Raw genomic sequence first — 72089 nt, forward strand, 5'->3', positions numbered from 1 at the left:
CACCTACAACTCCAGAATAATGTCTATCTGTGCCGCTTGTGATGAATTTATCTGCAGCTCAACAATGGCCAAGCTAATGACTTGGGTGGAAAACTTTATGAACAAATTCAGGTATAAGTCATGGTAAGCAAATCTGATCGCACTTTAAAACTTTGGTGGGTGAAGAAAGGAGGTATAGAATTAAGAATTATATCTGAAGGAGTTGGCATGCACTTGGTAGAGGGTGGTGACCTTGTCTAAAAATCGTCAGACATAAAGTTGCTCTTGTCCTCCCTTTGAACTTAGTTAGGCTCAACATCTTAATAGTCATGGCTGTCACCCATCAAGCTTTTATCCCGTGTCAGTCCATTCTTTTTTTGTTAGAGTCGTTCCCTGGGACCTCTTTCACCTTTAATATAATTGCAGAGTAATTCATTCTTCTCCATTGGCAATTAGCTGGTCAGGATTGGTATGCCCAGTTTTCAAATCCTTTCCAGAATTCAACTCTTCAAACAGCTTGGAGAAATCAAAGAAGCCATAAAGTGGTCAATTTCATGACGCTGTTTTTCAATTATTTCCAGCATGGTAAAGATTCTATCTGTAAAGTCTTTAGGAATATTAAATTTCTAATTTTATAATGTTTTGTGGTTATCAAATAACTTTTTTTCTGAGACTGAAGTATTCTAGCATAATTGCTTCCCTGGCTTATGCTGTTCTTTTCTCCTTCCTTGCATTTTTTAAAAGGCAGAATCATTTTCTCCTCATAATTTTCATATCTTTCATTTCCCACATCTATTCAAAATGTCAATAAGCCTCTCTGTCTCAAGATTATTGGCTTCTAAAAGTTTTCTAGCTTCAGCAATTTCATTCCTTTCATTTTTTAAATTTAGTGTGTTTCAGTCACTTTATTCATTTTCTGATTGTTCACCCCAAACTATAAGATCCCCAATAGTTTGTGTTTGTAAATGTGTGTGTGTGTGTGAGAGAGAGACAGACAGAGAGAGAAAGAGACAGAGACAGAGACAGAGAGACAGAGAGAGAGAGAGAGAGAGAGAGAGAGATTCTGAACTGAAAAGAATAATTTTGCGCTGGAAAGAGCCACACAGGCCCAAATGTGAATCCTATAGCTCTATGATTTTCTGTCTGTATAATCAGACTAAGTCACTTTAGCTCTTTCCATCACAAGTTCCCCAATTTTAGAAAAGCAACAATAGTATCTGCTGTGTAAATTGGGCTCAAAGGAGATGAGGGTAAAGTGTGTATCGGCGTTTCACAACCTTGTCACACAATAAAATGTCGCTCCTTAGAAAGCACTTCCACACGAAACAGCACGTTTGTGGTCAGCTCCACGCCCGCCACCCCGCCTCCCCGAGTTGGCGGGACGTCTGGCCTGACAGAGGGGCTACTTTATGCTCAGGGTTCGTAGCTGGACCAACGGGGCTTGCAGCTCAGGGGTTCGGATGCTCTTTCCTCTTTCTAATACAGTAGCCCACCCATAACCCCAACAGGGAGATTGTTTTTTCTTTTAAAATCCTCACCTGAGGATATTTTTCTATTTTATCTTCAGACAGAGTGGGAGGAAGAGAGAGAGAGAGAGAGAGAGAGAAACATTGACGTGGGAGGGACACATCAACTGGTTGCCTCCAACCAGGGCCAGGGATGAACGGCAACTGAGGTACGTGCCTTTGAGTGGAATTGAACCCTCGATTCTTTGGTCCTCGGATCGATGCTCTAACCGCTGAGTCAAATTGGCCAGGGCGTATGGAGGTTTTTTTAAATAAGCCATCTGTTTTCTTTGAATTGACTTTTTAAAAATCCTCTAAATTGTGCTTTTATTTGATTATCTGAGAATAAAGTTCATTTTTTAAAAAAATTCTGTCTTGTATTTTTGTTAGCTTTTGAAATCTTTTCCTCTGTAGAATGTATCTCTGGGGTCTCTGGCCCCACAAAGAATGGCAAATGGTTACAACACATCACATTTGAAAAATAATGGAAACTAGTTCCTTCTGTGCTGACTGTTGATGAGTTGATAGCTGTGGTTGGGAAGGGTGAGCACCTGTACTGCCTGCGGTGAGCCAGGGTCCCGAGGTGAGGGGTGCGGCTAGCGGGGGGGGGGGGGGGTCGAAGGCTGTATACTCTGCTTGAGTTGCCTAGCGCCCCCCCCCCACTGGTGCCCTTTAAGAGCCTTCATCAAGATGAAGCCAGGTTTCTCTTATCCGCCTCTCTGAGACCTCATATAAACAAGGTTAAGTGCTTCCAATGGGCAGGTGTGTGTTTACTCAGGGGCTTGTCTGCAATTTTTCTGTCTGACCTGGAAACAAGTAAATTATGTTATCTCAGTTATCATAAAAGTATTTCACTTTGAATGGGCTTAACCTGGTCAATGTGGGACAAGCCAAGTTTTATGGGTGCTTTTCTGCCAGGGATTCACTGACTGTGGCAGAACCTATTAACCAGCTAAGGAAGACACAGGCATTTCTTGTTTTCCAAATCAGAACCAGAGTGTATTGGGCAGGCACGTGTCGGCCTGGGCGGTGGCCGTGATCGGTCGAAGCTTCAGGTGAACCGCCTGGCCTCGCGCTAGGACAGCCTTGGACACAGTCCTGGCCGATTAGGAATTCATGAAGGTGGCCCGAGGCCGCTGAGAAAGCAGAGCTCCAGGTCCGCCCTTCCCTCCCCCGCAGAGTGACCGTGATGCCTGGAGCAGTCAGCTTGTAACTGCGAGGTCACAGGTCACAGAGCCAGCGGCCACCGTCAGGGTCACGGCGAGCAATGATCTCCTGTGGTGTTCCTGGTCTGAGCCCTGGAGAAGCTGGGGCGTCTCCTACCAAGTCAGAAGCACTCCTGACACCCCCGGTTGGGTGTTACTAGTGGGGGAGGGTTTGAACCTTCTTTTGCCTTTGCTCCCTTATATAGTTCTAACTTTCTAACTCCTGCTTTGGATTACTTTTTACAACTCCGATGCATCCTTCCCCTGGTATGTATGAGGCAGCACAAGGAAGTGAAGAAAGAGGCGATTGAATTGAAAAGCTTGAATGTAATGATCTGTTTCGGGGCATGGCCATCGGGAATATTTGAGTCCTGGAGACTCAGTTTCCTCATCTATAAAGTGAGGACGCTAATGACAACCACAGCCCCAGCACTGATCCTGGTAGTTACAGCTAGTGTGCTCCGCTGTGGATCGCCAGGACTGAGCTAAAGAAATTTATTTGCATTATCTAAGTCTTCTCAGCATCACTACAATATAGATCATTTTACAATTTCTAGTATATAGATGAGACAACAGAAGTTTATACAAGTTAAGTGACATAGCTGAAGTTACATGACCTTGAACTCACCTGTTAAGTGTTCACTCAGTGTCCGAGTTAGCCAGCCTCCCAGAGGCCCCCAGTGGTCCTGGCCTCCTGACAGTCACTCCCTTGTGAAGCGACCTCCCACCATGCCCCAGGTTTAGTCCTTGTGACCAAGACCAGACAGCAGAAGGGTTGCTGGCTACAGGGACGGGGGCTTTCATTCTGGGCTCTTGCTCTCGCATCATTTGCTCTGGCGGAAGCTCTGCTGTGGTGTGAGCTCTCAGAAGTACACAGAGGAGAGTCCATGGCGCAAGTCCGCAGCCGTGGCAGCCAGGAGAGCAGATTTCCAGCCCGGGTGGCCTCAGATGCCTGCAGGCCCAGTTGCCAGGAACTTCACCCTGAGTCAGAATCACCCAGCTAAGCTGCTCTCGAATTCCTAACCCACAGAAATGGTGAAATAAATGTGGTTTTCTTTTTTTAATTAAAAAAATTTTTTTTCTTTATTGATTTTTAGCGAGAGAGGAAGGGAGAGGGAGAAATAGAAACATCGATGACAGAGAACATCAATTGGCCGCCTCCTGCATGCCTCCCACTGGGGATTGGGCCCACAACCTGGGCATGTGCCCTGACCGGGAATCGAACCGGCAACCTCTTGATGCATGGGTCGATGCTCAACCACTGAGCCACGCCGGCCGGGCTAAATGTTTGTTGTTTTAAGATGCAAACTTTTAGAGTAATTTTCTGTGGAGTAATAGGTAACCTATATCATCCTCAACTCAGGAGTCTTTCCCCACCTTCCCTACTGACAACTGCCTCCCCTCCCGGCCCTCACAGCACCCCATAGCTACCTCACAACACCTCCGCAGCTCTATCACCACCGAGGGCTCTGAGGACGGTTTCTTGTCTGATTTATTCCATGCTGTGTCCTCAGCACCCAGAGCAGTTCATGGCACCTAGTGGGAGCAGTGAGTACTTGTGGAATGAATGAATGAATAAATGACCTGCTCCATAACCTCTACTCTTAATGCTAAGCCTTGTTCTAACCCTTTCCAGTCTCAAATGAAAAGTGATACATGAAAATATCTACTGAAATGTCTGGCTTTTGTTTTTGATTCTTAATGACTCTTTCAGTTGGAGAATGCCAAATTTAAGCCATATTTCTCACAACTTACCCCTACTATATATGTCTTTTGAATCTAGAAAGCAATTAAATGAAAGAATTTTTTGGTAGGATGTCTATCAAAAGCAAATCTGAATTCTAATGCCAACTCTACCTCTAATTCATTTGTGACTTTGAAGAACACAATCTTTTCCATCTTAGTTTTACTCATCTCTTAAATTTTCTTCTTATTCAAACATGTCATTTATTCAACTTTGAGTTATCCTATAGAAAAAAGAAACTCCTTTTATAGTTTCCTAAAAAGTTATGCCTATTCATTTGTATTCTTAGTTTTGCTTATGATGATTATCATAGGGAAAATAAAGACCAGAAGGGTCATGATTGCTTGGTCTTGTCCTCAGGGTCAAGAGTTAAGGGCCTTAGACTAAATACTTGCAATGTTACAAAGCTGGTTTTCATGGCCCCACAGTGACCACCACTGTAGAATTTGTTGAAGATTCTGCCCAAGGTTTTGACCTAGAATAACTGCTAACCTAATGGAGCATTATCTGACCCAACAGACCCTTTTCTGTGGCAGGGGGTGGGGCTGATGTAACAGCCAAATTCATCCAGCTAGCGGTTTTGGAAAGAATTGTTTAAAACATACTTCTTGGCTCTCAGTACCTCTGCTCTTTGCTCTAAGAAGCTTTTGTAATATTTAGGTTATTCCCTGCTTTTGTTAATGTTCGGCTCCTCTGTTTTAAATAGTTGATGCCTTTCAAGACTCTGAAAGTGACTTTTGTCAAGATTTTGTGTTAATGGTTCTCTGGCATCTTTCAGTTTTTATCTCAGTCTTTCTCCCTGTCTCTCTCACTGTCCCTTTTCATTCTATATCTTAGGATGTTTTGATTGAAAATAAAATCCCAATTCGAGCTGCTTCAGAAAATGTATTTTCAGAAAATTCACTGGCTGACATAAATGAAGAGTCTGGAGACAGAGCTTCAGATGTGGTTGAGTCGGATTTTGATGATATCACTAACACCCAGGGACTTTTCCCTGAGACTCGTTGACTCGGCCCCTTCCACCTATCAGCTTCACCTAATATTGCTCCTTATGGTTGCAAATTGCTACTGCCACTCAATTTCTCACTTCAGCAAACCAGGAGTCCAGAGGGGGAATATGCACCTGTTTTCCTAGACTTCAAGCCAAAATCTGAGGATCTGGAGTAGTTTAAGTCACACGCCGGGAAAAGTCCACTTACTAGTCAGCCACGAATATCTGGTCTCCCCTTCTCTCCTAGTGATAGAATCCTAGCCGGGCGCATATGTGCCTGAGAAAATACAGTGTTCTCTACCTTCCTTGGCTGCTATTGTGGCCATGCGACTGAGTTCTAGCCAATGAGATATCAGGGAAATTATTCTGTGCAATCTTGATGATTTGTCCCCAAAGTAAAGAAGAGGGGCCATGGGAGCTTTCTTGGTTGTAAGCAATCTCAGGACCATGCCGACAGTGCAGAACTCCAGGAAGGGAAGAGCAGCAGGACCGAGGAAGCTCGGGTCCTGATGCGCCTGAAGAGTGGGGTCATCACCAGCTTAGTTTTATGTGACAGAGAAATGAACTTTGATCTTGTATAAGTCACTGTTAGTTTTGGGTCTCTGTCCCACTTACAGCCACATCTTTTTAAAAATACCTACCCACTCCTGGACCACCACTGACCGGGAGGCTGAGCTGTGCGGACTGGTGCAGCTGAGCTCACACGCTCCCCTGCTGGACCTTGGGGTGGAGTCAGCTTCCCAGAGCCCCGTGGATTTCCAAATGCAAATGGCAGGCTGTTGAAGAAGGACGGAGAGGGGGCTTGAGAAACTACCACCAGCTGTTCACTAAGCTTTCTTTTCCTTTCTCTATTATTCTGGTTTACCTCCCATGACTAACTATGCCTGCAACTCAGGGATTGTTGGGGGCCTTAAATAGCCCAAACAGATAGACAACAAAAACAAGGAGTTTGTCACATCTTAGAAAAGGACACCCAAATGATGATTTGATGACCGCTCTGAAGAGAGAGCTGTTCCTTTGGAAGGACCGGGGAAAGAATGACGTGCATGCCGTATTTTGATTTTAGTGTTTTTTCGGAGTAGAGGCTGTGTCTCCATCATAACCGATATGCTCGATGCATGCTTGTCACCTGAATGTGTTGATTCACAGGCAGCGCTGGGAACCAAACAGGCTCTGCAAAGTGAGTCCTAAATGTGCCATTAACCAAGAAAAATGGGGGCAAGGAATAGATTGTAAAAATATGGAAATAACTGTTACTGAAAGAGAATAAATTTCCCCAATGGCACAAAAGTCTAAGTTTCAGGACACATGAATAACAGCACATAGTTACAGTCCACACACTTATGGAGAGAAAGCAGAAATAGAGAGAGAAAATCTTACGCGTTGACATTCCCCCAGTTTTTCTGCTTCCATTTAATTTTGTGGTTTGCTTGCTCATCTGGAATTCAGGGGCGAGCTACTCCACATGCCGAGAATCTGTTTTAAATGCATATTCCAGGGCAGGAGGTTGTGGGGGACATCCTGGAAGAGGGTCACTCTTCTGCTTGTTCACATACATCCTGAGGAGACCCATTTCACAGATCGACATCAACTGTTACCAAATAGCATTGTATACCCTTACACCTCCCCTTGTGTAGAAAATAAGGTTTTAAGACTTCAAACGGCATTGCCCCTAGACTTCTTGAATAGAGTTAAAAATCTATTTTTGATAAAGTTAAAAATGTATACTAAAGACACGTGACAGCCGGTGGAGAAAGTCACCCAATATGCTGTGAGGATGGCAAAGGCGAATGCAGAACAACCCCCCGCAGAGAGTGACAAGGTTGCTCCAGAGGTGCTAGTGTTTATATTTGCATGAGAGCTCCAGCTATCTCCATTGTTTCAACTAAATATTTTATAATATGTCACCGTGGGCTCTATCACACATCAGTCACAGCACAGAACTTTTGCTCAGTGTCTCTCTTTGCATTGTCGTGTGAACAATGGGCCTCAAACACTTGTCTACACAAGGTTGATTACTGCTTCAGGCGGCCGCAGTGACTGCTGGGATATCATACCAGAAAAGGGGAACCGAGTTTAACTGCTGAATGGTTCTGCCGCATAGAAATTCCGGGCCTGGATTAAACATTTACTGGGAGCCCTTGACTTGGGATGCTGTTGGATATATTAGCCTGAGTTATTAATCTGTGGGTATGGGTACCACACGTCTTTAGTGACATGCTGGGGTCATATGGTGAAGTGATAGCTTCACTTGGATGAGCTGACACCACCTGTATGCAGCCCTCAGCTCCGGCAGTTTTCACAGACCACAGGGGCAAGGTTCCAGTCCTGGTTTGGTGACCTTCTGAGAGCAAAGTTCAGCTAAATGTTCCCAGAAAATCAAATAGAGCTGTTAGTTGATGTCACGAGTCTATGCCAAGCATATCATAGGACGACTTAAGCAGTTAACTCCTACTCTGACCTGTGTGGAGAGTCGGAGAGTTGAGGCGGGAGCTTTGGTTGTGCACCACGTGGTGTTTGAGAGGAGGTGTCTGGCCACGAGCTGGGGGACCAGGGATGGTCATTAATGGACAGCCCAATGTTCTGGGAGGGATGGGGTAAATTGAAAGGGAGCAGGATCACAAACTTTATCAGTCTAGGAAGCTCAAGATAGTTTAAAAGAGTATAGGAGCTACAACCCATGATTTATAATGGAACTGAAATTAATATTTGAGTAAGGAAAGCTCTTGACTTCGATGCAGGGAATCATCACATGCAGTAAGTCCCTGCCTGCTGAGTTGTAACTGGTTCCAAATGAGTTAGTACTGCAGGAAAGCAATTCTTTACTGGTGGGACTCTGAAGGCCAGATAGGAGGTGGGGTGGGGGGACAGCTACAGCTGACTCCCTGCCAGGGTCATCAGGGTCATGGTTCTCTAAGGCTGATCCTCAGAGTCCCTTGGAGAGGTTTAAGCATGCTGATTCCTAGCCCCCATCCCAAACCTACTGAAAGGGAGACTTGGGTGTGAGACCTTGAAATAAAGTCTTTGAAAAAAATCTCTGCAGGGGTTCTGAGGAATGACTGCACAGGCTGAAGAACATTCTTTGAGTGGCACTGCATAGTGTGAAGTGTGGGCACTTTGAGTCAGACTGTATAGGGTTAATCTCTGCTTTGTCACTTCTCAGCTGTGTGAGCCTAGGCTGGTACCTTAACTTCTCTGATGTCAGTGCGGTGCCTGTAAGATGAAGGTGATAACAGTGCCCCTTCACTGTGCGGTGAGCTCAGCATAATGCCTGGAATGCAACCAACATTCTCCATAAGGTAACGATTATTATTAGCTCTTAGGGTCATGTTAGTCTTTAACAGCCAAACCTATCCATACCTTCCCCATCCACCAAGACCCCAAACAGTGATAGTAATGACAATAACTAAGAGTTATTTAATATTTACTGTGTACCAGACAATACCAAGTTCTTTCCAATAATTTTCTCATCTTGGCATCACAACTACTTCTAAAGTAGGCAGTATTATTATTTCTATTGTTCCAAAGAGGTGTGCCTGGCCAGTGTGGCTCAGTGGAATGAGTGTCATCCCTTTGACTGAGAGGTCCTGGTTCGATTCCCAGTCAGGGCACATGCCAGGGTTTCAGGGTAGGGGGCCTACAGGAGGCGGCCGATCGCTGTTTCTCCCTCACATTGATGTTTCTATCTCTCTCTCCCTTTCTCTAAAAAAAAGAAAAAAAAAATCAATAAAAACATATGATAAATAAATAAAAAGAGGTGTATTGTAATCAGAAGAGTGCAGCCACATGCCCAGAGTCCCCTTCCTTACAGCCAGTGTGTGGCAGCGCTATGATGGGAGCCCTGGACCAACCGACCGAAAGCCCTCATACGGAAAACATGCTGCCTTCCATCACTGCTGTACCTGTCCTGAACCTCTCCTCTGGGTGAGGGATTTCTACACCCTTAAAAACCCCACGTTCCCTTAACACTTTTAACTGTTTTCTGTGTATTTCTACCAGCTGTATACACTGATAGTGAAGCATTTGTGCTATTGAATACCTTTCCAAACATCAAGCATCTCCTTCTCTACTGAGAAACACTGTCCTTGAACATACTCTGTCTACTTCACACAGTCCTGCCCTTGATAAACGGACTGCCCTGTTGTCCTCTGCACGAACACTGGGCGCCCTTGAAGGACAATGAGGGTATTCTGTGGTTCTCCCTTCACCTTCTTCAGGGCCCAGCCCAGTGCTGGTGAATTAAGGTATCACAGTTGGACACTCACAGAGTCCTTGGCTGAAGACAGACTGACCAGGTTGGGGTTCATTTAGGATTTTTCTCTCTGAAATAGTTTAACTTGGAGTTTAGACTGTATTTCCTGCTCTGGGAGACTTAAGTTTTCTTATCCTCAACTCTATATCCATGGCCTGTGTTGAAGAGACTTAAAGAGACACCCCAAAGTTGAAATCAGGATCTCAATAAGATCTACTCCCATATACATTTAGCATTTTTCTACAATAGCCAAAGGTGTCAACAACCTACATGCCCACCAAGGATAAAGGGATGAAGAAAATGTGGCATATAGATACAATGGAATATTATCCCGTTTTACAAAAGGAAATCCTGGCCCTGGCCAGTGTTGCTCAGTGGTTAGCGTGTTGGCCCATACACTGGAGGGTCACAAGTTCGATTCCTGATAATGGGCATGTTCCTGGGTTGCAGGTTTGATTCCTAGTCAGGGCATATGGGGGTGGGCAACCAATTGGTGTGTCTCTCTCACATCAATGTTCTCTCTCTCTCTCTACCCACACCCCACTCCCTTCCACTCTCTCCAAAAAAATTTATAGAAAAAGTACCCTCAGGTGAAAATTAACAACAACAAAAGGAAATCCTGCCATATGTGACAGGTGAACCTGGAGGAGTAAACTAATTCAATCACAGAGGACAGATATTTCGTGATTCCCTTTACATGAGGTATCTAAAATCATCAGATTCACAGAAACTCAGAGTAGAATGGTGGTCTCTCGAGGCTGCAGGGAGGGGAAATGGGAAGTTGCTTTTCAAGAGGTTTAAAATTTCAATTCTGCAAGATGAGTAAGTTCTAGGGATTTGCCATACAACATTGTGCCTGCAGTTAGCAATACTATATTGTGTACTTAAAGTATATTTAGAGGGTAGATCTCATGATAAGAGTTCTGACCACAATTTTTTAAAAAGAGAAATACTCTAATAGAAACTGACTTATCTAACTGGTTTGATCTGCCTCACCCAGCTCGGCCTTTGCTGAAGACGACCCTTTCCTGTTCTCGAACATCGATAGTCTTCCACCTGCGGACATTTCCTAATCTCTTGTGTGTCCATGGAGCAGTCACACAGGCCCATGTTATAGTGTTAGAGTCTCTATATTGTTCTTTTTAGCACTCATCACAATTTTTCAAAACATATTTATCTGTGTGTTTCCTTGACAAATGTCTCTCTACTCCCAGACGGTCAGCTCCACGGCCGTTGTACCCCCCACCCCCCATGTATCCCCAGCACCTAGCAGAGCGCCTGGCGCTCAGTAAGTATTTACTGAATGAGCTGATGACTGATCATTCCTACATTGTGGAGAATAAGCCCGGAGACAAACCCCACTCAGCAGGTCTCAACCATGACAAGGGGCTCAGTGACTCATGGAGCTGAAGACTCAGGTGCAGTTCAGGAATGTGGCTGGACGACTGTGGCCATGAGCTTGGACAGTGAGCATCGGTCTGCTTGTCCCACCTCTCTGCTCTGCTTCTCTGTCATTGTCCTGCTTTGGCTAATCTGGCACCTTATGGTGAATAGACTGTCACTGGCTGCAGAACAATATCCTCACAATTTAGTCATTTCAGAGTAAAAAACAACAACAAAACCTTCTTTTTCCTTAATTCTTTCACCAGAGTCCTGGACTTGAATATCATTGATTCAGCTTGAAAGCACCCCTTTTCCTGAACCAACCATTATTGCCAGGAGAGAGGATTGCTGGAGTTGTCCAGACTTGGTCAGCCCATCGGAGCTCCCGGGAGGGGCGTGTTCAGCCCCACCAGAACCGTGGGTCTGAGACAGAGGGGGCGGGCCCTCCTGCCAGATCCAGATGCTAGACCTGGAACAAAGAAGAAAGGGCGCTGGACAGACAGAACTAGTGGCTGTTCCCTGTGGTGCTGTCATACCTCTAAGACCGGTAAGTACCCATGAAGCTAAAAAGTAGAAACAGCTTTAGAAATGAGAACTAATTGACCTGAAGGGCTCAGTAGATCCCCGGGTGAGACCCGAAGGAGCAAACTCCGAACTGAAGGCAAAAATGATCCATGTAGCCTACGGTTCTCTCCTGTCGCAGTAAGAGCCCACTGCAGGTGTGAGTGGGACCCACTCTGGGGGGAGGCGGGGAGGGGGCACAGGCAGAGAGGGCTCGGCCGGCTCACAGTGCTCTGTCCGCAGGGCTGACCGCGGCGCCTCAGGGTGCCAGAGCGTCCGGCAGCCAACCGGGGGTTGTCGGATTCTGTGTCCTACCAGCTTGTTTTGACTGTTTCCCCAGGGACCCCCAGAAGGGCCACGTGATGGGAGGTGCCAAGCTCTCTATATTTAGGCTTTAACTTTCCGTAAAATTCTCCTGGATAACATATTTGTCTGTAACCTGGAACAGAAAGTACTTGACCTTCATTTGGGGGATCAGTGATCCTTCAGCTGCTACAGAAACTGGTGGGCGGGGCCGGGGAAGCCGATGCCTCTTCTACCTGCTTTCGGAGGGGCCAGGAGCTCCACCGACCAGTCTCTCCAGGAACCTGAACCCTGAAGTAGTGTTATCAGCGTAAAGAAAATGTTTGGAGGGATTTTCATGGCCACTGACGGCAATGGCAGCGACAGGAGCGGTGGCCAGACTCGTTCTGAAGAGTGCGAGCTGCTGTGCTTTCTGCTCCCAGCTCGTCAGAGCCCTGCCCCATACCCTGCCCCGCCAGCGGCACTCCCTGCCCCACTCCCTGCCCCACCCCCTGCCCCACCCCCTGCCCCACCCTCTGCCCCACCCCCTGCCCCACCCCTGCCCCACTCCCTGCCCCCCCAGCCGCACCGCTGCCCCCCCAGCCCCACACCCTGCTCCACTCTCTGCCCCACTCTCTGCCCCACCCCCAGCCGCACCCCTGCCCCACCCCCTGCTCCACTCCCTGCCCCACTCACTGCCCCCCCACTCCCTGCCCCACCCCAACCCCCCTGTCCCACCTCCAGCCGCACCCCAGCCCCACCCCAAGCCCCACCCCGTGCCCCACTCCCAGCTCCACTCCCAGCCCCACTCCCAGCCCCACTCCCAGCCAGCCGCCTGTACTGATCCACTGACATCCTTCTCATGGCGAATCCTGGCTAACGGCTGTCACCGCTGGTTCATCCTGCTTGCAGCCGGGAATCCTATCTGTTCAGCTGCATGATTTCCACTTAGTTATTGAATCTCCATCTCAATTTCTTCACCTGTAAAACAGGAGGAGGGACACTTTCTGCTCTTAGGGATATTATGAGTGCCAGTGGATGTGCAGCAGAGAACTAAAGAGCAAAATTTGCCACATAAATGATATATATGGCAGAATTATGTGGCTCAACTGTGAATGGATGAATTTGATTTAGTTCTTCAGTAATGCAATTTTATTCTACCTGCACTTGGCCCATGCTAATTGCTGACACTGGATTCATGCATTCATTCTGGAGGTATTTATTAAGTACTCACTGGGTGCAGGCACAGGTTTCTAATTAGCATTTTTATAAGGAATTTATCATTTGCTGTGTATCTGTCATCTTCTTCCAATTCTAGGGAACACACGACTCAGGGCTCCACGCCTGCAGGAGGCCGTTACTGACTGGTGTCCAGGTGTCCTCATCCTTGCCCGCAGCCACATGCTCCTCCCTAGAAAGCACTGATAAAACCAGGTAGCCAGGAAGCAGCCTGTCTTCATTACAGTGAAGGGGAAATTTTATCTGCTGTAAGTGGCCTTCTCGATGCTCTGTTCCCCCTGACCCCTGAGGGCAGCTTCTCAAGGTGTGCATGCTGGCAGGGGGAAGGCCCTGTTAGCAGGGAGTGAGACTCTGATGCCACTCTAGATTGGCAGAACCAACAAGGAGCAGATGATAATTTCAAACATGAACCCCTGCTAGCGCTGCATTTTGGGAAAAAATAAAAGAAAACCCTTATAACAATGTCATAAACATTTGGGCAAATAGAAAAATGCACAACACTATATATAATAACTACTCTAAACCAATGGAATATTTTTTCCAACCAAAAAAAATCAATACAAAGTAGAGGGAAAAGGGTGAGATTAAACGAGCCCAATGCACAGATCCTAAAATCAGATTTTCTGATACACATTCAAGTCTACCTCAGGTGATTGGCAATGCAGAATTTCAGAAGATGGTTGCAGTTAACAACACGTAATGGGTTGGAATCTTGGCAAGTGGGGTGTACCTGGAATGTGCTAAGAATCACTTATTCTTGTAGGAGCCTAAGTAGATAAGCCCTTCTTTCCTCCAAAGTAGAATCAATTTTGCTGGGAGATTTATTTGTCTGCTTTAATAGAGCTACAAAATTCTACTTTTTCCAGGTGCTAATATCTAGCTAATTCCTCTGATTTTGGGGTGAGCACTGAGGTGAAAAGCCACTTCTAATGTGGACTATTTAGAATTCTGAAGAGTACACAAAGAAGGGAGGTCTCCCTGCGGCATAGTTCCCCGCGATGATTCAACATCTCTGGAGTGCCGACTGCCCTGCACACATAGCAACAAGCACAGAAGCTCATATCCAGAGGGGCCTTTTCCTTTGTTCCACGAAGCTGATTTTTTCATGAGAGGTGGACAAGCCTCCCTCTGTTGGGATTAGCTTCAGTTTACCACTTACAAGCCTTTGCAAAATGCAATGCACTGAAATGTGGAGTCACAAAAATTAAAGGGGCCTTGGAGAGCCCTGGCCGGTCTGGCTCAGCGGTTAGACCATCAGCCCGCAGACCAATGCGTCACAGATTCGATTCTGGTCAAGGACACATACCTCGATTGCGGTTCATCCCCAGCCCTTCCTGTTCAGGGTTGTGCAGGAGGCAACCAGTCAATGTGTCTCTCTCATGTTGATGTTTCTCTCTCTCTCCCTCCCTCCCACTCTATCTGAGATAAATAGAAAAATATTCTCGGATGAGGATTTAAAAAAATAGATAGATAAATAAATAAACAAACAGGTCCTTGGAGATCACCAAGTTCAGCCTCCCTCTCTTTTCCAGAAACGACAAGCTAGAAGACCTAAGTGAGTGTTAAGATTGTGACAAATGTCACTGGAACCCAAGACTTCCAGAATTTCAAAATCCTGCCCGTCCCTGCTATCTCTCCATTCTTTTAAAACTGGGCCACTGGCCGGCGCTGCACAGCTGTGCCGTGGATGGTAGTGGCTCTTTCATCTGGAGGCGAGGTCCTCACATCCCTTTTATTATGGATTACTTTGTTTATTTAAGTTGATTGCTTTGTAAGGCGAGGGGAGTGGAGGAAGGGAGAAGCAAAGGTCATTTTCCATAAAACATCTCCTGTGAGAACTAACAGAGAAGAGAAGCCTGGAGAGTGTGAGCGACCGAGCTTCCGGAGAGAGGCTCCTGGGTTTGATGACCTTGATGTTCCCGCTAGAGTTGTTATGGCAACAGGAAAGTGAAATGATGGTTGCTAAGGGACACTGAACTGAAGCAATCTCCATCACTTCCTCGTCACCCCATTCTGGAACTCAGAAATCCACCCAAAGCAAGGATGAGTCAGCAAAACAAATTTTAAAGATTGAGCTAAAATTGAGCTCTATTTAGTAGTATTTGTTCTTGAAGACAGTTGCAAGATCTTGTGATCATTAGGGACAATTGTTTTAAGGTCATAAACGCCTTAAATGTGGAAGAATCCTCCACATGGAAGGAATGCTCGTGTCAGCTGCACACCCCCAGCCCCGGCACCGTGCATCGCTACACTTCTAACCAATGCTTCTTGAAACAGGTAATATATTCACAGTGTAAATCTTTGCCTCAAGAAAGGTCAACATAATTAGTGAGGAGAAAGCATAGGCTATACCTGAAAATGACAAATGGCTCGTTAAGTGGAATGTTTCCCTGAACCATCTTGGAAGAACCATCAGTGGCATCAATGTCCATTTCCCGAGCAGTGCCCGTCACCTTTGCTCACATCTGTTAAAATCCACAGTGTGCACAGGATGCTTTGTTGGCCAAATAGTGGTGGGGAAATGTGGATACCATCTGACTGCAGGACAATCGGATGCCCCTGTGTTTTGATGCTCAGGTCAGCGACCACATGCACACGTCACGCGAAGGAAGTCTCTCTCTATATGACACTCAATAAATATTGAGTTGAGTGGATCCCAGGAAGGGGCAGACTCCTGTATACATGCCTGTGGGTAAGCAGTTTTGAATGTCAGCCCTGTTCTGAGATATACCCCAAAATACTCCCTGTCCTTTAATCCTTCCTCCTTCACTCTGCCTCCTGCCCTTTCTTCTTCCCTTTTCTAACATTTCCTGAGCATGTCCTCTCTTCCAGGAACCTTGACAGGTGCTTGGAATACAGAAATAAGTAAGGGTAAGCCCTTAGCCTTCAGGGAACACATTCACAGTGGCATCATGGACTTGTAAACAGTTATCACCATGTGCTAAGTACAAATGGATGTGCTAAATGTGCTGAGATGCAGTGGGAATGGAGGAGCACTGAGCTGTGTGGGGGAGTCGTGTTGGCTTTCAGAGGGCTTTCTCCTACTGTGTTCTGAACCATGTGTATGCACACCCTTCCCCCTTGGGGTGTATGGGAGAACTTGTTTTTGTCACTTTAGTGACTTATGACAGGTAGGTTCTTTGGGAAGCAGATGCCAAGACAGAGGTAGAAGGGTATGAGATTTACTGGGGACACTGCCTATGGAAGACAAGAGGAAGGGAGGAAGAGCAGGCAGAGCCTTGAGACCATGAAGTCGGGCCGACACCTGTGGAAGGGAAGGGGCGGGAGGAAGGGCCCGAGTGCAGGGCAGCGCTGCGAGAGCCTTGGCCAGCCCACAGGGCACACCGGCACACACATCACCTGTGCAGCATCCCGGGTCTGTGAGTCCTGGGCCATCGTGGTGTCTGTCCTTGGCTGGGGATGCCCGGGAACCGGGGGGCCTCCAATGAAAGTGGAAGCAGAATCTGAGGATACCCACGGGTGGAAACTGACAGTTGTCTTTTCTCCTCTCTAATGAACACATAAGGTAAAATTTACCATCGTAACCATTTTTAAGTAGACAGTAATGTTTACTCTGTACATATGGTTGTACATTGGAGCTCCACAACTTTCTTGTCTTGTAAATTGGAAATTCTATATCCATTGAACAACTCTCCCTTTTGCCCCCTCTCTGCAGCTCCTGGCACCCACCATTCTGTTTTCTAAGAGTTTGCAGTGATTTGTCTTTTTGTGATGCACTAATTTCACATTAGCATGCTGTCCTCAAGGTTCATCCATGTTTTAGTGGGTGAAATAAGAATTTCATTATTTCAAGCTGAATAATATTCCATTGTATATTTATACCACTTTTTTTTTTATCCATTCATCTATTGATGGACACAGGTTGATTCCACTTGTGGCTATTGTGAATAATGTTGCAATTAACAAGGGTGTGTAAATATCTCTTTGAGATACCATAGTCCCTCTTGGAGGGAGAGCCGAGTGGTGCACCCCTGTGACTATGGTACTGTTAGAGCTCACTTCTCTCTATGGATGAATTGTTATAAGTATAAATGGAGATGTCCATTGTTGAGAAGTTTAGGAGAAGCCAGATGATTGATATGAGGTAGTCATTTTAATATTATTCTACTAGCTACTTTTGGGCTGCTCTTTGTCTGAGAAATTGTCCCTCTTCACACACATAGAAGTGACACCCTACAGTCATGATTATATTACAGAACAATCCCCCTTCATGGCTCCATCATACTGGGCGAGGATAGACATTTAAGTAATGCGAGTCATTCTATTGGTTGAGCTCATCCAATCAGATGTTGTCACCGGGGAGTCTGGAATTGGGACACAGGAATGAGAATGAGCCGTTGGTGGAACTAGGAAGCAGTGTGAGGCATTTGGCTGTCATGTTTCAGTTCCGCGTTGAAGGGGCAGCGAGAGCTGGGACTGGAGGGGTGTGCACGTGTGGGGAGCAGCAGAAGCGAGAGACCAGAAGGCAACGTGGCCATGAAGAATGAGGAAGAGCGAGACAGAGAACAGAGCTTTCCCAGTGTGAGCTAAGTTTTCCAGCTCTCGATTTCTCAGCAGTCTCGTGTTTCCATAAGATACTCCAGATTCCTGATTCTTCTAAAAAAAAAAACTTCCTCTTAATGTCTCTTGAGTGGGTTTCCATTTCTGGCTTCCAAATGACTTCGAACCTTTGCTAAAATGACACTAACATTAAATATATACATACACACACACACACATAGATATATATATATATTTTTTGATGCATAACTCAAAGTTTTTACCTTAGGTCTGAGAAAAAGATAACCTAGTTATGAAGTAACATTGCATCTGTGGACTAGAGGAAAATATATTGGTTTTGGACTTACAAATCTGAACTTTAGCTCCTATTCTGCTACATTTTGACGGTGTGACTTTGGACAGTCATTTATTCTCTGGGTTGATGTCACCACATCCTCAAAATGAGAGTTGCTTGTGGTTTAAAATACTGTGTTTCGGTAACATATGTGATACAATATGTGTTAATGACCTATGATGGTCTGTAACAATAATAGATGCACCAATGTGTGCTATTATTTTTTTATTTATTTTTGATGCATAGTTGGCGAAAAGGCAGAGGAATTAACTGGTGTTCTGTAAAAAATGATGGGACTGAAAATATATTTGGGCTTCCATGTAGTAAACACTAAACACATTTTCAGAAAATGGTTTCAAGTCCACTGTCCTTTTTTAATATACCTTTTCTTCCTATTATGAGCACATCCATAATTTCCTTTAACTGTAAATTAATAAATATTCATGAAAATGACCTTGGTGTACCTAGCACTGAGAAAATGAAAATAATTTATTAAATGACCACTGTGTAACTGATATGCTTTTCCAAATGCCTTATTTCATTTAAGTCTCACAATGATTTTGCAAAGTAGGCATTCATCATTTTATAGATGAAGACGCTAAGGCTCAGAAAAAGTAAAGGAGCTGTTCAATGTCAACCAGCAAGGACCAGCGGAAGCCAGGACGGGGTCTCTGAGCTTGCGCAGATCGGTGCGTGTGGTAGGAGTACAGATGAGGCCCTCATCCCCAGGAAGTGCATCTCTAGCCTGGGGCAGAGTGGGGGTGGGTTGGAAGATGGGAATGGTGGGTAGAAACAAAATACATCCATGCAAGGAATGCCAGGAGAAAAACACCCATGCTCTTAATCAAGTTTCGCATACAAACTGTAATCACTGCAGTAGCATACAAAAGTGTCAAAGTGGGTGGGGAGAGTCCCAAGGGACGAGTACCTCACATATGGACAGGTCTCACTATGAGCAAAATGGGAATAAGAACATCTGCTCTGCTTTCTTCGTGGTGATTTTGTGAGATCAAATCGGTTAAAATATATTAAAGCACTTTGAACTATTCAAGTGCTTTTCAAATGCGAGGGACTGGTTTTATAAATAAGAATAGGCAGGATTTATAAGAGCAGAAAGAAAAAGAAATTCCAGGAAGGGAGGAGAGCATGCGGACAGGCAGAAGTAAAATAATAGCATCTGGCATCTCTCATCTGTACCTGTCTGTGTACCTGCCGTGGGTGAGGTCAGGCGGACAAGGGGGTCTTGGAAAGCATGCCCCCCGCAGTCTCCGGCCTCAGAAAGCCCGCCTGCAGCGTGCAGCCTGCCTCTTCCGCCGCACCCAGACTGCACTCCGGGGGGGGGGGGGGGGGGGGCCCGGACCTGGGCGAGACGGAGCCTCTCTCCGGGCCGGGAGCTTTATAATTAATTTCTCTCCTTTTCTCCCCTCCTGGTTTGGGCTTTTTACTTCCTTTTCTCTGCCGGATACCCCTCTGCGGCTTCAGACGCAGATCTGGGGGAAGGGGGTACTCCGCTCCCAGCACCAGCGCGCGGCCGGCCCCAGGAAGGGCGCACCCCGGTGCTGCCGCGGGCTTTGGTGCAGGGCATCTGAGGGGCACCCCAGATTCTCTTCTCCGTTTGCAAAACGCGTGTCTCCACCTCTCTGTAGGACCTGCGTTCCCACGGTTTATCCTCCCCCTATTCCCACCCCGTGCGGCGCACACTGCGGCCTGGAATACCATTTTCTTGCGCGCAAACCGGCCCATTTATGGGTCCCTGCGGGGAAGAAGGCAAATGGGGCTGGGGGAGCACAAGAAGTGGGAGGAGCTGGTGCGCACTTGCTGTTTGGATTTTACTATTCGCGCACAAACCCCCAAGTGTCCCCAGCTGCTGTGTCTTTCCCTGCTTGCTGTCTCAGCTCAGACCCGCAACGCGGCCCGCCCCTAGGAGAGGTGGCTTGGTAAATCCCCCACTTCTGAAATCCTGGGCCAACGGTGCCAGGACTGAGGGCGCGGCAGGCAGAGAAAGTCACTGGCTGAACTGGACCAGAGGGACCCCAGGATGCCACCCCTGGTAACCGCGTTGCTAGGGGGCGGAGCCGCAGCCTCAGAGCCAAAGCACCTCCTGGAGCTCAAGGCCACAGCCATGCTTCTGCTACAGATACATCAAACTCGATCTTCACTAATGCTTCTTTTACAGGCATACCTAGTAACTAGAAAAGCCTCAGATGCAAATGCTCTCAGAAATGAAAGATTGATATTAAATAATGTTCGAGACTGACAGCTAACAGAATCTGACCCCCAAGGCCCAGGGTGTTAAATCTCTGTCAGGACGGTTTGACAGGGACACTCTTGCTCCTCCTAGGAGAGAGAGACTGCCTGACAGTTGCTAAGCCTCTTAAAGAACTGAGGCTGCTAGGAATATAAGAAACTGCGACAGTTTACTAGTCCAGCTATTTAAGGCCAATTATAGGCTAGAGTTTTTCTACCCAAGGCAGTGAGGGAAATAGCATCCCTCATACAGACCCACATGAGGGTGGACACCTCCAGTAACACTAGGTACAGGCCAGAATCTCCCATGTGGAGTTAAATAAAGCCAATTAACAGTGTCTGATCAACACTGAATGGTGGTAAAACTCCACACTTGGGAAAAATTGTATCTCCAACTCCAGCTTTGGTCTGTGTGGGCAGACCCCACAGCTGGCATAGGCAGAAACAGCTGGCATAGGCAGAAACAGCTGTGGGATGCCAGGGCGGCTAAGATGTCACAGGCCCTCACGGGTTTTGGTCTATGACAGGGGTTAGGGAGCACAGAGAATGGTCATGCCTTCCTCAGCTACCAGTATCTCCTTCTTTCACGAGGATAAATGTTTTTTCTCTCCCTCTCTAACAAGAATGAGAGATTTTTCTCTCCAAAGACAATAGAATGCAATCTAAAAGCACAGTGCCTCAAGAGACTCCGTTAGGTTGTATACACTGGCAAAAATTTTATCTCTGGGTTTTTCAAGGAAAAGGCTGTCTGTCTCTAAAATGCAAATACGTACCTGGTATCCAAAAAATCTTATCTACACCATCTTTTGGAAGATTCTGAAAGATAAATTTTATCAGAAAATCCTAAGCCACCTGAACAAATCAAGTTGACTCAGTTCACCTGTAGCTTTCTAAATCAGTAAGTTTTACTGTATAATGCCTGTCTCATGGAAGTATGTCTCTTAAAGTGTAACTGTTTTTGCCAGTAAAAAAGGCTATATTTCTAGAAGTTATGGAATGTGTTTGGAAATCTAGGAAATGCCAATTCCCTACTTTTTTGCTGTCTAATGCAGAGTTAAAGTTTGGTTGTTTCCACGCTATTAAAGGTACAAGTTTTCTCCTTACCAAATCCCTCCAAATTTGGCAATTCTTAATGAGTAAGTCATGGCAATGCATTTCTTTGCATGAATCCAATAATACCAGTCTTCGCTGTGGTGTTATTAACAAAGACTTTGACTGGAATGTCATTTCTGAGAGCGACATGCCTGCTGGATGTCACCAGAAAGCCTTAAGGAATTGAGATTGACTTTCAAACCTAATAAAAGCCCACAGCAGAAGTGGCCTGGTACCTTGCTTGGGCATATGGTTTATGGCAGTCATTTCAAGTAAGGAATGAAGGTTGCTTTCCTGAGAGATGACAAGAAAGGAACCTCAAGGACTTGAGGTGTTTACCCATACCTGTAGGTATTGCAGGCAATTCCTGATAGAAACTGTGGTTAGGCTTCTTTGCCTGGAGGGGCTGGTTAAAGCTCAATTTAAAGATTCCTTGTAAGATTCCAGGAAAGCAGATTTAAAGAGTCTTTGTGATCAATTTAACTAATTGATATTCTTGTTGTATTTATGCAAGTAATCAGGCCAAATTAAAACTGGAATTAATGTAGTCTTTTTGATGAAATTGAGGGTAATTTTAGGGAGAAAAATTGTTTCAATGGAAATCACAGTGCTCTTTTGGACTCTAGTGCAGTTAACTGTCTTCAAAGTTTTGTTTTTTACTGGTGAACCAACATCTGATGATATCACCAGAGATGTTCAAACTACAGACAAGAAGAATCTATCAGGTTGTCATTTGAGTTCATTACAGTAACAGTCTTGCATATGAAAGTCTTCTCAACTGGTTTGATTTGCTGTGTTCATTGACATTTATATTTTGTATTCTTCCTTCTGTTTTCATAGAATGGATGCCTATGACCTTATTTACCTGATTGCTTGTTTACACAGTATAGGCCTCAGTTTAGAAAACACCTGCATTGCTGTCTCCTGAAATAAGACTCAATGGTTTGACTGAATTGACTTGTCAGGACTAAATGGTTGAGTGGGTGAAGTATGGGATGGTCTGTTGGCTTCACTTGAAACTGCTTTCCCATTTCTGCTCAAATGGCTTGGACAGAAAAAGCTTATAGTTCTTCAAAAAGAAAATCTTAGAATATTTCCCTTAGCCTATTTTGAGTCAAATATGATGGACAGGAAGGCTTCAGACAGGTGTGAACACCTTCCTCCAGGGAAGCTACTCCTCCAATCTAATCTGGAACACTGTAACATCAGTCCTTCCCTTTATCACATAGGTTTTTGCCTCACACCAGACCTTTAATTGCTATAATTCTCCTCACTTTTGGATTGTGCTGTTTAACCATGTTAAATTTTTCACTTCTAGAATACAACAAGGATGTCAGCTTGTCCAATGCATCATCTGGACATTGCCTATGCTGCCTCCCAGGGATGGCAGACTGCACTTTGAAAAATCCCTCTTCCCTGTGTGAAGACTCTCTTCCCTTTTTGTCCCTTTCTTCCTATAGCAACAGGAGGAACCTCTGAGCCTTGGGATAGGCAGAACTATGCCCCTCTGACAGCAAGAAACAGTTATCGAAAATGAGACCTTCACCCATTTACCCCTTTAAGATTTTAAAGCTCATGTTTGTGTGTGTGTGTGTGTGTGTGTGTGTGTGTGTGTGTGTGTTTGGAGGGGGTGATTTTAAAGTTATAATTAGCTAGTTTATTATTTTTATTTTTAATCCTCACCTGAGGACATTTTCCCATTTATCTTCAGATAGAGTGTGAGGGGGGGAAGAGAGAGAGAGAAACATCAATGTGAGAAAGACACATCGATTGGTTGCCTCCTGCATGACCCCAATCAAGGCTAGGGACCAAACCTCAACCAAGGTATAAACCCTTGACAGGAATCGAACCCTCCACTCCTTGGTCCATGGGCCAATACTCTAACCGCTGAGCCAAACCAGCCAGGGCATTAATTATTTATTAATACTAATAATAGGAAGAGAGCAAGAGGGAGGGAAGGCATTATAAGCATGGTCATCTGGGAAGCTTCACCAAGAAGCTAAAGCTTCACACTCCCCAGGGAACCACTGGTCTATTCCCTGCAGATCAATGGGTGAAGGAATGGGACAAAAGGGAAGATGGTCACATGTGCAGTAAAGTCAGCGTGATGTAGGCAAGGTCCTTGCCTGCCAGTCCAGCCTGGGAAAACAATCACTGACTCTCAGGGTGGAGCCACTGCAAGTGTGCAAAGTCTTGGAGGGTAAAACACCCAGGCACAGAGTTCCCTCTCTCTGGTGCTCCTTGCTCCCTTGTGCTCTCTCGCTCCATGACCCACACTTGCTCTGTGTGTTCTCCCTCCATAGCCATGTGGCCTTAAGCAGCTGCACGGCCCATGGCCATGTAAATCCCACATGCAATGGACTGTAGCTGGGAACACAAGCTAAGCTAGCCAGGTGCTGGACTGAACTGGACTGGACTGGGCTTTAATATGCAGCATACATTCTGGGCAGTGGCCCTAATTTTAGCCCTGCTGAAGACAAGATTGGACTTTTTACATGGCAAGACAGACAGCAATGGGAATTTGGAGGAGAACTCCCTTAATTTTACATCATTTATAAAGCTTTCCATAAAACCCTATCCTCCTATGGGAGCCTCAGGAAATCATTTTTCCCATGGTACACCAAGAATTCCACCTCTACCAATAACACCTGTACCTGTATCCTCTCTCCCAGACCCTCTCCTTTCTCCTCTCCATCTCTATCTCCATTTCCATCTCCATCTTTATCATCTTTAAAGATAGAGATATATATTTAGATATCTAAATATATAGATATAGATGTAGCTATAGACAAAAATAAGATCTGGGAGAGAGAATGGTGAAGGGAGGGTAGAATGGATGGAGTAAGGACATTCACCTGACTTGAAAGGAATTTTCTAGGATTTAAAAAATAAAACTATAAATCACAAACTATCTGCTAATGGCAGTGTCTAATCTAGGTACCATGAAAAAGTATTTTGAAATGTAGTGAACATATGACATTTTATTTGGTTACTAGTATCCAAGCCTTGTCTTTTTCGCGACAGACTCTCCTATCATGATAGTTTTTGGGGGGATCTGAGGGAAACTGTCATAGTTTGAAGACAGATGTTGAGATAGACATTTGCCTTTAGGTAGCGCACTGGGAACTACTTTAGGAATAACATCTGCAAGGGACTGAGGAAAGGCTGGGCAGAGGGTGACCTTGAGCTGCGATGCAGTTTGCTTTAGAAATGCCAGTCAACACCACAGGAGTTATGAGTCTGGGGTGGCCCTTCAGAGATGTCCCAAACTGAGGTACAGGGACCAGCCTTTGTGTCCCTATATCAGCCAGCCATTGAATGCAGGCTGCCCCTGGAAAGGGTGTACCCTTGGGGAAGGTGGCTCCTTCTGGTGGAGGTAATTCCTTGGGATGAACTTATCTGTAAACCATCGACAGGCACCATCCCCAGGGCTAGGGGTGAGGGCCTGGGTCATACCCCACAACCTCAGTCCTGGAGCCAGTTTCCCTGTCTCCATGTTGCCTGGCTGCTGGGGTGCCCACGAGCTAGCTCAGCTCATCCTATTCTCTAAGGGTTTGCAATCTGAGCAGAGGACACAAAGAAGAAGGGTCCGTTTGCATTCATGTAGGGTGCAGCAGCAGTAAACATGACCGTCACTTGGGGTTTGTGGCAATAGTAACTGGCCAAAATATTCCTGTAACGCAGCTTCCCAGTGTCTCAGGTTTTATGAACATTTTTTAATCTTGCTTGAATTTCTGGTTGATTCTGTGAGTTTTCAGTTTGCTTTCAATAAACTCCTTTTTATCTCCAGACATTGACACTTGGTTTTGATGTCTTGAAACTGGGAATTTGGATGGATGAAGGGAGTAAATTACAAATGAGGAAAGAAGGAAAGCTAAATTCTAGAATAATGCTTTTTATATATACTAGATTAGTATGAATCTTTTTTAACATAATATGGCAGGGGTGACAATAAGCTGATTATTATTCACATCCTGACTTCTCTAACCCTAGAGAAGGATAAAAGAGAAAAAAAAGAGGTAAGATACTGTTTTAAAAAATAAATTTAAAAACAACTATACAAAATGAGCAACTTGATGGACTCTGTTTGGTAGAGAGGTGGCATCCATTACGTAAACCTCTTTTGCATTCTCAGGCATATTTGCAAAAATAAGAGTGTTTTCAGAATATGGGTCTGATTAAGTGGGTTAGCATAATCAATTGAGAAAAATAGAAAGTTGTCACTGGGTATATTAAAAGTCCTTACAGGCTCTGGCTGGTTTGGCTCGGTGGTTAGAGTGTCGGCCTGCAGACCAGAGAGGCCCGGGTTTGGTTTCTGCTAAGGGCACATACCTCGGTTGCAGTTTGTCCCCGGCCCTGGTTGGGGTTGTGTGGAAGGTAACCAGTCGATGTGTCTCTTTCACATTGATGTTTCTCTCTCTCTCTCTTCCTCCCTCCTGCTCTATCTGAAGATAAATGCAAAGATATCCTCGGGTGAGGATTAAAAATAAAACAAAACAAAAAATAAAAGTCCTTACAGGACCAAAATGGGTGAAGTCAGATTAGGAAGTATAGAAGTTTGTTAAGACTATGGTGGTGATTCTGTCAAGGCCTCTGGATAATTCAGAGTTCAAGGCTGAAGGGTGTGTATAGAAGCAAAATGGGGATGCCAGTGGTTTTTGGGTCAGATACCCACAGAAGTCATTCCAAGAAGTGAAACAGAAGGGCGAGAGATAGGAGGGTAGCTAAAATCTTGATGACACGATGTTTGGGGGTTTTGAAATCTTTGATTATAGCTTAATAAATCATGGATTAATAATGAGGCCTCCACTGGGACAGTCAAAATTCTCAACCAATCAAATTATATGTACATAGATAGAGTGTTCCCTGGGTTAGAACATTAAAACTTGCAAAGCAAGTGATACTAAGTGTGAGGCTAAATTGCCTTGCCGGCCTGTTGACTGGGTTAAAGGCAAGTCAGCTCGAGCGGGTCCCCACCATTCAAATGCTGTCCCTTTTGGAGTGTGCCTGGTGAGGGAGGAGATGATCCCCGAGGAGCAGGTCTCTGAGCACACAGCCTCTCACTTCTACTGCAGCAGCGTTGACGATCTCCAGATGACCAGGGCAAAAACTGAGATTTCTGTTTCTCAGGCTCTTGGAACAAGCTAAAGAGGATATTGTAGAAACCCCAGAAGACTGTATCAAACTTCCTTTTGGGGAGTGGTGTTACATGGCGTTGGACTTTGGAGCGTGGTAAGAGAAGGGCTCATTGAGGAGATCATATGTAGGGTGAGACCAGTAAAATCAGAAGGAGCCAGTCATAAAAACAGGTTAGGGATGAAGCTGGGGTGTGGGGGAGTAGGGAAGAATGCTCCAGCCAGAGGGAATAGCATAGCAAACACTCTGAGGGAGAAAACAGCTCGGTGTAGTGGAGAAACTAGAAGGTGGCCAGTGTGTCCACACTTAGTGAGTGGGAGAAGATGGGAGAGAGGCGAGTGGGGAGATTGGGGAAGGGCCCATTATGCTTGGCCAATTAGACTGTTAAAGTTTGGCATTTACTCAAAGTGTAATAGGAAACCAGGGAGAGGTTTTAAGGCAAGAAGTACCACAATCAGATTTCTGTTTATAAAAGCCACCATGGCTTCCACAAGGAGAATAGATTGGAGGGCAAACAAAAGTGGAATCAAGTAAACCAGAGAGGAAGCAATTACTAAAGTCCAGGGGAGCCATGGTAATGGCTTGGTCTAAGGTGGCAGAGCCAATGGAGATCGAAAAAGGCTGATGGATTAAGAGTATAAGTAGGAGGCAGGAAAAGGAGGCTCTGGTGATGGATCAGCTGGTGGAAAGGAATCATGAGAATGGTGGGAATCCAGGATAACACCCAGGTTTCTGTCTTGAGCTTCTCACTGGTGTGCAGAGCATTGTCTGGCTTGACTTCTACCGATTGGCCCAGCTTTTTTTCTGAAATTTTATTCTCTTGAGCTCCTGCTAAGTCAAGATCTCAGTTACTGCTTTTCCTCACCCTCACGCCTGCTCAGCATCCAGAGGAAAACTCCAGCTTTTCTCCTGAGCAAGTTGTGCCTCATGCCAATATAACTGGAAAACGAGCTCCTCTTTTGGTTGTCAGCCCACATGACTACCCCCCAACATGCAGTGCTGGATTCTTGAAAGATTTAGCATCTGCCCTTCCTTCTCAGCCCCACTATGAATGCATTGCCTGTTGATTGTCTCAGACACAACTTATACCCTGAATTTAAGACTCCTTCAGTGCTGTTTCAATTAATGTAGCGATGAGTGTGCACATTAGAATGGCCAAGCACAGCCAGGATTTAATTGATTTAATTTGCATATCTCATTCTAAAAGAATTATATGTTGTAAATTCACCCACTGGCAGGACCTGACTACTGCCACCTCCTTTGTGAATGCAAAGTTACCTTTCCTGAAGGTTTTCCCAACTCTGGTTGCCTTTAGTTCATTTAAGACTCTTAACGTGTGTTCCATATTTTTAGAGGAGGATTCTGAAACCGCTTAGGAACTGAATGCAAGCTTAAGGGGTGGCTATGAGTGTGCTTAGACTGCTTGGACAGAAGCAGGAGTCACAAAGGCTGATGTCGTCTTCGAGTCGTCTCCAAGGATCTTTCAGGGGCTGTTGCTCTGGGAGTTGATGGAAAGTATATGGGGAAGAGAGCTACAAGATCTTTCTGGGCAAGTTTGGCTCAATGGTTGAGCTTCGGCCTGTGGACCAGAGTCCCCGGTTCGGTTCCCGCTAGGGGCGCATACCACCACCACCAAAAAAAAGGATCTTTCTGGGCAAAAATATATTTCTCAGAAATCTAGAGACCTGCCTGGATACTGCTGGAAGTCTGAAGGTTAGAGAATGTGTAATGGAAATGGATGACAATGGGAGGAGAATGTTTGCTGCTCGTACAAAAAGCTCTCTGCCAAGTGAACACAGTTTATTCTTTTAAGCAGTCTGGAAGCAGAGTCACCTTTGTATACTGATTGGCACATAGACTCCTGTTTCTGTTGAAGCTGGTCATATTCAGTCCATATAGTCTGCATTCCACTATTTTGTTTATTTAAAAACACTTTTTAAAAAATCAGCTGTTCAAAGGAAAATGTCTGTGAGGCATTTTTCCTTACACTCCTGGATTTTTTTTTTTTTAATCCTTACCCAAGGATATTTTTTCCTTTTATCTTCAGATAGAGGAGGGTGGGGGCTGGGAGGTGGGGGACAAACTGCAACCGAGGTACGTGCCCTTGACCAGAATCAAACCCACGATTTTTCGGTCTGCGGGCCAATGCTCCGACCACGGAGCCAAACAGGCCAGGACAATGGATTTTGATTTAAAGATGTTTTATTAAATGCTTAAAATACTGCACTCTCTTTCTCCTTGGCTTACATCAGTTTTTCTGGGAACCACTTCATTTTGTCATTTGTATGTTGGATTTCATGGAAAGCTAACTCAATAATAATATGGTAATATCAACAATATTGACTAATTACTCCATGCCATAGACTATTATAATCTCTTCATATGCACTTGGCTTTGAGAATGGCAACTATTATTAACCCCATTTTAGAGATGAGAGAAGGAAGTGTGGAAAGCCTGTGAAATGTGTCTGAACTCATATAACCAGTAAGTGACAAAGCTGGGTGCTGAGCTGCTTTTATTCCACTTCTGTGAGAAAATGTTTTTCTATTGCATAGGTCCACATGGAAAAACCAACCTTCAAAGACCTAGATTCTTATGTTCTCTGACATTCATTTTATATGTTTTTTAATTTCTTGGTCCTTCAACTATGTTTTGTTGTTCTGTATCTCACCTCCATGTCAGTAAGTTATAGGGTGGTTCATTAACAAAAAATAATAACTTGTTTTCTGGGCAACTCTGATGACCAGCCTCTCCAGCCTTCCCCCGACCCGTTAGACGTTATTGCCTTCCATGGGTCATTTTGCAACTGATACTTTATTCTTGGTCGCTTAATAAATACAATCAATATGGCAGCCCTTCGGATTTCCTGGGAACTGTTCATGGATTTCTCAACCATAATGAATCTGTCTGCCGGAGGAACAGCCTGAGGGACTCTATTTCTTGCAGAAAGGAATGAAAAATGTGGTCCATCAAGCAAACCCGGAATGTCTGGGGCTTCCCGGGCGCTGTCCAATGACCTCTTGCCCTTCAAATGGCGTTGAGCGTGTGATCGTCCCTCAGCGTCATGACAGAAGCAAACGATTTCTCAAGAGACTGTCGGGAGAGCCAGGCTTCGACCAGGTCAGATTTTTTCTAAGGATTAAATGTAGGCAAAAGTTCCTCTCAAGGAGCATTTCTTGCAAACTGCCAAAGCAAGAAAACAGAAGATGATGAAGTCTCATATTTAAAGTTTAAATCCTTTGTAAAACATATTTGAGTCAATCCCCCTCCTTACTTTTATGTTTATTCACTTATATTTATACACCCCAAACACATATTTTATGCCCTGCTAACTAAAAATAAAATATCACACACGTGCACACACACACGCACACACACACGCGCGCACCCACGCACCCACGCGCGCACACACGCACCCACGCGCGCTTCCTGCGAGAACAGGTCCAGAACCTCTCAGCTCACTGGGAGGGAGGAGAAAGCAGAGCAGTCCTTGCTAATGAGGTGATTCCTAGCAGCGGCCCCGTGTGAAAACTGCCTGTCTTCCCCTGAAAAGAACTCTCCTTGACAAGAGACTTTTCAGTCACTGGCGTGTTTGAAGGAAGATAAAAGTTCTTGGCCATTTACTTCCTCAAAATGGTTCATCCCTTCATTGTACCCAGGCGAACTTTCTACCACTTAGAGTAAAATAGCAGGAACATTCTAGACAAGTTTCTAATTTTTTGTGGAGTCTCTGTATAGTCTGAGATAGACTGAGTTTGAAAAGCTATCTCTGGATTTCAGAAAGTAAAATACCCCTGGATTCTGGCAGACTTGGTAATTTGGAACAACCCTCTCACTGGTGACCACCAGGAGTCTGGACACAATATTATATATAAAAAATTCTGTTTGAAGGTTTAAGAAAGCTAACTAGGTTATGAGAAACTACTGGGGCAAATGCAGAAGACAGAAGCACCCTAGAGAGGGGACCCAGCATTCTTGGCTGCCTGAACTCTGGGTGCACTTGTTGGATCTGGAAGAAGCAGCCAAGGGCTCACCATTGCTTCTGATAGCCGGATGGGCAAGGGAGACAAAGGCTGGAGTTCAGCACCCGCTGAGGGTAGAGAGTGAGTCAAGGTTGTGCATAATGGGTTGGAAACATTCTGCAGCCCATTTTTGAATTACTGTATCTGGGCAGTTCCTAAAATTGGATAGAGGTGATTCAAGATTCCTAAAGCCTCTAGTTGCCTAACCAAAGAAATCCCACCAGGTATGTGCTAGGGTTCCCTTTTCTCCACATCCTCCCCAGCACTTGTTCGCTGATTTAATGATGACAGCCATTCTGGCAGGTGTGAGGTGGTACCTTTTGTTGAGTACTCTATATATTTTGAAAATTAACCCCTTATCAGATGTATCATTGGCAAATATGTTCTCCCAAATGGTGGATTACCTCTTCATTTTAATGCTGGTTTATTTGGCTGCACAGAAGTTTTTTAGTTTGATGTAGTTCCATTTGTTTATTTTTTCCTTTGCCCTAGGCAATGTATCTGTGAAAATTCTGCTACGTGTGATGTCTGAAATTTTGTTGCCTATGTTTTCTTCTAGGGTTTTTATGGTTTCATGACTTACATTTAAGTCTTTTATCCACTTTGAGTTTATTCTTGTGTATAGTATAAGTTGATGGTCTAGTTTATTTTTTTTTGCATGTACCTGTCCAATTTTCCCAACACCATTTACTGAAGAGGCTGTCTTTATTCCATTGTATGCTCTTGCCTCCTTTGTCAAATATTAATTAACATAACAGCTCGGGTGGATTTGGGGTTCTCTGTTCTATTCCCTTGATCTATATGCCTGTTCGTGTGCCATTACCAGGCTGTTTTGATTACATTGGCTTTGTAGTATAACTTGATATTTAGTATTGTGATCCCTCCTACTTTTATCTTCTTAAGATTGCCTTGATTCCTCAGGGTCTTCTTTGGTTCCATATACATTTTTGGAGAAATTGTTCTCGGTCTGTGAAATATGTCGTTGTTATTTATTTAATTTTTTATTAAATCCTCCCTCAAGGATATTTTTCTGTTTATCTTCAGATGGAGTAGGAGGGAGGGAGGGAAAGAGGGAGAAAGGGAGAAAAAGAGAGCGAGAAACATCAAAAGACACATCAACTGGTTGCCTTCCCCTTGACCCTGACCAGGGCTGGAGACCAAACCACAACTGAACCAGGGACCGAGGTATGTGCTCTTGACTGGAATTGAACCCATGACTCTTTAGTCTGCGGGCTGACACTCTGCTGAGCCAAACTGGCCCAGGGAATTGTTATTTTTTTTAAATGCTTTTATTTTATATTTTTAGAGAGAGTGGAAAGGAGGTAGAGAGAGAGAAACATCTATGTGAGAGAGACACATCGATTAGCACAGCCCCTAGTGGGTACATGCCCTGGACTGGGAATCTAACCCACTACCCTTCAGTGTGGGGGATGACACTCTATCCATTGAGCCACACTGACCAGGGCAACATTGGTATTTTAATAGGGATTGCATTGAAGCTATAGATTGCTTTAGGTAGTATGGACATTTTAATGCCGTTAATTCTTCTAATCCATGAACACAGTATATTCTTCCATTTGTGTATCTCTCTCTCTCTCTCTTTTTTCAATGTCCTTTAGTTTTCCAAGTACAGGTCTTTTACTTCCTTGGTTAAGTTCATTCCTAAGTATCTCAATTTTTTTGTTGCAATGATAAACAAGATTGTTTTTTGAGTTTCTATTTCTAATAGTTCATTATGGGTGTATAAATATGCCATCAATTTCTGGGTGTTAATTTTGTATCCAGCTATGTTGCTGAATTCGTTTATTAAATATAGTAGTTTTTTGGTGGAGTCTTTAGGGTTTTCTAATACAATATCATGTCATCTGTGAATAATGTCAGTTTTACTTCCTCCTTTCCAATTTGAATGCCTTTTATTTTTTCTTCTTATCTGATCACTGTGGCTAGAACCTACAGTACTATGTTGCATAAATGTGGTGAAAGAGGCATCCCTGTCTTGTCCTTCATCTTAGGGGAAATGCTTTTAGTTTTTGACCATTGAGTATGATGGTGGCTGTAGGTTTGTCATATATGACCTTTATTATGTTGAGGTATGATCCCTCTATTTACACTTTGCTGAGTTTTTATAAAAAATGTGTATTGGATTTTGTCAAATGCTTTTTCTACATCTACTGATATAATCATGTGATTTTAATCTTTTAATTTATTTTTGTGATCTATTACATTTATTGATTTGCAAATATTGTACCAGCTTTGCATCCGTGGAATAAATCCCACTTGGTCATGGTGTATAATCTTTTAATATATTTCTGGATCCTATTTGCTAATATTTTGTTGTGGATTTTAGCATCTATGTTCATCAGAAATATTGGTTTGTAATTTTCTTTCTTTGTAGTGTCTTTATCTGGTTTTAGAATTAGAATAATGCTGGCCTCATAGAAAGAGCTTGAAAGTGTTTCTTTCTTCAGATTATCTGGAATAGTTTGAGAAGAATAGGTATTAGCTCTTCTTTGAATATTTGGTAAAATTCCCCTGTGAAGCTATCTGGACCAGGACTTTTGTTTGCTGGGAGTTTTTAATTATTATTATCATTATTACTGCTTCAATTTCATCAGTTGTTATAGACCTATTCAGGTTTTCTAAGTCTTTCTGATTTAGTTTTGGAAGATTTATTTTTCTAGGATTTTCTCTATTTCATCTAGGTTGTCCAGCTTGGTGGTATATAGTTGTTCACGGTATTTTCTTACAGTCTTTTGCATTTCTGTGGTGTCAGTTGTTACTTCGCCTCTTTTATTCTGATTTTATTTATCTGGGTTTCTCTCTCTTTGTTTCTTGGTGAGTCTGGCCAAAGATTGATCAATCTTGTTTATCTTTTTGAAGAACCAACTCTTGGTTTCATTGATCTTTTGTATTTTTTAGTCTCTATGTCCTTTATTTCTACTCTCATCTTTATTATTTCCTTCCTTATACTTACTCTGGGCTTTTCTTGTCTTTCACTTTCTAGTTCTTTAAGTTGTAGGGTTAGATAGTTTATTGAAAATTTTTCTTGTTTCTTGAAGTAGGCCTGTGGTGCTATGAACTTCCTTTCAGGACTGCTATTGCTGTGTCCCATAGATTTTGTATTATTGTAAGTTAATTTTCATTAGTTTCCAGAAAGTTTTTTATTTCTTCCTTTATCTCATTGGTAACCAATTCATTGTTTAATAACATGCTATTTAGTCTCCATGTGTTTGAATGTTTTTGAGTGTTTTTATTGTTGATTTTTAGTTTTATGCCATTATGATCTGAGAAGATGCTTGATATGATTTCAGTCTTTTTAAACTTGTAGAGACATTGTGTCTTAACATGTGGTCTATCTTTGAGAATGTCCTATGTGCACTTGAGAAGAATGTATATTCTGCAGCTTTGGGGCAAAATGTTCTGTAAATGTCAATTAAATCCAGTTTATCTAGTGTGTCGTTTAGAGTTGCTGTTTCCTTGTTGATGTTTTCCCTAGAAGATCTATCCAGTGATGCCAGTGGAGTGTTAAAGTCCCCTACTATGATTGTATTGCTGTCAATCTCTCCCTTAAGGTCCTCCAGAATTTCTTTTATATATTTTAGTGCTCCTATATTTGGTGCATACATGTTGACCAGGGTTATATCCTCTTGTTGTATTGATCCTTTTAGTAGAATCAAGTGGCTTTCATTGTCTCTTGTTATGGTCTTCATTTTGAAATCTATTTTGTCATGTATGAATATTGCAACCACAGCTTTCTTTTTCATTTCAATTTGTATGGAAAATTTTTTCCGCCCCCTCACTTTCAACCTGTGTGAGTCTTTTGTTCTGAGGTGGGTCTCTTGTAGACAACATATATATGGGTCATGTTTTCTTATCCAATCAGCTACTCTATGTCTTTTGATTGAAGCATTTAAGCCATTTAAGCATTTAAGCATTTAAGGTTATTATTGATTGGTACTTATTTGTCGCCATTTTTATTCTTTATGCCTGTTTTCCTCTCTCTCTCTTCCTCCTCCTCCTTCTTTTTCTTTTCCCAACAGTCCCTTTAGCATTTCTAGCAGTACTAATTTGGCAGTAATAACTCCTTTAGCTTCTTTGTTGTTGTTGGTGGTGAAACTCTTTATTTTACCATACATTTAGAATGATAGCCTTGTTTAGAGTAGTCTTGGATTCAGGTCCTTGCTTTTCATTACTTTGTATACTTCATGCCAGTCTCTTCTCGCCTAAAGGGTTTCTACTGAGAAATAAGCTGACAGTCTAATGAGACCTTCCTTGTTAAGTAACATTCTAGCTCTTTCTTGCTATCTTTAATATTCTTTCTTTGTTTTTAACATTTGCCATTTTAATTATGATGTGTCTAGGTGTGGGTCCTTTTGGTTCATCTTGATTGGGACTCTCTGTGTTTCCTGAACTTGTGTGACTTTCCTTCACCAGGTTAGGGAATTTTTGTCATTATTTCTTTGAACAGGTTCTTTATTTCTTGCTTAGATGCTTCTCTTTCTGGTACCCCTATGATGTGGCTGTTGTTACATTTCATATTGTTGCAAAGCTTCCTTAAACTCTTTTCCTGCTTTTTATTTTTTTCTTCAAATTGCTGCTCTGATTGGGTGTTTTTTTCTACCTTGTCTTCTAAATCACTGATTTGGTTCTGAATTTATTTTAATCTACCATTGATTCCTTCTAGGATATTCTTTATTCAGCTATGTCATTCTTCATTTCTGATTAATTCTTATTCATGGCTTCTACCTGTTTCTTCATGCTAGTGTAGTTCCCACTGAGTTTCTTATAGTTCTCATTAAGTGGCTTGTAGTTCTCACTAAGTTTTTTGAGCACCCTTAAAACCATTACTTTGAATTCATTATCTGATAAATTGCTTGCCTTCATTTTATTTAGTTTCTTTTCTGGTGATCCCTCATTTTCTTTCATTTGTGGGTTGTTTCTTTGTCTTCCCATTTTAGCAGTCTGGTAGTTTGGGGCCACATGAAGCACAGTGGGTCATGTTGGCAGGTTGGTGCATCCAGGGATGTCAGATGGTCTGGACTGGGTGTGCCTGAGGCTTTGGGGTGCTGGGTCTTGGCTGCTCCCTGCTGCCTCCTCCCAAGGAGGACCCAATGGATTGTCCAAAATGGCACACTTTCCAACCCCGAGCAGGGAGAAGCATCCTGCCAGCAGCCCCCCAGTCTGAATCACCCAAACTGCTCTCCCTGAGTTCCTGTACTGGTAAGCAGATGCCCTAACACACTCACATCCACTCACATACTCTCTCTCACTCCAGTCTTGTCTGCCACCATGTTAAATCGCCCTGGCACAATGGATTTTAAGAGAATCAAAACTACAATAATCAAAATAATATCTTAAGAGATGAGTTTAACAGCATATTATTTACAGATTAAGAGTGACTTGGTGAACTAGAGCATATCAGAATAAAAAAGCATTCTCTCAAACTGCCGAGTCCATTCAGTATTGGAATGAGCTCATTGAAAGTATAAGCAACCCCACTGAGCTGAATTCCATTTATGTAAAAATTTAGAAGAAAGTTTTTTTTTATTGGGGGATCACTGTGTAAGTTGTATAAATATCTAACCACTATGCTATGCACCTGAAACTAATGAAATATTGAATTTCAACTATAATTAAAAAGTAAAATTTAAAAAATGACTAAAGTTTTTGTTCATGGAGCATTGTTTAGAAATTGTAGTGGATAACTACATTGGTCAGTGTCCAGCTGCAGATAACAGAAAATAATCTTCCCAGTTTGAATAGAAAGGGATTAAATATAGAGCCATTTAGGAACTTACAAAGTTCTTGGAAGGGCTGGAGGAACAGGCTGTAGGCTAGGGTTTCATGGAATGTCTCCAAAACTATATTGCAAAAGTGGTTTACCAAAGGAGCTGCTACCACCGCAATGATTAGAAAGCTGCTGCCACAGCTATTGGTCTAAGACCAGGTTGCCTCAGCCATTACCCTTTCCAGCAAATTAGATGCCCTGAACTATTTTTCTTGCTACCCATGAAGCTGGAGATTATGTATAATTATCTTACCAAAATGCCTCCGTGAATACACTTGCCAGAATAAACAACATAAGCTGCTAAATTTTGCATGAGTATATCTCCTGGCAGAGACTGTCTTATGCACATCTGTGCTGGAAGGGAGTCTGGGATGGGTAGTTTTTGCTTTCCAGACTCTAGCATCCAGTAGGCCATTCTACAAAGGGGTTGGAATGGAGTGGCATGAGCTGACCTGCAAAATCCACCACATCTCTTGTTCTTTGCCTGGCACCACATCATCCTACTTAGTCTGGAGACAGAACTTATTTATTTATTTATTATTCTGTGAGGGAACAGTTCACTCAATGATAGACATTGGCTCAGATCTGCCAATTAGATGAGCATGTCCGTTAGACATTGTGAATAGTTTATTGATGTGCATTTGCTCCATTTTAGTTCTGTAAGAGTTTTCTATCAGGCTCCTTGGCCAAAGCTATAAAAAGAAGTGTGTTATTACTACTGAGAATCCTAAACATTCAATATATGAATGTGGTAGTTTGCCACCATGAGCAGAGGACATATCTGAAAACGAAGTCAAACAGGTAAGATATAAGAAGTGGGGAGACCGAATTTCTTTAGTTTTGCTTGAACCTCTGGATCATACTATGCCTTCTTATTAACCTTTTGAGTTCTCAGTTATATGAGCCTAGAAATTCCCTTTTGCGTACACTAGTTTCAGTTGTGTTTCTGTCACTTATAATACAAACTTCTGACTCATAATTATGTGAATTCACATCTTTTAATGTGCCCCCTTCTGTATTTATAGGTAGAAACCATCCCTTTTTGTATAAGACCATAGCATCCTGTTTATTATAGAAATTCATATTTCATTGATAAAAGTTTTGTGGGAGGGATTCTGAGAGGCTCACTTCTGGCATAATTTGGAACTTGTTTTGGGTGGGTGTCTAGACCATTCAGCTCTTTGTGGTAGTAGAGTGGATAAGTGAAGTTTTATTATTTAAAGCAGGGGTGACCACATCAGCAATAAACATTAACTTGTATCTTGTACTTTTCTCAGGAGTCTTTTTAACAGTCACCCTTTTAGGTGTAAGAGTAGTTTATTCATTCATTTATTCATGCAACATTTTGGAATCTCAATTCTGTAAATCTGTGCAGTTTCCTTTCAAACATAGAAGTGGCATAGAACTCCACTGTTCACAAATTTTAATGGCTCCACATTGCCTAGGCAAAAAAAGTAAAATTTTGGGTCATTCTCAATTCAAACATAAACTGCCTTTGAAGTCAAGCTCCAAGCATTCTTTCCCAGAGTCTGTATGGCAGATACACTGTGATATTTGCCTCTTTCTTAACAAGCCTTTTGCCCCTCCCCCACCACCACATTTGCTTATATGAAGCTTTGGATATGGATGTACCTCCTTGCCAATTCATTTTGCAAGGTTTGGATCAGACGGCACTTATTTCATGAACTGACTTTTATATTAAGATCTTCCTTTGAGCTCCCAATGTAGTTTTTCACATTACTCTTATTCGACTTATCATATAATATAATAAAGTGATTTTATATGTTTTTTTATTACACTATGAGAAAATGTATATTCTATTCACATGCTATCTTTAATGTTCCAAAAAAGCTAACTAGGTCAATTTATCATATTCTGTTGTGGTCTCATATATTTCTTTGTAATATTTGTCACAATTGGAATTTTATAGCTGCTAGTGTGACTTTAGGATTAATTTGTGTCTTCTTTACTAGATCAAAAGTCTAAAAGGGCTAGGATCTAGACTGATTCTGTTCACCAACATATTCTTACTGCCTGATATAATCCCTGGACCACAATAGATGCCAAAATATTTACTGAATAGATGGGTACATTAAAAAATTATTTTTCTTTATTGATTTTAGAGAGAGAGGAAGGGAGAGGGATGGAAAGATAGAAACATCAATGAGAGAGAACATCAATTGGCTGCCTCCTGCATGCCCCAAACTGGGGATCGGGCCCGCAACCTGGGCATGTGCCCTGACTAGAAACTGAACCTGTGATCTCTTGGTGCATGGGTTGATGCTCAACCACTGAGCCACACTGGCTGGGCTAGATGGGTAAATTTTTATTGAATGAATGAATCAATCAATCATGGATAATAGAAAATGTTCATCTCCTTCAGGAATATTAGTAGTTTAAAAAGAGGAGGTAAGAGAAGATAAAGCTTTTTTTCTAGTGGAGAGAATTAGTAATGCCAATAATAGTGACATTTCAGGGTAAGGGGTGATTTAAAAACAATGTTTATGTATCACATCTTCTTTATCCAATCACCTATGAAGGACACTTTGGTTGTTCTCATGTCTTGGTCACTGTGAATAATACTGCAGTGAATATAGGGGTACATATATCTTTGCAGGTATATTTAAAAGTTTTCCAGCTAGATGCTCAGAAAAAAGGTTGCTGGGTCATATGGTGACTCTATTCTTAATTGTTTGACGACTTCCATAACGTTTTCCATAGTAACTGTATCAGTTTACATTCCCACCAGCAGTGAATGAGGATTCCTTTTTATCCACATCTTCTCCAACACTTGTTATTGCTTGTCTTGTTGATAATAAAGATGTGGTTCAGATTTACAGTCAAATACATCTTTTCCATAAGAAAAGATGAAATACTGCCATTTGCGACACATGGATATTGAGAATATCATGCTAAGCAAAATAAGTCAGACACATAATGTAAAGATTTATATGATTTCACTCGTATGTGGGATATAAAACTTGAAGCAACAAATGGACAAACCAGAAAAACAAACAAACATACAGACACAGACAGCAGTGTGGTGGTTCCCAAGGGAAGGAGGGGGAGAGGTAGGAAAGGGTGAAGGGACCAGTTACATGGTGACAGAAGATTGGACTCTAGGCGGTGGGCACACACAACAATATACAGAGGATGTGTCATAGAATTGTACACTTGACACCTATATAATTTTATTAACTAACGTCACCCCCATAAACGTGAATAAACTTGAAAAGTGAGCCCAGTGTTGCAGAGAGCAGACTGAGTTTCAGAGGCAGGGTCTCGGGGGCTGAGTGGAAAGGCGAAGGGGTTGAGCGGGGGAAAGCAGACCCAGACAACAGAATGGGTATTGCTAGAGCGAAAGAAGGGGGCGCGGGGAGGCGGGAGAGGGCAAAGGGGGATCAATGGTGGCGAAGAGACTGACTTTGGGTGGTGAGCGCATGACGCAGTGTTCAGATGATGTGTTACAGAATTGTACACTTGGAATCCGTATGATCTTATTAACCAGTGTCACCCCAATACATTCAATGAAAACAAGAAGGAAAGGCTAGTGAGCCAGCGCTTCAGCCTGCCCAGCTGCCGTGCAGCCGTCTTTGTGCTGGGCTGAGCGCGTGCAGCGGCGCGGCCCGAGCTCCAGGGGGCGCGCTCGTCTCTCAGGGCGCGATGCCAACCCGTCCTCCACTCCGCCCTGCTCTCCACCTGCCTGATGGAATGTGGTTTACTCTTATCGCAAATATAAATGGATGTTTACAGGAGGAAATAAACAAAAGATGAGCAAAGCAAAGAAAAGAAAAACACCAACAGACAGCTGCCGATAAACATATCAGTTTATATCTTTAGACTCACTTGGGGAGCTTTGAGGAAACACAGTAGCTCCCCCCTTATCCATGGGGAATACGTTACAACACGCCCAGGGGGTGCCTTGAAGCGCAGAGAGTACCGAACCCTAAATGTGCTATGTTTTTTCTATACGTATATAACTATAATAAAGTTTAGGCACAGCAAGAGACTAACAACATCTGACAATAAAATAGAACAATTATAACAGTACACTGCAGTAAAAATTATGTGATTGTCATCTCTCTTTCACTCTCTCAAAATATCTTATTATATTGTACGAACGTTTCCACTTCCAGGAAGAACTACGGTCCTCCTGGGCACATCCAAATTGCCAGCGTCACTGCGCTTGCGTTTTGGGACCATTATGAAGTAAAATAAGGGTGACTGGATACAAGCACTGAGACACCATGACAATCTGAATGACTATTGGGTGGGTGGCGCATGCGGCGTGAGACGCTGGACAAAGGGGTGGTTATGTCCTGGGAGGGAGGGAGTGGGCAGCGTGAAATTTCATCACACTACTCGGAACAGCACACAATTGAAATCTTATGCATTGTTTATTTCTGTAAGTTTCCATTTAATATTCTCAGAGCAGCTTGGCTGCAGAGAACTGAAAGTGCAGAAAGGAAACCTGCAGACGGGGGTCTACTGTACTAACGCCGTTCATCACCCCAGAGATGCTGACTCAAGTGGCCTGGAATGGCCTGGGCGGGGACCATTTCTTAAGGTCTAATGTGTAGGTGAAAACTGCAAGTCTAGACATGTAGTATGTAAAATGTATGTTTCACCAAAATGAACATTCTATAGTATAGTTTTATAACCCAATTTTATCACTGAACAGTTTATTACAAACATCTTTACACAGAAGGATGTGCACCTAACCTCCCTTTTTTATGGTCTCATAGTATGATTTAACTTTCTTAACTCTTCCTTGTAGTTAGATAAGCAGAATGTTTCACCTGGGCCGGGAGGCAGAGTTGGGGGTTGAGTGTGGGGCGGGAGCAGGAAGGGCATCAGATAGCTCAGAGGTACAGAGAAAATAAAACCAACTTGGCTTGGATTATGACACGTAACACAAGACTGAAAATAATATGGCTATAGAACCATGTTTTTCAGTGGGCTGGTCTCCCAATAACTGCTTATTAGCCATAGACACACCTATTGTTCAATCATCACTCAGATTACTTTTCTTTTTTTTTTTATCCTCACCTGAGGACATTTTTCCACTTTTTGTTCAGATAGAGTGGGAGGGAGAGAGAGGAAGAGAGAGAGAGGGAGAGAAACATCAACATGAAAGGGACACATCAAGTGACTGCCACCCTCACGACCAACCAGGGCCTGGGACAAACTGCAACAGTGGTACGTGCCCTTAGCGGGAACCGAACCCGGGTCTCTCTAGACCGCAGGCCTATGCTCTAACCACTGAGCCAAACTGGCCAGGGCCAGATTACTTATTTTTCATTCATTCACTCATTCTTTTATTCAAATAATACATACAGAGGATTACTTAGGGTCTGCTATGGGGATACAAAGATCAATAAGATTTTGTTCTTCAAGGAGTTTATAATCTAAGAAGAGGAGACACAGATACTATACAAATAGCTACATGGATATTTATTGAGCACTTACTCAGTTACTTTAAGTAAATTTCATCAATTAATGTTCATCACTCCTGATGAAGTCAACATTACTATTATCCCTTTCTACAGATGAGGAGACTGAAGCCCAGAGAGATTACTTTGGCCAAGTGATTGCTAGAACTAGGAATGTAGCTCAAGCCTTCTGGATCCAGAGTCTAAGCTCCTAACCTCTATACCCTGCCACATCAGTAAGCATGTCAACGGACAGTAGGTTCCATAATAGGATACGTAAAGGAGGAAATGATGAATTCTAATGTGGGGAGTAAGGAGGAGTTTCAGGACAGGCATTGGAGCGCAGACAAATTATTTCATTTTATAAGAGAAAATACCATAAGGAGGTAGAATATGTAGACACTTGCCATACATACACATAGTGCTATAACTCCTGATTGTTGGGAATGTTTTATGTCTTCTCTAAATCTATATCTGTGTATCTCATGGGAATTGCAGGAAGACCAAATGAGGTAGTAATGAGGTAGTCTGGTATCCCTGGGAGAGTAGGACAATGGAGCCACCAGGCTGAGAAGGGTGTGACACCTGCAGTGGGAGAAAGGCCAGCATTGTGACCCTTCATCTAGGGGCAGATAAAAGCATGTGCACAAAGGAAAGAGGGTAGCATCACTCAAAGACCTCCCCCTACGAAAGGGAGGCCACCTGAACCAAGAGCAGAGAAGATAAAACTCAAGAGAAAAAAGTCTAATTTATTGCCAGATCTGAAGGACCTGCTCAAGGAGTTCTCATCAATGAATTTATCTAGAGACACACTTCAGAATGCTTACTGCTAAACCCCACACAGCTGTAAGTGCCCTGGCTAGCTGGAAGAGGGTGCTGCTTAGGAGAATTCTCTGGGCTCATCAAGCAGAAATAAGCACAGCAATCAGCACAGAAATCGATCTTGCCAATAGGGGACAGAAAAATTACATGGTAAGTATTAGAAAGTAGACCACCCCTAGAGAGTATTTAAGAAATTCTTATATAGATTGATAATCTTCTTTATCACAGTGGATCCTGGCCTTGATTCTGTGAACATCTTGATGGGTTTCTTCACACAGTATAGAAGCAAGAGCTGTGTCTAGACATATGAATCCTTCTGTTAGTGCTAAAAGTAACAAAAGTTCTTGCCCCATATGGGCTAAAATACTGAGGAAAACTTAGCTTAGAAGAAGTCTAGAGGTAGAAAGACTTCAGGATTGGTTGATTCAATACTCAAAGAATTTGGTTGTATCTATCAGCATAAGAAATGCCATGTGCTATGTCTTAGTCAACTCATGCTGCTGTAACAAAACATCAGAGACTAGGCAGCTTAGAAACAACCGGAATTAATTTCTCAAAGTTCTGAAGATTTAAAGTCCAATTTTAAAGTCCAAGATGAAGGTGCCAATATGGCCACATTTTGTTGAGGGCTCTCTTTTGGGAGATGCTGACTACTACTACTTTTTAAAATCCTCACCTGAGGATATTTTTCCACTTATTTTCAGACAAAGTGGAAGGGAGACACACACATACACCCACACACCCACACACACACAGAAATATCAATATGAGAGAGACACATTGACTGGTTGCCTCCTGCACGACCCTGACCAGGGCCAGGGACTGAACCGCAACTGAAGCATGTGCCCTTGACTGGAATTGAACCTGCAGCTCTTTGGTCCACGAGCTGATGCTCTAACCAGGGCTGCCGACTTCTTATTATATCCTCTTATGGCTGAAATAGGAAGGGCTAGCTCTCTGGACTCTTCTTGCAAGGGCACTAATCTCATTCATGAGGGCTCCACCCTCATGACCTAATTACTTTGCAGAGGCCTCACCTCCAAATACCAACACATTGGGGACTAGATTTCAACATATGAACTGGGAGGGGGCATGCTATAATAACCTAGTCCCGAGATCTGTGGCTTCACACAATACATTACTGGTCATTCATGTAATTTTTCTATGGAAATGGAGGCTTCTACTACCTCCAAGGACCTCGGCTTCCCTTGGCTGTAGGTGTGCCACCTTGAACATGGCTTAGGAACCCCCCTGGCACGGTCCTGCCTGCAGGTGGAGAGAGGGATGCGGAGGGTCAAGCAGGACACCTTAGAGGCTGGGCCTGGGAGCTGTACACATCACCTCCATCCCTAACCCACTGGTCCAGACTCAGTTTTGTGTCACTGCCTAACTCCAGGGGAGTCTGTTAACTGTGGTTTTCTGGGTGCCCAAGAAGAAAATAAAATGGGTTTGGTGAACTTAATGTATTTTTTTTTTTCATGAGATTTTTCCAGTTTTTGGCTCTGCCATTCTCAAGGTCACCTTCCTTCTCCTGGTAGCAGTGCCAAGGGTCGTAGCCAACTACCATGGCTGAGGAAGGAAAAGAGACGGTCTCTGTTTTTGTCTCCAATGAATGTAGACACTTTTCCCAGAAGCCCCCAGCAAACCTCCCCTCCCCTCTCACTGGCCATTGGTGGCTGCCCCTGCCTGCACCGATCACTGGCAAGGAAAGGGGATTCCTCTTGGACACGTGAAGCCTTTCTCTGGAGCTGGGAGGGGGACATCCTCTGAAGCACACAGAGGCTGATACGGGTGGATCCCTAAAGATGTCTGGGTTCTATTCAGATGCAAAGACAGAGATGTTGCTGACTCGCTAAGCATCGGTGTCCCGTGGATTGATTCTGCGTCCTCAAGAGGAACTACGCTGGCTTCTCTGCGCGATGAGAGAGGAGGCCAGTAAGGAGGAGGGTGGGAGATGTGTCCGGAGCTCCAACGCGACTGCTTTCTCGATGTTCTGTCTGCTAATACATTCTTCCTCATTCTTTGATTTCTAGTGCAGGAGGTGGGATGGAGATGGCTGGGGAGTGGCAGAAGCCACCAGGAGGGCAGCCCCGCTCATCTAAATCTCGGATGCAGAGAGGTCTCGGCAGCCACCCGGCTAGCTGCAGGAAGGCTGAAGACCTGGGGGATTTTCATCTGAAAGCACCATCCTTCCAGAAATTTCAGTAGCACTAGGAAGACACCTTGAGTCTGGGGAAGACTGGGGCTCTGTGGAATTCTTTGGGTGGTTTAATATACCATTTAGTAACCACATGGTGATGCTCTCTCCGCTTTAACATTAGACATGGAAGTGAAGAAATGCTTGGCTGTCCAGAGGGTGAGGACCCCAGAGGAGCTGGGGCTAAGCGGAGTGTGATTTATCCCCTGGGAAGTAACGCAGATTCCTTTGTTAAGGAGTTTTCCAACATAAACATTCCCAATGGTCATCCAGTGAAATGGTGACAACTCTAAAGTTCTATCAAGTAAACGTTCCAAGGACTATGAACGGTGTGCCCGCGGGTGACCAAAGCTGGCTCCTTGGGAGGGCACTGTGATGTAGAGGTGACAAGGACGGCCTCTGGTCAGGCAGTCCTGGGTTCCTGTCCCCTTCTCCCTCCAGCTCTTTGATCTTGGGTCGCTCTAACTCAAGCTCTTTAATCCCAGTTTCCTCATTTGTAACACACATTGCCCTCCCTGTGCAGGTTACAAGAGATATTTGGAATAAGAGAAATCAACAGAGTTCTGGGTGGTGCAAAGTGCTTCATAAAGTCTGGCTGATCTTGTTGCTCTAATTTAATTTGTAGCACAGCAGCTATAGTGAAAGAAACTGAGATGCACTTTGTGGGTGACAGAGAGTGAATAGAAGTCCACACGGGACTGCAGAAGGCACTCCCAAATGGCTTTTCAGAGCAAATTGTATTGTCATCTCTCTGGTGTGGTTGAAGGCCAAAATAGAGGACACGGTACCCTTCTTGGGAAGAAAAGCCCTGCTTTTGAGATATTTGACATCTTTTGTGAGGTTTTAATGAACACACACTGTGACTTTGTCACTATGCATTTAGCTAAATGTATTTTAAATGACTCCCACGAATTTTATTCAAGTAAAATTTCTATAAGTGTCAAGATTAAAAGACTGATCTGCCCCTGATTCATTCATTATCTGTCTGTTCGTCCATCCATCCATCCATCCATCCACCCATCCATCTATTATCTATCCATCCATTTATTTACCCCTGGCACTGGGTGATGTCTGTGGTGTACAAATGATAAAGACTTTCCTGTTCTCAAGTGGCTCACAGCTGTGAGGGAGACATCCAAGTAGACAGAATATAAGGATTAAAGATCGTATTCATGGATGCTTGAAAGCAGCACAGAAGGGCAGTCACTCCGGATCGGCAGTGGGCCAAGAAGGCTCGGAATGCTCCGAAGAGAAAGCTGTTGTCCCTGCTATTCAGTGTGCGGTCCTTGAAGTAGGAGCCTTGGTGTCACCTGGGAACTTGTTAGAAATACAGAGCCCTAGACCCCACTCCAGAATTTCTGTTAAGGAGTTTTCAAAGATAAAAACCCAATGATTTTTTTTGGATGGACAGACAGATAATGAATGAATCAGGGGCAGATCCCAGTTTTAAGACCCTCAAGCAATTTGATGCAGATTGAAGTTTGTAAAGAACTTCTATGGAGTTTTTTGGGTGGGGGCAATATCACCAATGGTCTTGCCAATAATAGACATATGCTTTCTCTAGTAGGTGAGGGCGAGCCACTGAAGGGATGTAGTTCAGGGAGTGGTGTGTTCAGGTTTGTTCTTTAAATTTGAGATACTATTTAAATATTTTTGGCTAGTATTCTCCCTTCTCCTTGTTCCAAGAAGTAGCCAGACCCTCAGTATTTCCTATAAGTCATCTCCCCCAGCCCAGACTGATAGCCATAGCTGCCCAAAGAAAACATTGCTCTTGCCTTTATGAAAAGCCTAAACTTTCAGAAGAGACAGGACCAAGAGTCCAAGCTTGCAGCGTCAAGGACAGAGACTAAGGCAGTGTTTCTAAGACCTGGGAAGAGTCTAAACATGGTGAAGCTTCGTGGGCCTGAAATGAGCAGATCTGTCCAAGGCTGTGTCCCTGGGTTGGGGAGGGGTTATGCCTACCCAGGGGTCCCAGCGACAGTGGCATAAGCTCAGGGGCTTCAGGGATAGTCCAAGATTTCTCTTTCCCATCATGCATGAAGGCATGGAGCCTCCCTTGGGAGCAGTGTGCCACAGGTGCCTAGCAGATGAATGGTGTCACCCCTTCCCCCAACCCACGCCTGGGGTTGGGTACAACCCCAAGGTCCCTGGGACCTTTGCACAGCCCTGGGAGAACAGAAACACCAATAATTACTGACAATTTCCTGATCCAACGGCAAACTGGGAATCAGATTATTTGATTAAAATATATAAAGAAATATAACATTTTTTGTTCTCCTGAGATTAAGGACTAGATGCATTCCTGCAACATTTAGAAGGTTCACCTTGATGCTTCTTTTGCAAATTTCAGGAGAGGAAACAAATTATACTAATGTAAACACAGAACATTTATATTATTATTTTCAGACTGAGAAAAGAAGTCACAACAAAGGACATTTAGAAAGCTGACAAATATCACATACATCACACAAAATCCAGAATAACAACAACACACTTTCATGAGTCAACTGCCAGGTGCATCTTGGGAGGTGCCCACCCCTCAGGTAAGTGTACAGCACTGCTGTCAGTCTTGTACCAGCGTATTTGATCATCATTTAATTCTTATTATTCGTGCTTTATAAAAGTTAATTCCAGCTTCACACATAATTATTGGCAATATTATACACTTTTAGAATTGTCAAATTTGGGCAGTCTGGAAGAACCAAAAGGGTCTCCTCCACTGGGCCTCTGGCCCACACGATTCTTTTTTCTTTTCTGTATGTTTGTGGTGCAGGTACTGACACGTTCATGATGGGATGCGACCTCTGGCCCTGTATCTTCATGTTACTACATGGACATGACTATGAACACATAAATACCACCCACTAAATCCAGACTAAAAGTATCTCCAACTTCAGCCCAGTCCCAAAGATGCCCATCGCCACTCCAGTGCCTCCAAACAAAACCACAGCGTGGTGCAGGTGGACTGGGAAGAGAAGAGACACAGTGGTTTGGAGCAGGATTGGGGCGGGGCCTGAGAAGCCTGGCAGCGCCCTCGTTCACCTGCGCTCACATCCCCCATCATTCACCTGCGCTCACATCCCCCCTCGTTCACCTGCGCTCACATCCCCCCTGTTCACCTGCGCTCACATCCCCCCTCGTTCACCTGCGCTCACATCCCCCATCGCCTCCTGTTCTCTTCTCGGCCGAGAGGCTGAGAAGAGCATTTCCCATAACCACGGGATGTGCCTTTTCATTGCCCCAATCTGTAGTTCTAAAACCACAGTTGTACTAATTCCAAACTTCCAACAGTTTTAAGTCCTTTCTGCTTTCCACCGAGCAGCACTTGACCCTTTTTGGCGGCATGTCTGATGCCTCCTTGCACATTTGTGTTTGGTTACGTCCTTGAGAATGTCTCATATCTCACCCTGGGTGGTTGCCACGCCTGTCTAGTTCTTTAGCTGAGAAGGACCGATAATCATGTGCTTCCCTGGGCCTGGGTACACAGACGAATCACATATGTCCTACCAGCATTCATCGCACAACCACAGACATGTAAAATGCCATCTCTTCCAGGAAGCCCCTTCTGCATGCTTTTTAAGGGCAAATAACCTCATACTTTTTTGAATCCCTATGCCTTTTTAGCTATATTAGTACTTCTCAACTTTGACTACACATCAGAATCAACTGAGGGTCTTTTCAAAAAGATCACAAATACTCGGGACCATGCCCCAGACAGATGGAATCAGGCTCTCGACGGGTGGGACCAAGGCATCTGCAATTTCTAAAACTCCCCCAGTGGCTCTGGTGCACACTGAGGGCTAAGAACCTGCCTCTGATGGCACAGTTTCCACCGCGAAGCAGCTAACTATGCATGTGACTCTTTTCATCAGTCTCTGGATGTAAAACCTCATCAGTCTCTGCCCCCTTTTATCCCGCCTCCCACCTGAACACATGTACACTGCCTACATTAATGCTCTATTCAACACAGGTAATAATTTATAGGCAAGTATGACCACTACCCCACCCCCATTAAATAGTAATAGATACTACTGCAAAAGAAAATCATCCATAGTATATGATAAAGAGAATGAAATGATTTCAACATCCAAATTAGGTACAAATATTTAAAGAAAAAAATTGCAAGTATCCATGTCTATACAAAATTCATTGAAGAATGAGGTTTTTAAATTTAAACTTTAAAAGCATGCATTTTTAGCTCAGCCAGGGTGGCTCGGTGGACTGAGTGTCAGTCATCCCAGGCACCAAGAGGTCGCAGGTTCCCAGTCAGGCCACTTGCCTGGGTTGTGGGCTCGATCCCCAGAAGGGGGCCTGCAGGAGGCAGCTGATGATAACAGTCTCTCTCACATCAATGTTTCCATCTCTCTCTCCCTCTCCCTTCCCTTCTCTCTAAAAAAAATCAATAAAAACACATTTTAAATAAAGTAAAAATAAAAAAATAAAAGCAGGCATTTTTAAATTGCAAAAGCTTTTTATGTTTATTACCAATAGATCAATAAATATAAGCCAGACAGGGAAAAAAAAACCACTCCAAGATAAATAGGGTACTGTCATTCTCGTCCAAGGCAGACTTCTTGGTTTATGAAGCGTGTCCCTCTTTGCTTCGTGAGACAGTAAACTCGCCTCCCACCGGGCCACGTTGGAGACCTGCACAGACTCCCAGTGAACAAGAGGCACCTCCCTCAGTCCCTTCCCAGGTCACTTTCCCCTACAGAGCCACCGGGATTTCATTCCTTCTGCCTGAAACTCTGTCCCACGATAAAAATGCTAATAAGAGCTAAGACCACCTGCTAGGATACTCCAGGCATCGCACTAAGTCTTTACTTTCACTATCTTGTTATAAATCCTCACAAAAGCCTTATGAGGAAGGTACTGTAATACTTACTTTACCAACGTGGAAACTGAAGGTCAGAGTGAAGCACTGGATTTTAACTCAGGTCATCTACAGATTCTCTGGGCCCCATAGTCTACCAAGACTTCAGACACTGCTGGGCCTCAGCAAGCGTTTGTGGTCACTTCTCCATGGCACCGGGTTTTACCAGCTGCCTGGTTGAGATGGAATGTTGGTGGGTGGGGAGAATTGCCAGGTGTGAAACTTTGTGTGCCCTGAGAAACGGGGTACCAAGGATCAAGAAAGGGGAACTTGATAGTCTAATGATCGTAACAGTTCTCACCCTCTCCTGAAAAGTGGCATAAACCATACCTGCCCAGTCTCATTTTGTGACACTGTCACCCTCCTGTAGTTATTTGCTTTTAACTATATTTTAAAGAATTCTCCCAACACACCACACTCCTTATTTCATTCTGATTTTCACCTGTGCTATGCCTCCCATTGGAAACGATCCTCCTGTTCTTCCCCCTTCCTCTTCCCCTCCCCTCCCAGGGCCCCTTCCTTAGGGAGGGTGCGAGCTCCCCAGGGAAACCTGGCCCCACCTGCTAAGCTAGGGAAGACCACTCTCACGACCTCTCAGAGCCAGGGTTGGCTTGTCTGTCACGGAGCCCTGATGGAGTTCTGGGCAAACGGACCAGCAGGGGGCACAGTACTTAAAACAAAAAGGGAATGAAAGGGCAAGGGTGCTTCTCGGTACTTGAAGACATCGGGAACGACCAGAGCCTTAGGCAAGCCAGAACTTTGGGGCTTGGTGAAATCAGATGGTCAGAAAGCAAAGTGAGGCCTAAGAGGGGATGAGGAAGGGAGGGACAAGTAGGCACCCTACCATGTGCCCAGCCCTCAGACATCTGCCACTGGCCAGCACGCTCACCTCTGACTCTCGGAGATGGGTGCTGGAGTTCGAACACCAAACGGAAATGGAGAATCTCGGAAGCTCTGTCCCTGGAGGAGTGAAGAGCACACCTCCCGGGGGCTGTGCAGTCCTGTCTCTCTCGCCTTCTCTTAGAGATCAGCTTGGCCGTATCCTTTCTCGGTGACTCATAGAATGTCTAACGTTTCCTGGATAATTTTCCTTCCTATTACTTTTTGCCCTGAGTGCCGAGTAGTGGCTAATCAAGAGAGAAATACTAGGACCTAATTTTTGAGCAATAAAGAAGACTCAAAAAGCGGTGATTTGCCCTGGCCGGTTTGGCTCAGAGGTTGGAACGTCGGTCTGCGGACCAGAGAGTCCGGTTTGGTTCCGGCTAGGGGTATGTACCAAAAAACAAACAAACAAACAAACAAACAAACAAACGCGGTGATTTGTGTATTCTCTGATGTTAGGTTCTGCACTTACATTACATATTTCTCACAAGTAATGTTTTACAAACTGGAACCACTGAGCATCAGTTTTAGGAGCCACACTGCTCAGAAGTCTCTGGAGCATGCCACCATTCAAGAAAACAAAAACATCTCTGATCTTTTTGAGTTCAGTTTTAGGTTGTGATTGGGACTCCTAATTAATCTCTGCAAATGTGGAGAGGTGGAAAGGAACTCAGCAGAAAAGCAATTAAAGGGCTCTCTGTGATTGTTTTTCCCATTAACCAAGTCTACTGGAATCACTAAGCCAGCTGTGGAGAGTCTACTTAATAACTTTTTCTTCATTTCCTGATTTCTTACTCAGTTTCTCCTGCACTCCTCATTCCTGGGCAGCCTGGATTCGTTGTTTGCTATTTCCGTCCATGTGCTACATTAAAATAATCACATATGGATTTATGTTGAAGTCTGCCTGTAGAGTTGATTTCCTTGGCCAGCAGATACCAATGATGGAAACCGATGTAACAAAAGACTGGGATAAATGATGAAGGGAGATAAACAAGAAACATGCCCTCTCCTCCCCAGCATAATGTTCAATAAGGTGCTGCAATTATAAATTTTGTTTTTAATTAAAAATAAATCTTTCCTCCAAAAGGCCCCTTGTGCGACGAGGCACAAGAGGGCAGCATTACTTTAAATTACATTAAATTAAACTTTATGAAGATGTGATCAGTAGTGAAAACCTGGAGGGATTAGATTAGTCACGATGCGGGAAGTGAGCCCCTGTGCGGGCGGCAGGCAGAGTGTGAGTAATGCAGGAGGGAGACTGGAACCCATCTCCCAGGGTGCACGTTCTCGGACCACGCTTCCTTTTAGCCAGCGGACTGATCCGGGAAGAGGGAGGAAATCAGTCCTCAGCAACGGAGCCGCATCAGGGATTTTGCAGGCCATGACAGCTCTCACATTTATATTTTATGATCCTTGGATTTTAAAAGTCACGCTTATCTTTATAATTTGATATTGCTCTAGAGAGCTCTTGAGAGATGGTGCAAGGCTAAGGAAAGGCAGGGATGGGGTCTGCGGAGACGGATAGTTCCGATGAGAAGAAACGGCATTATTGCAAAGGTCTGCATGGCAGTTATAGGACCAGTGGACTTCAAGGCTTCACTTAAGCGTCTGGGCAGCTCAATGTTTGACTCAAGCTCCAAAACCAAGGAGCATCAGTACTTCAACTCCTGCAAGGTGCTAGCCAAGGGGTGTGATTGGCCTCACACCAAGCAGACTTTACTGTCTCTGCTTTGCCCCCTGTGCCTGCTTCTTCTAGCATCTTTCCCATGCCCTCTGGATCCCACGACTGGGCGCCCACAGCGTACCACCACCCACCCCTTGCTGCGTCCCCAGCCAGCCACTTTCCTGACTTGCTCTTCATTTCCACATCGGTAGAAAGTAATCAAAAATGAAACTGTAATGTTTATTCATGAAATAAAAGGAGGCAAGTCCTTAGCATAATGACTAGCATATTTGCTTTTTAATACATGGTATATAATTTTACTATCACTATGATTTTATCAACCTATGATGTAAATACTATTTAAAATGAGTTCAACTTATCTAATAATTTTAAGGAATTTTCAGTATCAAAATACCCTTAAACGATTTACTAATATTAGGTCAAATGTATAATTGTAATTTACTACTCAGGCTGGGGTAGCTCTGAAAGTGAAAAGTGAGGCTATGAACAGTTTCACTTGGACAGTGGGCCTAGAGCAGACTATCCCCCGTCAAGATGCGCTCACGCCAGCCCTGCTCGGGGCCTGCGGAAGCAGTCACGCAGAGGGCAGCGCAGGGAGACCGGCCAGCGAAGCTGTAGACACGAGCGTGGGGGGACACCTAGCGCACACACTGCGGAAGGAAGGGTCGACAGCAACCGGAACTGTTCTCTCAGTACCATTGGGACAGAAGCTCTGTCCTCATGGTTTTTGGTATGGATCTGTCCAATACCAGAGCAAGAAAACCATGCTGACCGCAAGCCCTAGTCCCAGTGTGTTAGTCCAGGGTTTACCAGGCCTCCCCCAGCTCTTGTCTCAGGCCGGTTTTCATCGCCCTGACAGCTGGGTGGGAGTTGTGCTTTGGTTTCCAACACGGGTGGGTGGGTGGAATCGTGTTCGCAGGTCCCGTTAGGGGCAGAGCTGGGCCTGCAGAGAGGGCGCCATTCAAATGTCAGCTACGTGGAGAAGGACAGCCAGAACCCAGGTGCCCCTCGAGGTGCCCCTCCCCCACGGGGTACAGCCTGCATTCTGATCACATTATATTCTGTGTTTTGTCTACTGAGGACAAGGAAATCTGCCTCATTCATCACTGTCACCAACCTAGAGGATAGTGCCTGGCACACAGTTCAATATCCTTGAAAAGAGGACAGAAAAGAATGACTTGAGCCCTTGAAGAGTTAAAAAGGAAAAGGCTAGCCAACACACAGAAAGACACACGAGATATCCAAGAAAGACATAAAAACTATAATTATAGCAACTAAATATTTGCTGAGCTCTTACTATGTGCCAGGCCTTGCGAAGCACTTTATATTTTGATTTTGTTTAATCTTTACAACAGTCTTATTCCCATTTTATAGATTGAGAAATTGAGGCTCAGATATTTTAGGTAACTAACCCAAGACTACATGGCTGCTAAGTCTATGGAGACAAATAGGAAGGTTTCCGAAAGCTGCTGTAGGAAGTGCTAAGAGGTGACACGGGCGGGGCCTCAGCGGTGGGTGGGAGCCACTCCCACGCCACAGCCAACACAGAGCCATCATAACCAGAAAGTCTGTGATCCTTTTCTGCCCCCAAATACAAACCTATCCATCAAGCATTTATCGGTTCTTTCTCTGTTCTCAGAGAATCTTTTTTCACTTTGAATTTGAACTCCAGGAGACTTTTAAATGATTTCTCTTTGGAGAGGTCACTTGAGTTACTTTTAAAAATCCAATACTGACCTACCAAGTGCCACTTGGCACACAGGTAATGCTTGTGGAGTTGGTGCAATGGGTTTTGAGTAGTTTAGAAAGATTTCCTCTAAGTAGTGAAGAGATGTCATTTACTTCTCTGGTTGATATTGCTGGTGACTTCACTGTTATTTCCCTTTCCTATTATAACTTCTTGGAAACTTCCCAAGGCCAGGTTCATTTGCCCCTTTTCTTTGTGTCACAGTCGGATATAACGAGCAGCGATCTACCTTACAACATGCTGGCTGCTATATCTCCCTTCTGCATCACCAGCAATCAGCTAATGGGACAGAGTCTAGCATTTCACAAAGGTTCCTGTCTATTGCTCTGACACCATTCTGGAATATATTCTTAGAAGATAAGAAAAAAAGAAATACAGAAATTGGGATTATTTTTCCCAATATTATTTAACAGCACAGGTATTTTAAAAGATTGAGCACATTGTATTTGGTGTCAGGCCACAACCTATCTGATCATTTGAAACAAAACCAAAATTAGTATCTTTAGCCTGCTCTGAGTGTGTGCTTGAAAGTGCCTATGTAAGGATGGCAGAGGAGTTAAAACTTTATGGATAAATCCTGTTAACGAGAGGGTGGAGTAGTATTGTTTTTCCTGCATGACATCAATTTTCTATCAGTCAGGATGATATAAGTGTTGCTGCTGTAACAGAGCCCTCAACTCTTAGAGAAGTGTAAGAAGAAAGGTTTATTTCTTGCCTAGATGCATGCCCACTGTGGTTTGCCTGGGGTTGCTCTAGTACAGCCTTTCAGAGACCCAGGTTGAGGGAGGCTTCATCTCCATGCTTCCTTGATCACTGCAACAAGTAGGCCCACTGGACTTCTAGAAGTGATACTAGCTCACATCTCACAGGCCAACACTCGTCACTCATCCACATTTAAATTCAAAGAAGAGGGGAAGAGTAAACTCATCACATGCCTTGAAGACAGAGACCCGAGAATACTTGGTGAATAGCACTAATGACATCCATACCTCTTTTCTCCATCAACTTTTTATCATGAAAATTATAGATATATAGAATTGTTGAAAAATCATACACTGAAGTGAACACTGAAATAGCTTCCACACCTAGATTTAATTTTTAGCATACTTGTGCTCCATTTCTCTCTCTCTCTGTCTCTCTCTCTCTCTCTGTCTCTATGTCTATGTCAATGTCTATGTCAATGTCAATGTCAATGTCTAAGTCTATGTCAATGTCTAAGTCTAAGTCTAAGTCTAAGTCTAAGTCCAAGTCTATGTCTATGTCTATGTCAATGTCAATGTCAATGTCTATGTCTATGTCTATGTCAATGTCAATGTCTATGTCTATGTCTATGTCTATGTCAATGTCAATGTCTAGTCTATGTCTATGTCTATGTCAATGTCAATGTCTAGTCTATGTCTATGTCTGTCAATGTCTAGTCTATGTCTATGTCTATGTCAATGTCAATGTCAATGTCTATGTCTATGTCTATGTCTATGTCTATGTCTATGTCTATGTCTATGTCTATCTATATCCTGTCCTCTCACCCTTTTAAGTCAATATGATTATTGGAGGCTGACAACCTCCATTATACTAAGTTCTCTTGTAGAAGACTTTTTTCTTCTTGGTGTGGAGCAGTATGAGGAGGTGATGACGGAACTGCTCCACTGTTTTGAGGCCAAGAAGAGAGAGGTTGGAACCCCCAAACACCCACCATGTAAAGCCCGAGTGTAAAGGCAACAAAGGAGGAATCTGAAGAGAAAGGGAGAAACCAGGTCCTTGATGGTATTGTTTGAGTCTACCCTGAAATCAGCTTTACTTCTGGACTTGACATTTAGGTGAGAAAATATATAGCTTTATAATGCATAGGATATAAACAAAAGATTGGAGGAGAAAACCCTGTGAGTGCCAGGAACTTGTTCTGTGGAGGGGTACCTGGCCTGGGCATGATGACAGATTACATACTCCTCACGTGTCATGTCTACCTGCTCATGTGCCATCACTGACTTCATAATAATAATACGGAGTTACAACTTATATAAATAAAATTGTCCTTATCTAGGCCTTTGTTTCTTGTATTTTTCAGGACACTTGAAATTGAAAGTGACCAATATTCAAATGAGTGTAAGCGAAACATGGCTGCTTAACTAGTAAGTTTGAGGGGGTTTCATGCTTCAGGCATAGCTGGCTGAATTCAGGGTTCAAATGATGTTTTTCTCATCCTCCACGCGGGCTCTCCGCTCCCCCGTCCCCCACGCGGGCTCTCCTCTCCCCCGTCCCCCGTCCCCCACGCGGGCTCTCCGCTCCCCCGTCCCCCACGCGGGCTCTCCCCTCCCCCGTCCCCCACGCGGGCTCTCCTCTCCCCCGTCCTCCACGCGGGCTCTCCCCTCCCCCGTCCCCCACGCGGGCTCTCCTCTCCCCCGTCCCCCACGCGGGCTCTCCTCTCCCCCGTCCCCCACGCGGGCTCTCCTCTCCCCCGTCCTCCACGCGGGCTCTCCTCTCCCCCGTCCCCCGTCCCCCACGCGGGCTCTCCTCTCCCCCGTCCCCCGTCCTCCACGCGGGCTCTCCTCTCCCCCGTCCCCCGTCCCCCACGCGGGCTCTCCTCCCCGTCCCCCGTCCCCCACGCGGGCTCTCCGCTCCCCCGTCCCCCACGCGGGCTCTCCTCTCCCCCGTCCCCCACGTGGGCTCTCCCCCCGTCCCCCGTCCCCCACGCGGGCTCTCCGCTCCCCCGTCCCCCGTCCCCCACGCGGGCTCTCCGCTCCCCCGTCCCCCGTCCCCCACGCGGGCTCTCCGCTCCCCCGTTCCCCCACGCGGCTCTCCCCTCCCCCGTCCCCCGTCCCCACGCGGGCTCTCCGCTCCCCGTCCCCCGTCCCCACGCGGGGCTCTCCTCTCCCCCGTCCCCCACGCGGGCTCTCCTCTCCCCCGTCCCCCACGCGGGCTCTCCTCTCCCCCGTCCCCCACGCGGGCTCTCCGCTCCCCCGTCCCCCACGCGGGCTCTCCTCTCCCCCGTCCCCCACGCGGGCTCTCCGCTCCCCCGTCCCCCGTCCCCCGCGGGCTCTCCGCTCCCCGTCCCCACGCGGGCTCTCCTCTCCCCCGTCCCCCGTCCCCCACGCGGCTCTCTCCGCTCCCCCGTCCCCCACGGGGCTCTCTTGTCCCCCCCGTCCCCACGCGGGCTCTCCCCCTCCCCCGTCCCCCACGCGGGCTCTCCCCTCCCCCGTCCCCACGCGGGCTCTCCCTCCCCCCCGTCCCCACGCGGGCTCTCCTCCCCCCGTTCCCCACGCGGGCTCTCCCCTCCCCCGTCCCCCCCGGGCTCTCCTCTCCCCCGTCCTCCACGCGGGCTCTCCGCTCCCCCGTCCCCCACGCGGGCTCTCCTCCTCCCCGTCACCCACGCGCGGCTCCCTCCCCTCCCCCGTCCCCACGCGGGCTCTCCCCTCCCCGTCCCCACGCGGCTCTCCGCTCCCCCGTCCCCCACGCGGGCTCTCCCCCTCCCCCGTCCCCCACGCGGGCTCTCCTCTCCCCCGTCCCCCACGCGGGCTCTCCGCTCCCCCGTCCCCCGTCCCCCACGCGGGCTCTCCTCTCCCCCGTCCCCCGTCCCCCACGCGGGCTCTCCGCTCCCCCGTCCCCCACGCGGGCTCTCCCCTCCCCCGTCCCCCACGCGGGCTCTCCTCTCCCCCGTCCCCCACACGGGCTCTCCGCTCCCCCGTCCCCCACGTGGGCTCTCCGCTCCCCCGTCCCCCACGCGGGCCTCTCCGCTCCCCCCGTCCCCCCGCGGGCTCTCCGCTCCCCCGTCCCCCACGCGGGCTCTCCCCTCCCCCGTCCCCCACGCGGGCTCTCCCCTCCCCCGTCCCCCACGCGGGCTCTCCCCTCCCCCGTCCCCCACACGGGCTCTCCCCTCCCCCGTCCCCCACACGGGCTCTCCGCTCCCCCGTCCCCCGTCCCCCACGCGGGCTCTCCGCTCCCCCGTCCCCCACGCGGGCTCTCCCCTCCCCCGTCCTCCACGCGGGCTCTCCCCTTTCCTGTCCTGCAGGCAAGGAAAAATGAGCTCCAGTGATTTCGGAGTCACATTGTCCTAGCTAAGCTTTTTCAGAAGGAGGAGGTACTCCCCTCTGCCAGTGTCCACGTCTAATTCAGGGAATGAGTCTGCCTGGGTAAACTGACCTTTCTGGATCAATTGCTGTTGAAGGGAAATCCAGGAATCATTTTTCTCATGTAACCAGAGAAGGGAGAAGACGGGATGATTGACCACTCATGGAACTGATGGTAATGGTAGTGGATGCCAGTTCCAGAAATAAGGATGCTGGTCAGAGGAAAGCAACTGGGTCCTCTCCATCCACCTACCTATTCATCCAGCCAGCCAGCCAAGAAACAAAATGGATAGACCTTTACTAAATGTCCATTATAGGTGCAGCAGTGTGCTAAGCCCTGCATGAGACTCACAAGTCAAGATATACAGGGTCAGAGTGCTAAGTAGAGTAAGAGATATAATTGAAGGGCTGTGGATTTTTGAGGAAAGGCTATTCCCTACAGCTAGCAGAAATTGGGAATGACCTCTTCGAGGTAATAGTAGCCTGAGTTACTGGCACTTAAAAGACTGGGGTTTGACTCTCGGCTCTGCTGGTTATTAGCTGTGTAAAATCGTCTGAATTCATTGCACCATCTCCCAAGGGGGAGTAAGATAGCATCTGCCTCATAGAGACGTAGCGTGGCCATGAGTTTTTAGCATAACGCCTGGCAAGAAACAAACGCTCAATGAATGACAGGTGTCATGGTTTTTTGTTGTAATTGTTTTTAGAGATTTATTTGAAAAGTTCCCACCTGCAAAAGAAATGTGGCATGTTTATGGCATATGTGAATGTGTGAAGGATACTGAAAGCCAGTGTGATTACAAAAACCCAGGGCTTTGTCTGCAGGAAAGAGGGAGAAGGGTCCCTGTTGTCCATGATGTGCAGTAGCTGCATGTGGGTGGCAGCTGGATTGTGTCATACCCAGTTGTGTGCCCAGGACTCTGTGCGTTCTATTGAAAAGGATAAAGAGACAACAACAACAACAACAAAAGTCATGAATTATAGGAAAAAAGGGCACTGAGTCTGTTTTGGATTAGTGGAGATGAAATGGGTAGAAACATTTGGTTGTTTGATCATAAGAAGAGCTATTAAAGAAGTTCCAGGTTTGTATGTTCTCCATAATGTTCCTTCTGTAATAATGCCAGGGAAGTCATGATATAGGAAAAAAGATGTAATTTGGACTTGGATGAACTGGCTATAACTTGACTCTACCAGGTTCTCTTACGAGAACGTGGGAGGGCTCACCTAGAGTGGCAGCCTCAGTTTCCTCATCTGGGACTCAGGGTGATGCTCTGCCTTCTTTGCAGGGTTTTGGTGGCGGAGGGAATCAGTGACACAATGAAACGTATGCTGCTGGAAGAGTTGTTAGCACATGGGACAGTGTGAGCACTGGACTCAGGGTGCGAGGGGAAAGTGTGGTCAGGTCAAGCCAGCACAAGGCACCGTGTCAGAGCATGGAGACTTTCTAAGGGGTGTCCCAAACCCTGCAGTTCACAGCCCTGTCACCAGGGGATGACTACTGTGAGGGTATTTCAGTATCATGTTTTTCATATGGGTGAAAATCTAATAAAAACAATATAAAAATGTTTTGAATCATCTAGTTCTCTTTATAAGATCTCCAGTGCCCACGTTTGTATTGGGGTCCCTGACAGTGTTGGAGCCAGGAAGATCTGCTCTGATTGACATCGGCCAGAGAGAGAAGGCAGACCTTGGACGTTAATTGTGAATTCTTGCCAAAGGAAGATCACATAATATCATGGGGTACTACACTGACAACTCAAGAAAATTTGCATGTGATGACTTAAGGTCAGCAAACATCATCCTGTCTCGTTATTATTTATATTAGAGTGAAGTTTAGTTTGGTTTGGATGTAATATTTTATAGTCATATAAAATGTATAAGTAAAAGAACTGTTTGCCTGGTTTTATATTAGTATTTTATTAATATTATAATAAAATAAATATCACTATACTAGTTATTTAGGTAAAGTTCAGGGATTGGTATGATTTTCTTTTTTCTTTTTTTTCATCCTCACCTGAGGACATTTTTGCATTTATCTTTAGAAAGAGGGGGAAGGAGAGAGGGAGGAAGAGAGAGAGAGAAACATCGATGTGAGAGAGACACATCAAGTGGTTGCCACCCACATGACCCCAACTGGGGCTGGGGACAAACCGCACCCAAGGTACGTGCCCTTAGTGGGAACCAAACCCAGAGACTCTCTGGTCCACGGGCAGATGCTCTAACCTCTGAGCCAAACCGGCCAGGGCTGATTTTATTATTTCATTGAAAATAATTACATTGTATTTGTTTGAGAAACAGTAATGTCGAATGTAAAACCTTGCACATGAAAAGATGCTCAACACCAGTAGTCACTGGGGAAATGCATATTAAAACCACAGGGTATCACTACATATCCATCAGGATTGTTAAAACGAAAATGACTAAATCATACCAAGTGTCAACAAAAATTTGCAGCAACTGGAACTCTCTCCTGGCGAGAATGGTGCAGCCACTTCGGAAAGCAATCTGGCAGTTCCTTAAAAAGTTAAATACAGATAACACGTGACCCAAATATTCCACTCCTAGGTGTGTACCCAAGAAAAATGAAAGCACATGTTCACACAAATATATTACATGACAGCTTATAGCAGTGTTATTTGTAATAGTGTCAAATAGGAAGCAATTCAAATGTTTGTGAGCAGGTGAATGGATAAACAAATTGTGGCATATCCATACAAGGGAATATTACTCAGAAATGAAAAGCAGTAAACGATTGACACACTCAACAACATGTTGAATCTGAAAATCAATATGCTGAGTAAAAGAAAGCAGCTAACTCCATTGGTGTAGGGGAGATGGAGAGACGCATTTTCTTGATTGTGGTGATGATTTCACAGATGTAGACATATTGCAAAACTCCTCAAGTCATACCCTTTAAATATGCACAGTTTATTGTATGTCAATTGTGCCTCAATAAAACTGTTACACACACACGCACACTTGCCAAACCTTGCCATCAGACTTCGTTTCGAATCCCAGCTTTGCCTCCCACTGATGCTGTTAGCTTCGGCAATCATTTAATTTTTTGAGTGTTGAATGTGAACTGGGTGCAATACCTACCTCAGAAATGGTCTGAGTCAAACGAAACATATGTGCCTTCTAGCAAAGTACTAGGTACGGAGTAAGCACCCAATAAGAAGCAGTTGTCCTTTAGTGGGATTTTATCTGACAGAAAGCAGTCGGGGCTGTGTGTAGAAACACCTATTCTCATTTCCAGGAATCACAGTATATTCTGTGCACTTACTTCAAGAAAAGCATACTGTCATTTCCTCAAAACCCTGGATGTAGCTACTAACAACAAAAGCATACACTGTCTGGGCTGTACCCTACACTCGTGAAATCAGAATCTCTGGGCATGAGAACTGGGCATCAATATCTTCACAGCTCCGAGGTGACTCAAATGATGGGCACATTTGAGAACCAGGGCTCTGTTGCTGTGCTACCCCAGGTGTGATCCTTAGACCAGCAGCAGACGTCACGTGGGAGCTTCTTAGCAATGCAGCATCTCAGGCCCAACTCCAGACCCGCTGAATCAGAAGCTGTATTTAATAAGAACCCAGGTGGTGTGTGTGCACGTTCAAGATTGAGAAGCACCAGGAGGGATAATCTTGGAGGGTCTTCCCTTCTTTCAAATACTGTGCAAATTTTTGAGTGTGGTATGATAACATAATATCCCATTTTAAATCTTATTGGGAAGAATCAAGGAGATCAAAAGATTATATCTCAAAAAAAGAGAGAGAAAAAAGAAAGAAAATTTTGCTAGAGGAGATGCGTACTTCTCAGACCAGAAGGCCCTCAATTAGCCCTTCGTAAAATGATAATTTGGATGACTGGGGACAAATTGATCTCCACAGAAACCCTGTATTTATATACTGACCAGACCATTTATTGTGGTTCATTTCTTGACATTTCTCAAATGTTGCAATAAACACAATAAATTTTTCTTTTGAAACTTGGTTTGGTGGACTGATTTTTCAGTTTAATTATAATCAATCGAACTAATTTGTCCGTATGTCAGTCTTTGTGCAAGAGCTTCTGCTACACTGTCTTATTTAATGTAACTCTTACATTAAGCCTATGAAATAGTTTCCAGAGGTAACCCATTTTTACAAATAAGGGCTTAGGGAGTTCAGTGATTTGCCCAAGGTCCTATACAGCTAGAAACTGGCAGCACATGGATTTGAACCCCTGTCTGTGCAGACCAAAGCTCGTGTGTGTGCACCAAGACTAGTAGAGCAGGGAGGGTAAGAGCTTGATTACAGAGTTCACCTGTCTGAGTCTGGGTCCTGACTCAATGCTGAACGGAAGAATAAGTGGCTTGTGGTACATAACATGACTGTGGGGCGGGGAGAGTGTCCAGAACGCTCCAGGTGACTAGCTGGGACAAGGGCAGCACGGCGGCGCTCAACCCCTAACGCACAGGGGAGGAGGAGGGCATGGAGTCGGAGCTGGGGTGGGGAAATAGTGTGGACGGGAAGGGTGGAGTTGCAGGGGAGATTGTACATCACGAAATGTGCCTGCATACATCTTTGCCCAAATGAAGTGATACGTGTAACTATCATGTCTGGCAGGTGGTCTGACATCTAATAGCGCGCAGATGGTGACGAGCACTAGACCCAGGACAATCCCATGGTTACTGCTTCTACCAAACAAGAGTCTCTTAGGGACCAGTGCCTCATCAAGGGATCTTCCTTTTCTTAAGGAAGGTACTTGAACTGGAAGCCCAGGCCCTCTTTATCTAACCTGATTTTTAATATCACATAATTTTTGCAAATATAATTTAATTACCAAGAAATTATGTGGGGAAAATAAAAAGAAAAATATATAAGCAAAAATAAGGAAAACATAACACATAACTTCAATCTTTTAATGTTTAATATTTAGGTAATTGATAATGTTACCATTATAAATAATGCTGACATGACCATCCTTGTCTGCAAACACTTGTGCGTATTCTTTACTATTTCATTAGTATATTTTGCAGGCAGAACCAACAAAGCTACTTGTCACCTGTTTTGGTTGAGATCTCTACCACTAGGGTCAGGGTGTGAACCCCAGGTAGGCACTTGGGTCTGTCACGGAGGAAAAGGCGGCCCAGGTGGTGAACTTCCCCCCGGCCGTGACTTCCATGCAGCGTCCCAGGCTGTGTCTGCTCTGGGTGTCTCAGTGGCAACAGTGCAGAATGGTATTTGGGAGACTCACCTAGTAAAAATGCCTGAGGACTGCATTTTCAATTCTGCGCAATTTTTTTCTCAGGGTTTTCCTGCATTGCTGCCTCTAGATCCAAGATCTAAAACTCCAGTAGGAACCGTGGTCTCTCTGTTGAGTATAAACGTTTCTTCACTCTTCAAGAGGACTTAAACTACTTTTTAGGTACCTTTTTTCACAGCTTGAATCCTGGAAAATTGTATCATCTTACCATCAACAAGGACAAACTAGTCCAAATTGGTCATTCCAGTAATTAGTAGAAAGAGCACAATATGGGCAGAAATCAGATCTAAACAACCAATTATACTTATTATAACAAAATACTTTCTCTAAAAGCAAGTGAAAATTAGAAAGAAAATCAGCTTAAAAAAAAGGACATAGAAGAAATGTGCAAGGATTGAGTTGGAGACCTGCTCTGCCCATCCAGACAGCAGGATCTCGGAGGAGTTCCCGAGGCTGAGATAAGCATTTGGAGGTCCTAAATTAATTGGGTCACAAGGACCTGAATCACATGTGCTGCATTCAAATTATTTATGAGAAAGGAGAGAGAGACATGCTGCTAACTTGGAAACTAAGGATTTTAAAATAGTCTCCAAGTGGCTCCCAGGGGAATCCACAGCTTGTTTTCCACACTAACTCGAGTTCTGTGGCCCAAAATAGACCTCTAGCCCCAAGACCCAGCCTTGTGTTTTTAAAGCTCTTGTCTATTCAACAACAAAGGGAAGCACTTTAACCACACAGCAAAACAGAATTCCTGTCCACAGCCTTTGTTTAGAGCGCCTGGCCAGCCAAAATGTTTCTCACGTGATCTTTGTACAGTACTTTTGTGGCAAACTTGAAACTAAAAATATGTTAGAGATAGCAAATTTTTGTCACATGGGAAGACTTGGACAGGCACTTCACAAAAGAGGATAACCAAATGGACAATCCATATTTGGAGGTATATGAAAGATGCCCAACATCATTAATTATTCATAGATGCAAATTAAAACCACTATGAAAGACCACTAAAAATCCACCAAATTGGCTAACATTGACTATGTCAGAAAGCTGTATGTATGTATGTATGTATGTATGTATGTTTTTGTACTAATGTGTTGACTATCCCAAAGGAATGGGTTCATACATGCACAGCGAGGCTGATACAAGAATGTTCATAGAAGCACTGTTGTTTTTTTTTAATACATTATATTTTTATTTATTTATTTATTTTATTTTTAAACTTTATTTTTGTTACAGATGTTTCTCCTTTTTTACCCCACTGACACCCTCCTTCCCATCCCCCCCCCCATCCCCAAGTAACACTGTTTTTAATTGCCACAACATTGGAATCAACCCAAACATTATCTGCAGTAGATAGGATAAGTAAATTGTGTTTTATTTACACAGAAATGCAAAAGAACAAGCTACTGTGCGTGCATTAACACGGATGGATCTCAGAGATGACAAACAAGCAGACAGATGAACACTGTGTGATTCCATTACAAATACTCAAAACAGGCTGCACTGATCAAAGTCTTAGAGGTTAAGATAGTGGCTGGGAGGGGGCAGGAGAGAGGTTTCTAAAATGCTGATCACATTCTATTTCTTATCTGATCACATGGGTGTAAATAATTTGTAAAACTTCATTGAGCCACACACATGCATGTTGGGCACGTTTCTGTATCTATGTTTTACTTGAATGAAATCATTTACTAAAGAAAAGGTTGCAAAGGGAGATGTCTGAAAAATAAGCAGACCATCTTATTTCATCAGGTGAAGAAAAGGAATGTGATTGATTCAAGGACAGTGGTTTTTATAATTATATCTTATTTTGCTCACGAAGTATGGGATGAAAATTTATGAGTAAACACATTTTGCTAAATTGAATCTTGCTCTTTAAGGAGATCCTGTGATGAATCACTTTGAGAAGGTCTTGGCTCTCTAATTCATCTTGTCTGTGAATGAAGACTTTTATTCATTAAGCTTGCTCCCAGAAAAGAGGCGCTGAACCGCTTCCAATATGGGTCATTTGCTGTGGTTCTGTATAAATGTATGTACGCATGTATTTATGCTAAGCTGTAGTCTCCGACAGCACCTACATCCACACTGTATTCATTGCCTAGGGCTGCCGTAACAAATTACTATAAACTGGATAGCTTAAAGCAGTAGAAATGTACGCTATCATAGCTCTGGAGGTCAGAAGTCTGAAAGCAAGGTTTCATGGGGCTATGCTCCCTGGCGGGGGCTCTAGAGTAGAAGCCTTGTCCCTTCTCATTTCCGGTGGCTCCAGGCATTCCTTGGCTTGTGGCAACGTAACTACACTCTCTTTCTCTGTGTCTTCATATGGCCTTGCTCTTTGTGTTTCTCTGGGATATTCCTCTTAGAAGGAAGAGGGTGTACTAGGATGGTCTTTTACATCTTGAGATCCTCAACTAATTACATCTGTAAAGACCCTATTTCAGAAAGATCACATTCTGTGGTTCTGGGCAGACATGAATTTGGGAAAGGAGACGACTATTCAACCAAATACAATGGGCTTAAGCCCACCTCAGCCCTGCAGATGTTCCTGGCCACATGGACTGGGAGCTCCCAGGAGCGCTGTCTCCTGGAACTTATTTTCCCTCTAGTCATTCAACAAACATTTAAGAGCTTCTACTGTAATGCTCGACATTACTCCAGACACAAGATAAAAAACTCAACAACCAATGTTAGATAGAATATGACTAAATGCCAGAATTTTTAGCATTTAATCTTTTTCACAATCTTGTCATTTTATAGATGTTGCAATGGTGGCACAGATTGTTTAAGTAGCCTTTTCAAATCCACACAGAGTGATTGAGCTTAGGTCTATCTGCTCCAAAATGCAGGTGCTTACTCTGAAAACGATACCAGATGTCAATAAATGTTAATTGCATGCTCTCCAAGGACCGAGCCCTGACTTGGACTATGAGCTGAAGGAAACATCAGCCTTGCCTCTGAGAAGCTCGCGGCTTATATACTGACTAAGCCAATTGCGTTAATAGCAAAGCATTCATTTGATAAATATGTAATGAAACTTGGCACATGCTGGGCATGGTTTCAAGTGCTGGTGAGTTGTTGGTGAACATGACACATGAGATCCCTGCCGTCTTGGAGCTTACAGTCTATTGGGGAAAACAGAGTGACAATAAGTAAGCAAAGAGATAATAATAAGATATATCCAAATTGTGATAAATAAATATCCAAATTGTGATATATCCAAATTGTGGGCAAAAGTACATTTACAGTTGTGAGTCTGAGAAACAGAGAGTTAACAAAGCTGTTGTAAGCATCATGACCTGCATGTCTTTTTCCATGTGAACAACTGTAAACCTACTTTTGTCCACGCCTACATTATAAAGGCAACGCACTGGGAAATCAATAAAGGTTCAGTATCACCACATTATAAATAGTGATTTAGCAATGATCTTCGAGAGCAGAACCCGGTGTAGCCATTTGAAGTGGGAGAGCCTGGTGGTTAGGTTACACAGCTCTACATCAATCCTGGCAAAGCTGCTCATGACTTGAGTGACCCCAGGCAAGTCACTAATAAGCTCATCTGTAAAATGGGGATAATAACTAATCCCAGTTTGGAGGCCAGGTTCTCAAATAAACTTAACTTGGCACAGTGCCTGGAACACAGTGAGGGATCAACAAAGATTAGAACTCATGAAGGTGGCGACAGGGTTAGAGAGGGGGATGGGTGGGAAGGCGCTGCTAAAGCTCTTCTGCCCCCCTACCCGTGAATACCGCCATGCACCGGACCATCTCCCTGCACAGTGGGCTGGGCCTCGTATCAAGCTCACACTCAGTTGAAGGAGATGACGGAAGGTGGATGCAGAGTGTTCTCTCTCTCAGAATCCTGCTTCGGTTTCTCCTGAAAGTTTGTAGCCCTCCGGCCAAGCTCTCTTCCCATCTTCTGGGCACTGAGGCTCTTTCCCACCACCTCAAAGCTGCTCGCAGCCCAGGGGGCCTCCCCAGCCACTGGCCAGTACTGTGTGTGTGCACAGGGGTTGCTGGCGGCACCTCATCATGCATCTAGGGGATGCTTAAATATTGACAGCAGTGACCGGTCACTGGATGAAGTGCACAATTGCAGAGCAGATTTTTCTCTCTCCCCGTACAGTGATATGATAGATTTCATTCCTGGAGAGCTCCGTGGGCAAGATTTAAAGTTGTTTTTCCCTGCTGTGAGTCTGGAATCAAGTCTTCACAGATTGCCAGAGCAGGCTCAGTGAATCATTCTTGCTTACTGGTGCTCCTCACTCCTCTGCATGGGGGATGCAGCCTGATTGAGCAAATGCCATGTCACCTCCCATTCATCACCAGTCCCAGTTAGATGTACTGCCAGGGGGTGATACTCATCAAAGATGCTCCTATCAGTCCATTACAGTAGCAAAGAGCCTTTCCCCAAGTGTAGCCTTTCAGATGGGAGATTGTCCTTCTGCAAGAGGCAGAATCAACATGCCAGGGTCACTCTATGGCCTAATAAGCTAGTGATCCTGGGACCATTACAGAAGCATCAGCTCTGGGAAAAGCTTGTGTCCAAGCTGATGATGGCTTTTGTCAAGATGTAGAATTTTCTTTGCTGTTGTTGTTGAAGGGGTGGGCTATGTGGGTTGTTTTGGACAAAATGTTGAGAGGTTCAAGATTCTGAACCTCCGTTTGAATCTACCACTCAGTTTTCTGAAACTTTGGACAAGTTGTTTAAGCTCTCTGATCCTCAACTTGTTAATCTGTTGAATACTACTTAATCTGTGGGGGGTGGGGTGGGGTTGGGGGTTGTTACAGGGTTTAAGGCATGAAAAATGTGGTACCTGGCACCTAGTAAGTGCTCAATAAAAGTTCACAGTTGTTAATGCTGTTATTATTGCTGCTGTGTTAGACTTGTCATTGCTGTTGTTTTCAACCAGGCCAGTGGCTGGGTTAGCCCAACTTTGTTTGTTTTTTCTTAGCCTTGCTTTCCTGGAGAGGTTGGAAAGAAGGTCTTTCAGAGGGTTCCAATTTGCTCCATCTGGGCTGACTATCAGGGGAAATTGTTTCAGCCAATTAAAACATTGTGGAGGCGACACATTGTGAGGTTGGAAAAAGGATGCTCCGACTTCAGGCCACAGCACTTGATGCTGAAGTCAAGCTTCTCCATTAACTGACTGTTGGAATGTAGGCGAGACACTCAGTCCTCCTGAACGTTCCTTCCCCTAATGTCTCCTTTGCATGGTTGCTGTGGAGGTTAATAATGATCTATTATGCTTTTATTGCATCATCTATTTACTGAGTGCAGAGTAGAATTCAGGCAGGTGCAGAGTTCTTTACAAATGTCAAGTTATTTAATGATTTTAACAATCCTGTAGGATAGATATTATTATCTCCAGCTTAAGGTACCTTCACAGCCACTCACAGTCTGGTCAAATGAGATCATGGTTTTAAAAATAAAAAATCTCTTTCTCAGAATCTTTTCTCTTGGAAAAAAATTTCTCAAAAATCTTTTGTGTCCTGACTCCTTAACCTGACATTTAGGGCCTTCGAAGTTGGGCGCAGGTCACATTCCCATCTTCTTGCCCCAGCTAAGCTGGGATTCTGTGTTCCTAATAGACACAGTTTTATTACCACTTCCCAGAATGTTTCATTCTCACACAGGCTGCTGAGCCTTTGCATGTCTGTTCCCTTGACTGTAATGCCCTTCCCTGTTTGCTTGTTTTCTTGGAAAACTACTAATGTTCCTTTAGGATTTGAAGAGGCGACCTTCTCTATGATCTGTGACTCTGACTGCTCACGTAGAGCCTGTCACCTTGTCCTGTGTGTTTTCAGAGTGCTCTACACAAGCCTTTAACACAGCACACAGCATACCCTTCCTGGATCGTCTATGAGAGTCTGTGATGATCTCTGTTCAAAATACTGCTCAGTAAGCGAAATTGCCTGGCGCAAAGTACATGCTTAATCCCTGCTCATGGAATGAATGAATGAAATGTGCCTGGTAGGGTTTCTTCCCCTTTACCTCGTTGACATTTCCCAACCTCACCTGTGATGTAATATGTTAGCACTGTAATGCTGCTAGGACAGGAGATCCATGTTATCTAGAGAAGAATGGCTTGCCCTGTAGTTTCTCCTCTCTGGTGCAAAGGACACAGGCAAATGGTTGTGGTCTGGGCTGGGGCCAGGAGCGCTTGGCATTATCACAAGCTTACCCTTGGCCCCCATGGTCTCCATCAAGAAATTTATCCTCAGAATATAATCAATACTGGAGAAAATATGTTACCTTTTTGATGTTCATTGTTATGTTTCATAAAGTAGGAAACAATTTATGAGAAAAATCTAAATGTCTCACAATGTGGAACTGGTTGAATCAATTTTTGTGCAGATCTGTATAACAGAATTCAAATTACCCTTTAAAAGTAACCTTGTAGATGAACATTTTGATATGGGAAAGAATATATTTACATGTAGAGTAAAAAGAAGCAAATTATACAATGTATATGTAACATGATAACTTATCTATAAAAATATGTATACTTTTATATTTATTTTTAGTTTTTATATGTTATACAAATGTATCTATGTGTGTGCATGTGTGTGTACATGTGATACACTTAGGAAAATATTTGGAAGTTTATATACCAAGGTATTAAAAAGTGCTTCTCTCTGGTTGGTGGAATTATAGCATAAACATTTTATTTTGGTAATAAAAATATTCTTAAGTTATATTTAATATTAAAATATATTCATATTCATAGCCATGTTCAGTAGGTTTGTTTTCTAAATGCTAATGTTTCTATTATATTAAAACAAAAATTTTCTTCCAAAATGAGATAGTGAAATGCTGCAGCTGATCAAAGTCTCCTCTCTGTTGTGCATGACAAACTGTTCTATAAGGGGTCTTCTGGACAAATCACAATTGGATTGCTGGGGTGAAAAATGATCTTAGTACAAGCAGAAGGACAGGGTGAGCTATAATTGCTTCTTTAAATGGATTTTATGTTGAGAGTTCTAACTGACTGATTTATGGCTGAAATCAGACTTTCAAAAAAGTTCCCCAAATACATTAGCAGACAAAAATGGTTAACCCATCCAGTCTCCAGAGACAGTATTACAATGAGACATTTAAAATAAAGATCATGAGAAACTTTGTTCAGTTTCAAGCAAGTTTCCATCTACAAGGATAATGTAATTATAGAAACCAAATCTCACATAGTTTTGCTGGTCACCAAATTCCTGTGGTACTGAAGATCCTTCTTGCACCTGCTTACTCAGTTCCTATATTCTTTCCTTTTTGTTGTTTGGAATAAATTCTGTTCTCATCACATTGTGATTTCCTTAAGTAAAGATATGCCTCCTACTTTGCTTTCCTGGCAAACCCAAACCCTCTAGGGATTCCCGAGTAAAGACTAGCACGAGGATTCCTGACCTATCTTTAGTATTTCAAAATGTCAACCCGACCTGGTATATTTCCCACCCTAAAGCCAGCCAGGCCAACCAAACGTCAATTTTCTTGCTCTTGCTGAAACGCTATAAATGATGGTACGTTGTTTGCCAGATGTACCATTGGTTGCTGAGGCCACTAAAGAAATGTCTAGGATGTGTGTGGAGGACCAGGTATCAGAGCCCTGTGGTTTGATACTGAAAGAATTACAAACCATGGGGCAAGGACATAGATAAACACAATGTCAATGTTTAATATGTACTAGCTGGCTTGGGTGGAGGAATCTATTTATCACGATGTTATTCAATTTGTTTGACATCAAACCATGCAGATCAAATAGCGGTGTGAGATATTCAGCTCTACTTTGTTTCTAGAGAGTGGTTCTCTGTAAGTTTGACACTACAGATTCTCTGGCTCCCTCTTTGCTCCATGCATCTGATCTAGTAGATCTAAGGTAAAGCCTGGGAATCTGAAATTACAAAAAAAAAACGCAGGTAATTATTATACACAATTAAATTTAAGAACTGCTCATGTAGAGCAACATTAAGTAACTTAAAAAAAACTAATCATAGTTAGGCTTAAAGTTTATTTTTAAGTATGAAGCAATAAAGATGATACAGATGGTCTATCTTGGATGATTACTAGAGTGTTCTAGCTTTTCTCTCTCTCTGATCTTCTCCCAAGGACAGCTTCTGTGGACTGTTCCTGAATGAATGTGGAGATTGGGTTAGCTGCCAGGGGGTCGAAGGAAAATTCTCCGTTGGTAACATAACCCTCTTCCCCCTGGGTTCAAGGGTGTGGAGGCTCTAAAGGCAATTAAGAAAAAAGCAGTTAACTAGATGACTTCAGTGTAAAATCTTAATTCAGTAATAAAAATAAAAGGTGAAATTTGCTTCCAGGTCATATTCCAGTAGACACACATAACCCAACTACTGTCCTCCTCTCCTGATAATATTATTTGCTTTTCCAACAGTATAGCCAAGGAAGATGGTTATCTTGGCGGGGTTTGAATTCAGGATGTTTTTTCAGTTTGGAAACAGAACCCCTGAACATGTTTTATTTAATGTAATAATTCAGTGAGAAGTTTCACTGTTGTAAGGAAAGTTATGAATAGTTACCTAAATCATCAAAACCAGTATACTTTAATACATGTAAAGCCTCAAATAAATTAAAAATCAATACATGGAAATCCATGTAAAGAAATTAGTGGCGTAAACACATTTTTTGAAGTATAATTACACTTAAAATATTCAAGATACAATGCTGTTATAAAAACAATCTAAAACTATATACTAGCATGAACCAAATTTGGGGGAAACTCAAATAGAAAAATAAATGGACTATCAAGGAACACTCCAAAAATATTATTAGTGGTTATCTCTGGATGACATAATTAGTTATTTTTATTGATCATATTATATTTATTGTAATTTTCCAAATTTA

The sequence above is a fragment of the Molossus molossus genome, unplaced genomic scaffold (genome assembly GCF_014108415.1).
Source record: "Molossus molossus isolate mMolMol1 unplaced genomic scaffold, mMolMol1.p scaffold_m16_p_18, whole genome shotgun sequence".
Classification (NCBI taxonomy): Eukaryota; Metazoa; Chordata; class Mammalia; order Chiroptera; family Molossidae; genus Molossus; species Molossus molossus.